Below are 72,089 nucleotides of genomic sequence, written 5' to 3'. Positions count from 1 at the left end.
GAATTAGGGTCTCTAATTCCAAAACCAATGTGTTTTCTGTTGTATTATGGAGATTTGATCTCTGGTACATCGCCCTGCTGCTGAAGGCTCCAGCTGGAGAAATAGTCAGAATTGTGGCTTATTTGACATCAGATCAACATGCTTGCCCAGGAATAGACTGGCAGACTGGACAAGTGGATCTTAATGCTTTTAATCTTGAGAGCTGAACAAACTTAATAAGAATTTCATGGTAAATAATATGGCAACACGTTGGACTGCTCAAGGAAATCAAACACAAAACAACTTGGATTGTTATCTGGTTTTATAACCAGGAGTGGTAACTGAATCAATGAGAGAAAGAAAGGAATTCCAAAGTAGTAAACAATTAGCTCTTTCACCTTTGGCCAATTAGTAACTGAGTAACAATCAAGGTTCAATTAAATTAACTCAATTTATATTTAGTAAGATCTTAATATGTGGTTGAGGGTATTGGCATAATGAATGGAAGCTGACCTAAGAAGATAATCCAGATCTGAATCCGCCTTTGACACATTCGGTTTATGTAACCCTTGGGGCAAGTCACACATAACTCCTTAGTGTCCCAGAAATTCTCTTAAGATTTTGCAGGAGACAGGTTAACCTGCATTGGTAGAAGGTGGTTTTTCATGGAGAATTCTCTATGCCTAAGAAATCATAGGTCTAGACCCCTCGCCACCATCCCCCATCCCCAAAGAAGTCAAGAATTATGCTGGGTCCTAAGAACAGAGACAAATAATGAACAAGACTTTGCCTTCAGAATGAATTTACTTGCTTCTGGTGGTAGACAGATATACATCTACAAAAAAGTAAAAAATTGTCTTTGGAAGGAACAATAATAACTAATTGAGGAATCAGGAAAAGAAAATGTCTCATAGGAGTTAGCCTGGAGCCTTAAAAGGAGCTGGGGAGGAGCATTGGCATTGGTAGGGAAGGGCAATATAAAGATGCAGTAGACTATCATGCATGGGGAATAGAGGAAGGAGTAAGATTGTGGTGCAAAAAAGGACAGGGATGGAGTCCAGAGATTCCGTAGGATCCCACAAGCTAGGTGGCGCCATAGTAGATAGAGTGCTGAGTTCAAATCCAGTCTAAGACACTTTACTAGCTGTGTGACCTGGGCAAGTCATTAAACTTGTATGCTTCAATTCCACAATCTGTAAAATGAAGTGCAGAAGAAAATGGCAAAGCACTCAATTGTCTTTGCCTAGAAACCAAAAAGTGGTTCATAACTGAATAATAAAACATTTTTGATGGATTTCGATAATAAGAAAAATAAGAATGGGAACCTGAGTGACTGGAAAGATAGTGGTATCCTCAATAGAAAGACAGAAGTTAGGAGAAAAGATGGGTTTAGGAGGAAAGCCAATGAACATAATTACTATTATTATTTTATTTCATCACTTCATACTATTACCATTTCATTGAATGTGGGTACTAGATTAACCAAATCAAATAGTAACCTATTTGTAATTTTAGAAAGAGCTTATATTGAGAATATTTTTTTCAGGCTTTTACAAGGCAGTGACTTGCCCAAAGCCACACAGCTAGGTAATTATTAAGTGTCTGAGGTTGAGGTCCTCCTAACTCCAGGGCTGGTGCTCTATCCACTGCACCAACTAGCCACTAAGTGTTTTTCACTTAGCTTTTACTTAGTAAAGTAAGTACTTATGCAGATAGTAACAATTCCAGGTGCTTTTATGATGCCCTGACAGCTATTTATGGGCCAAAGGCCTATGGTGCATCTCAACTGCTCAGTGTTGATGGATCCACATTGATTAATGATAAGGACATGACCCTAGAGAGATAGGCTAGATGTGTCCATGGTGTTTTTAATAGATTATCGTCAATCAATGCAGAAACCATTGACTGTTTACTTCAAGCTGAAGTCAACCCCTCCCTAGCTGAAGTTCCAACTGAAGGAGTTCTTGAATGCCATCAGGCTCCGTTCAAATGACAAAGCACCTGGTGCTGATTCTATTCCAGCTGAGATCTACAAAAACTGACTGATATTTTCTAGGTCCAAGAATTCAAGGTTGCCTCCACTGTCCAACTCTGTAAAGGTAAAGGGAATAGATTGTTCTGTGACAATCACAGGGTGTTTCTATCTTAGTTATTGCTGTTAAGATTCTTGCTAGAGTCCTTCTCAATAGGCTGATCCTTCACCTGGAAGATGATCACCTTGAGAGTCACTATGGCTTCAGAAAGGGTCAAGGAACAATTGATATGGTGTTTGCTGCCTGACAACTCCAGGAAAAACACCAGGAACAGTACAGAGGTCTGTTTACAATGTTTATAGATCTGAATAAGACCTTTGATACTGTCAATCATGAGACTTATGGAAAATTATGTCAAAATTTGGTTACTCAGAGAAGTTCATCAGTATTGTACATCACTCTCATGACACCATGCTTGCCTGGGTTCTGGACAGTGGATGATGTCCTCCAAATTTCCCAGTCACCAATGGAGTAAAACAAGGATATGTCCTTGCTCCCGTACTTTTTACCATGATGTTTTCATTCATGTTTTCAAATGCCTTCAGTGAGGATGAACATGGCCTCAAGGGCAACTACTGCACCGTTGATAAATTCTTTAACTTGAAAAAAAAAACAAGCCAAGGCCAAAGTGGAGGGAATGTTAGTCCATGACCTTTTGTTTGCAGATGATTGTGTACTCAATGCGGCCTCTGAAGCTAAGATTCAATGAAGTATGGATTGATTCTCTGCTACTTGTGCTAGTTTTGGCCTAACAATAATTCCAAGAAAACCCAGGTGCTCCATCAGCCAGCACCACATCATCCATATGTGGAACCATTGGTTACAGCAAATGGAGAAGTTTGGAGAACTGTGAACAAGTTCACTTACTTTGGCAGTGTCCTTTCCAGGGAGGTCCACATGGACAATGAGGTTGACACTTGCATTGTCAGAACTAGCTCAGTATTTGAGAAATTCCAAAAGAAACTGTGGGAGAAAAGAGGTATTAGACTAACAGACTGAAGGTCTACAGAGCCTGTGTGCCTGTAAAATTGGCTACCAGTGCCATGTTAGGAAACTGAATCACTTCAATTAAAATTATCTTAGGAAGATTCTGAAGATTGCCTGGCAGGAGAAGATACCAGACCCTGAGGTCTTTTCTTAAACTAAACTGCTAAATATGCCAACATTACTACAGAGAGTGCAACTTTGATGGGCTGGGCACATTGTTAGAATGCCAAATGAATGCTTGCCAAAAAGACTATTTTATGGAGAACTCACACTGGGTAAGTGCTTACAAGGTGATCTTAAGAAGTGACACCTGGACACCCTGAAGATCTCTCTTAAGAACATTAGAATTGATTGTGCAGCATGGGACATACCGGCACAGGACCGCCTAGCATGGCATGCCCTGAACAGAGAAGGTACTGTACCCTATGAGCAAGGCAGAATAGAAGCAGCTCAAAGGAAATGTGACACAAAAGTTTAGGGTAAACACCCAAGATGTTCACATGGACTAATTGTGCCTGACCTGTGATATAGCATTCCAAGCTAATATTGGTCTGATCAGTCACAGTTGGACACATCTCTATCTAATATAGTGTTGTCATTTTGGTCTTCTTCGATAACAAAGGACAAGAACCAATCAGCCAACTTAGTACAGTGCCCATCACATAGTAAATACTTTATAAATTCTTATTGGCTTTTTTGTCCAATTTTTTTGGTGAGGCAATAGGCTTAAGAGACTTGCTCGAGGTCACACAGTGAGTAAGGATCAAGTGTCTGAGGCTGGATTTGAACTCAGGTCCTCTTGACTCCAGTCCTGGTTGTTTTATCCACTATGCCACCTAGATGCTCCATTTATCCTTCATTTTTGAAGAGGACCAATGATATTATGGGGTAAAGTCTTGACTTCGGTGTCAATTGTATTTACGTGGGATAGAGTCTCACATAGTCTACCCCACTCTCTCTTTTACCATCTTTGAAGTTCAGTGGCAAGACAAAAATTAAAATGACTGGCAATGGCATCTTTGATGTCCAACCAAGCTTTAAGAACTCCACAGTGCCTGTTTCAGTTGCCTTCAATGGCTATTAGAACAAAACATTCTCATGTCTATTCTGCCAGAGAAAGTCTTCACAGGCTTGGGGTAGACATGACCCTAACTCATTGATGAGTTTGAGCCCTGTCAGTTATCCTCAGTCTGGTTTAGACAACTTAGTAGGGTGGGGCCACTGCACATGTGATAGCTTCTCAAAGCCACAGGTAAGACTTGAGTGCCATATGGAAAGCAAAGTTGGTTGAGCAGTCCTGAAAAAGGGCAAACCTTCACCCTACAGGTGCCCATTCTCATGGACAGCCCATACAACCATGACAGCATTATAGGTGCTTGTTTGACTGTTCTAATATCTCAGAGTTGACACCAGCTCAGAGAAGTTAAATATTTGGTTCACAGTTGCATAATTCCTGTGTACAAAGAGTGGTATTTGAATTTAGATCTTTTTGGATGACATCTAGCACATGGAAGACCTCTTAACAGTTATAAATTTAACATATATTGAATGTCTCACAAGACATGAGCTGTTGGTTAGAATTATACATCACAACTTTAGCATCTTCCTTAGATTGATAGACTACAAATTCTGAAACTACAAATGCACACCTCAACATGTATTTGAAAACAAGACCAATCAATTGTACCGGAACTGAATCATTATGAGAGCTAGAATTCTTGCCCTGTGAAAAGCCCCGAAGCTGAGAATTCTGTCTGGCAAAGCTGGACAAAAGCTTCCTGGTGGCAGAGAACCTGTCCAGTCCAAGGTAGCAGCAGTCAAATCCAGGAGAGAGCCAGGTTTGCAGCATAGTAACTTCCTTGCCCCAGGCCAGCAGTGGATAGACCCATCCAGTTGAGATACCCACCTTGCTGATGAACTATGAGTAAGCTATTCATCACTGATGCCACTGCATCCAGTAGAGGATTTCACAAAGAAAGAAAAGATGACAAGGGTCTTTAGTTCTAGGTGGTGACCAGAGGCAACTTGGTGCGTTCTTGACTTGTAGGCTTCTCGCCTATCATACTGTTAACTTGTGGGTTGCATGGGAAATGCTGGAGGACTTGTACCTCTAGGGAAGGGCTTGCCAAAACCTTTTTCAGGGCTACGCATCCTCCTTTGGTGTCCAGATGGCACCCAACTCTCACCTGTGGCTCTAGGGAGCTGTAGCAGGTTCAGTGGCCACACCCAGTGAACTGTCATGGCAAACAGGCTAAACCAGATTGAAGGGACCTGACAAGCCTCAGACCCATCAGTGAGTTAGAGGGATGTCTGTCCCAAGCATGTGAGAACTCTCAGTGGAATGGGCTGATGAGAACAATTTGTTGCAGTGACCATGAGGGTAGTTGAAGCAGGTGCTGTGAAATACTTGGAGCTTCATCCTTCATCAGTCACTGAAGATGCAAAGGTCATCCATTGTATCTTGGGTCATTGCCAGTTGTCTTGACTTTTGTCCTGCCACTGGATTTTAATGACTGGAAGAGAGAATAAGGTTGTTGAATCTGTATAACTGCCTCATTTAATTCCATTTCCCTCGTATAGTCAAAGTATTCCTCTGTGATGTCACTGGTTCTCTTTGAAAAACGAAAGACAAAAAGGACAAACTAAAAGTTTATACCTACTTTTCCCCCTATTAACTCTATGTGTATTTGTAATATACTTCAAGTATATTTGGAAATGTTTTATAGCTATTATTTTTGTTCTGCCATTAGAAGAGATGCCTTCACTAAAGAATGGTTTCTGATTATGAAGGGGAAGCACATTGGTGGGAGCACATGTCAGTAGGGTAACCTTTTGTAGTGTTATCTCTAGAACCAAAGTAGCAGCTATTCTAGTGATCCAATAGGCTGGCTCAAGTGTGTGTTAGCAAAGTGAACCCAGAGGGGACGCTATGTTAAAAAAAGGCAGGATTAATGGGTTGTCCCAGGATTGTGTCTATCTAAATCCCCTTGAAAAAGATGTGTAGAATGAGTCAATGAGGAGGTTATTGATAAAATAAACCTATCATAGCAACTTGGTGAGGCAGGTGGTGCAATAGCCCTGGTTCATGCTCCAAGGTCTTGTGATTTTGGACAAATTCCTTTAGCTTTCTGAGTCTCAATTTCCCAATCTGTCCTTTGGGGATGGAGAGGTTGTAGTCAGTCAGAAAGTCAGTTAATAAATATTTTTATTAGTATGCTGAATATTGAGCTTAAGCCAAGAATACAAAGAAAGGCAAAAGACAGTTCCTGTCCTCAGGGAGCTTACAATCCAATGGGGGAAGGTAAAAAGCTGACAAACTGGGGAGGGAGGGTACTCTGTGGAGAGGAGATGATGAAATCCTGGGTGATAAAGTCCCTCCTCCATCAGATTATTTATTTATTTATTTTAACATTTTGTGGCCAGATAAGATTAAAGACCAGGTTCTACCAGTCTTTATTTACCAAGCCTATGATTATTGTGTGTGTGCTAGGTGGCCGTGAGGTGGGGATGGGATCTGGGATGGAGCAGAGAAAGTCCTTAATAGAGGAATGTCAATAGAGACTAGGCTACTTTCCAAAGCTGAGCCTCCTTCTCACTCTCCCCATCCCTCATTTCCACCCTTGCCAGCTTTTCAGCCTGGGGTAAAAAGATCAATAGCCTAGACTTGGAGACTCCTGCCAGCCCAGCTCACCTTCCCACCCAGGGTAAAACAAACTCCAAAGGTTAGTTGAATAAATTCCCCCTCTGCTCTAAGATACCAAAGCAGTGCCTACAGCAAGTGGGAGGGAGATTAGATAATGGGAAGGATTTCCAGTTTGGCTGATGGTTGATTGCCAGCAAAGGGCCAGTTCTCAGGGCCAGCATTTACTTTGATTAAAGGAGAAAAGAAAAATTAACAGCTTGTTGTCATGGTTGGGGAGGGGGGATGTACTGGACTTAGGTTCAAAGAAGTTCAACCATGAACTTCCTCTACTCAAAGTTTTGGGCAAATTCTTACTATCCATGAATCTTAATTTCTTCAATTTAACATAAGGGAGTTGGCATAGAAGGTCTCTGAGAACTCTTCTAGAGCTTAGCATAAGGCAGCTAGGTGGTATGGTGGAAAGAGCACCAGCCCTGGAGTCAGGAGGTTCTGAGTTCAAATATGACCTCAGACACTTACTAGCTGTGTGACCCTAGACAAGTCACTTAACCCTGATTGCCTTGAATCCTGGGTCATCTCCACTCATCCTGATTCATATTTGGCCACTGGACCCAGATGGTTCCGGAGGAGAAGGTGAGGCCAGTGACTTTGTATAGCAGCCCCTCACCCAAATCCAATTCACATGCTTGTCATGGCATCACCTTCCTGATGTCATGGGTCTTCTTTGAAAAGGAAGGACAGAAACAAAACAAGAAAATACAATTACAACAGGAGTCTGATATAATCTCAAAAACCTCTCTCATCTGTAAAATGAGACTCTTGAATTCGTTAGAATTTGAGAATCTGAATCAAGGAGTTTATGATTCTCTAATGGGGGAGTGGGGTTGCTGATGGGAGACACCAAAGGTATGAAGAGGAAAGAAAGAACCCTGGAATGGGTAGTGAGAGATCTGGTCTCAGGCATAGTACCTAGTACATAGAACTTAATAATTGTTGATTTGACTTCCTGACTTCCCTGGGCTCAGTTTCCTTCTTTGGATAATGAGAGGCTGAACTGAAAGTCTTTCGGTTCTGACTTTTCCTAAGGGCTCTGGGATCCTAGGCTTCCAAGATTCTTAGGACCTCTAATTCTAAGAGGCTTTGGAGTGTCTAAGGGGAAAATAAGGAGTGGGTAGGGGAGGCAAGTGTTTGGCCAGAGCCAGGAGGCATCTCTCTTCACGTGGCAGTGACAGTTGGGCCGCATGGCCAGTTATGAAACGGCTACTGGTCTTATGCAATCTTGGCTCCTGTTGCAAAACTTCTTTTCACCCATGGACATTGTTAAGTAAAACCTCCAAAACCACAAACATCCAAGAGTGATGGTCTAGGAAATGGATGGACAAATCTCCATGACTGTTTCCTTGTCTTTCCCCTGAGGGGTAAGAAGACTAAAGGCAGAGGATGGTTGAGATGACCTCCCCATGCCCTCCTCCCCTCATCCTTACTGCTCCCCCCTCCCCCCTTCTCTTTGAGAACAGATGCTCGAGGAACAAAATGTTCCACAGCTAGACTTGTCTTTTTGGAAAGGTCTCCAATGTGCTTCTAGGGGTGGGGAGAGAAAGGAGGAGGGAAGAGAAATGGATTTTTTTTTCATACCAAATCCCAACATAAGCATGTGATAGAAAGAAATGGCTGTGTCATTCTCCCCTTGCTGCTCCTCCAGTTTTTTTCCTTCCTCTACTTTCTGGGGAATTCTTCTTTGAGTTTTAACCTTTAAATCTCTCTGTAGTTTCAAAGATCTTTCCTTGGCCCAGTTCTCAAGGGTCTATTTGGTTGAAATCTCCTTAATATAGAGGTTCCTGTTTTTGTTTTTCAAATTATCTTTTGCCGGAGGCTTAGGGAAGACACCCCAGCCAGGAGAAAGCTTTCTGAGAGATGAGGTCAAAAGAGGTGTAAGAATCTTAGGGAAGGGTTACCTTGTTTGGGATTAGAGGACGGGAGGTGGTTTCATAGACAAACTCCTACCTAGACAAATGGCAGCTAGATGGTGAAATAGGGAGAGAACTCAGGTTCATGAGTTCAAATCTGATCTCAGCCACTTCCTAGCTATGTGGCCTTGGGCAAGTCTCTTCACTCTTTTTGTCTCGGTTTCTTCATCAATAAAGTGAATTAGAGAAGGAAATGTCAAACCACTCGACTGAAGAGTCAGACACAAATGCAAACCACCACCACAACCAAACAAACAAACAAATGGACTCTGACTCAGAGCTCTTGGTGAATGTTTCTCTGTGTTCAAGGAGCTTGCATTCTAATGGACTTGAAGCTTTTGTGCTCTTTTTCTTAAATCTTCAGAATGACCAATATCACTCAAATCTTTACCAGAGAGGGAATGTAATATTTAAATTCCTCACCAGGTGGTGTCATACGAGAGCCACCAGTGAGCTTATCAAAGGCTCTCAGATGCTTGCCCTCAGGTCTTTTGTTGTGCGTAGGTGAGCCTGCCATCCTGCCTCATTGGCAAGAAACTCTAAATTTTAGATAGCAAAGGGGGAGGAGGCTAATAAAAAAGTAGGGCTAGGGATAAGGAATGAACCTATGACCTCCCAGATGAGGAAACTTCTGCTGATACAGGTTGCTACCTTCTCTGCTCCTTATAGACTTAAAGAGTTACCTAGAACAGGTTAATTAGTTAAGTGATTCATCCTAGATCCCACAGCCAGAATGTATCATAGGGAGAACTTGAAGTTAGGTCTTCCTAGGTCTGAGACCACTCTCTATCTGCTTCTCTATGATGCCTTTCTTAACATAAAATCTTATTTTATATTAATTAAAATTATTAAAAAATAAAATCCTTCATAGTCATTCATTCTTCACACCATTCTTCATACCTTCATACCTTCTTACCTTCCCAATCTCCTTACATCTTACTCTCCACTGGTGACACTGGTCACCTGGCATCATAAAGAAGATGCTCCAGCTCTAATTCCTGATTCCAGAAATTTTCTCTGGCTGCTGCCTATGCCCAGAATCCTCTCCCTCCTGATCACTACCTCTTGGCTTCCCCATATTATTGTAAGTCTTAACTAAAATACCATGTTCTACTGGAAACCTTTCCCCATCCTCCTTAATGCTAGTGCTTTCCCTTTGAATTGATAATCATTTTTCCCTGAATAAATCTTTGTTGTTTGTATATTGTTTCAGTTCATTTGACTGTAAGCTTCTTGGGAGTAAATGGTTTTTGCCTTTCTTTGAGACCCCAATGTTTAGCCCAGTGTTTTACACAGAGTGGACATTTAATATAGGTGGAGGGCAGACAGGCACCTGCTACACATATCTTATCCCTTCTATCTTCTGTTACAGCTCCTTCCATATGGTTTATGGAAAACATGATTATTGTTATCATCTCTATTATTCTTCCTTCTGTTCTTTGAATGATCACCACCCTGGGGGTATCATGATCACTGCTACCATGATAGTGAAGCCTCTTGAAAGCTCTCTGTAAATGTCATTTATCAGGATAATAGATGCTGAATCCTAAGTTGAAAAGCACCTCTCTCTGGAAGGTGATGTCCTCCTGATATTCCTATTTGTGGTCGATATTGTATTGCTTGTGTCCAATTCTAGTAGATGGAAGTATGTTGTAGAGCAGAGTAGAAGAGATCTGTGACTATTTAAAAGAGATTGGTGAGTATACCTTATTTTCAGTTGTACATACATACTACCTTCACAAAAATTGACTATGTATTAGGGCATAAAAACTTCACAAACAAATGCAGAAAATCAGAAATATTAATGCAATAAAATTATATTCAATAAAGGGGCCGTGGAAACATAGATTAAAATTAATTAGAAACTAACTTAACGCTAAAGAATGAGCAGGTCCAAGAACATCTCATAGAAACAGCAAATAATTTCATTAAAAAGAATGATAGAGGGGCAGCTAGGTGGCACAGGGAATAGGGCACCGGCCCTGGAGTCAGGAGTATCTGAGTTCAAATGCAGCCTCAGACACTTAATAATTACCTAGCTGTGTGACCTTGGGCAAGCCACTTAATCCTATTTGCCTTGCAAAAACCTAAAAAAAAAGAATGATAGTGTAGTAAGGCAACATACCAAAATTTATGGGATGCAACCAAAGCAATATTTAGGGGAAAATTTATATCTTTTAAAATTTACATTTTCTATTTGTTTTTCCAACTACATGAAAGTTTTTCTAGGCTTTCCTGAAATTCCATTTGTCATGGCTTCTTATAGGACAATAGTATTCCATCACATACATATACCATAATTTATTTAGTTATTCCCCAATGGATGAGCATCCCCTCAATTTCTAATTCTTTGCCACCACAAACAGGGCTGCTATGAATAATATTGTGGGATTTTTGCCCTTTTTCATTACCTCCTCAGGTCCTAGAAGTGGTATTCCTGGATCAAAGGGCAATAATTGCCCTCTGTATTTAATTCCAATTGCTCTCCAGAAAGGTTAGATCAGTGCGCAACTCCACCAACATTCATTAAAGTCCCAGTTTTCCCATATTCCCTCCAACATTGATCATTTTCCTTTCTAGTCATATTGGCCAATCTGAGAGGTATGAGGTGGCACCTCAGAGATGTTTGAATTTGCATTTCTCTAATTAATAATTATTTAGAGCAAAAATTTGTATCTTTCAATGCTTACATTGATAAAATTGAGAGAGAGTACATCAATTGGGCCTAATAAAAAAACTAAAAAAAGAACAAATTAAAAATCCCCCAATTAAACAAATTGGAAATCCTGAAAACCAAAGGAGAGATTAAATAATATTGAAAGTAAATAAATCATTGAAATAATAAATAAAACTAGGAATTGCCTTTGTGGGAAAAAACCACAATAAAATAAACTATTGGTTAATTTGATTTAGTTTTTTTTTTTTTTTTGCAAGGCAATGGGGTTAAGTGGCTTGCCCAAGGCCACACAGCTAGGTCATTATTAAGTGTCTGAGACCAGATTTGAACTCAGGTCCTCCTGACTCTAGGGCCGGTGTTCTATCCACTGCGCCACCTAGCTGCCTCTTTGTCCTTCATTCTTGAAGAAGACCATGACATCAGGGAGGTGATACCATGACATGCACATGAATTGGATTTGACTGAATGGGTGCTGTACAAAGTCACCAGCCTCACTTTCTCCTCCAGAACTATCTGAGTCCAATGGCCAGATATGAATCAAGATGACTGGAGATGATTCTGGATGCAAGGCAATCGGGGTTAAATGACTTACCCAAGGTCACACAGCTAGTAAGTGGACAAGTGTCTTTGCCTGAACTTGAACTCTTGTCCTCCTGACTCCAAGGCCAGTGCTCTATTCACCAGGACTCCAAACTGCCTATGATGGTACTAATACCTAATAAGGCAATGGGGTTAAGTAAATTTTTTATTATATCAAATTAAAGAGTTTTTGCATAAACTCCCCAATGCAGGAGTTAAGTACCAAAACCAGAAAGAGCAAAAGCAGAGAAAGAAAGTATAGACCAATTTCCTAATAAATATTGAGGCCAAAAAGGTTAAACAAAATACTATCAAGGAGATTTCAACAATATATCACAAAGATCAAGCATAACTAGGTGGGATATTCACCAATAATGCAGCACTGGTTTGATATTAGGAATATCAGTACAATTGAGTGTATCAGTAATGAAACTAACAGAAATCATATGAGCACCTCAAGAGATGCAGAAAAAAAACTTTTGAATGCAATACTCATTCTGAGTAAAAATGCTAGAAGTGGGCAGCTAGGTGGTGCAGAGGACAGAGTACCAGTTCTGAAGTCAGGAGGACCCTAGGCCAAATCCAGCCTCAGACACTTAATAATTACCTAGCTGTGTAATCTTGGGCAAGTCATTTAACCCCATTGCCTTGTTAAAAAATAAAAAAATGCTAAAAGTAAAGGAATTAATGGAACTTTCCTTAAAATGGTAAGTAATATCTTTCTAAAATCACCAGCAAGCATTTATTAATATGATAAGCTAGAAGTCTTTCCAATAAGATTAGGAGAGAAGCAAGGTTGCTCTAAACTACTATTATTCAGTATTTCACTAGAATTGCTGGTTATAGTAGTAATATGAGAAGAAAAAGAAATTGAAAGCATGAGAATAGGCAAGCAGGAAACAAAATTATCACTCTTTGCAGATGATATAATGGTATACTTAGAGAATCCTAGAGAATCAACTGAAAAACTAGTGGAAACATCATCATGGTTGGAGGATATAAAACATAAGAGCATAAATTATCAGCATTTCTATATATTTCCAACAAAGTCCAGGAGGAAGAGACAGAAAGAGAAATTTCATTTAAAATATCTGAAGACAGTATAAAATACTTGGGAGTTTATCTTCCAAGATAAACTCAGGAATTACATGGACACAAATAAAAAATACCTTACATACAAATAAAGTCAGAGTTAAATAATTAGAGAAATATTAATTGCTCATCGGTAACTGAGCCAATATGAAAAATAATTTATTTATTCAGCACCATGCCAATCAAAATATTAAAAAAATCAATTTGAAGAACCAGAAAAAAAAAAAACAAAAACCAAACTCATTTAGAAGAATAAGAGGTCAAAAATATTAAGGGAATCAATGACAAAATGTGAAAGATATGGCATATCAGTATTACTCTCAACCTGTATTACAAAGTTGCAATCATCAAAACAACATAGTGCTGACTAAGAAACACAGTGGTAGGTCAGTGGAATCGATTAGGTATACAGTGCAAAGTAGTAAATGATTGTAGCAATCTAATGTCTGATAACGAAAAGAGCCAATCTTTTGGGATAGGAATCACTATTTCACCAAAACTGTTGCGAAAACTGAAAAATAGTTTATTAGAAACTAAGTATAGATCAACACCTCACTCTGTATACAGAGATAAGGTCAAAATGCGCACATAATTTAGACCTAGACATATCATAAGCAAAATAGACATATCATAAGTAAATTGGGGGTACATGGAAAATTTTATCTGTTAGATTTATGGATAAGAAAAGAGTTTACGACCAAACAAAAGATAGGGAAAATCAGGGGAAGTAAAAATAAATTTTTTGATTATATCAAATTAAAGAATTTTTGCACAAAACCCCCAATGCAGTCAAAATGAGAAGGAAAGCAGATAATTGGGGAGAGGGTGATATTTTACAATGTTTGTCTGATAAAGTCTTATTTTTCAAATATATAGAGAACTGCACCGCCTTTATAAGAATACAAGTCAATAACTGATAAATAATTAAGGGATATGAACAGGCAGTTTTCAGAAGGAAAAATCAAAGTGATCTTATAGTCATATGAAAAAATGCTCTAAATCACTATTGGTTAAGAAAACGCATATTGAAATTCTTTGAGGTACTATCTTACACCTATCAGATCAACTAATATGACAGAAAAGAATGACAAATGTTAGAAGGAATATGGAAAAATTGGGATACTAATATACTGTTAGCAGAGTTGTGAACTGATTTAACCATACTGGAGAGCAATTGGGAACTTTGGCCAAGTACCAGTACTAGCAATACCACTACTAGATCTATTCCCACAATGAGGTTAAAAAAAAAGAAAAGGCCCTATTTGTACAAAAAATATTTATAGAAGCTTGTTTTTTTGTGGCAAGGAATTGCAAATTGAGGAGATGCCATCAATTGAGGAATGACCAAACAAGTTGAGACATACTATTTTGATGGAATACTTTTGTTCCATAAGAAATGATGGGGCAAGATGCTTTCAGAAAATCCTACTAATCATTTCTTATAGAACAATAGTTCTATGTGAGGTAAACTTAAAAAGACTTACATTAACTGATGCAAAGTGAAATGAACAGAAGCAGGAGAAAATTGTACATAGTAACAGTAATATTGTACAATGATCGACTATGATGACTTGGCTATTCACAGAAATACAATGATCTAAAGTAATTTCTGTTTTCTTTCTTTCTTTTTTTTAAGGTTTTTGCAAGGCAGTGGGGTTAAGTGGATTGTCCAAGGCCACACAGCTAGGTAATTATTAAGTGTCTGAGGCCGGATTTGAACTCAGGTACTCCTGACTTCAGGGCCGGTGCTTTATCCACCACATCACCTAGCTGCCCCAATCTAAGGTAATTTCAAAGGACTTACAATAAAAATATTATCCACCTCCAGAGAAAGAACCGATGGAATCTGAATGCAGATCGAAACATAATTTTTCATTTTATTTTTCTCCCTTTTTTGGTGCAAAATGACTGATACGGAAATGTTTTGCAAATGTGTAATTGCTATCATATTTCTTGCCTTCTTGTTGCATGGGGGGGGAGTAGGAGAGAGGGAGAGATTTTGGAACTCAAAACTTTAAAAAATTAATGTTATAAAATTTGCAAATAGTTAAAACTTTAAAATAAAAAGAGAAAGTTACAGGTATAATATATTTCTATTTAAAAGATAAAGCAAGAAATTTGAAATTTCTATGCAATCTTATTCAGTTATGTAGCACTTTGCAAAGCAAATATTAAATTCATTGTATACATTAAGTTCAGAATTTTAAAAATTAAATTAAAAAAATTCTAGGGGTGGTTAGGTGGCACAGTGGATAGAGCACTGGCCCTGAAGTCAGGAGTACCTGAGTTCAAATCCGGCCTCAGACACTTACTAATTACCTAGCTGTGTGGCCTTGGGCAAGCCACTTAACCCCATTTGCCTTGCAAAAAAAAAACACTAAAAAAAAGGAATCATAGGATATAATGAAGTAGATTTAAGCATATTTTTAATTTATTATTCTCTTTTTTGGTCTGTATTTAATATCATAACTAGCTAATATGAAAATGTTTTTGCATAATTATGCATTGTATAATCTAAATCAAATTGCTTGCTTTTTCAAGGAGAGAAAAAGGAATAAAGAGAGAATTTGGAACATAAAAATTTGAAAATGAACATTAATAATTTTGTTTGTATATTATTGAGAAAAAAACAAAATTAAATGTGAAAAGAAGTTGCAGAAGAAAGAAAAGCCCTTGTCATAGCTGTCCACAGAGGAAAAGCCAAGGAGATCTACACATCTATGACAGGCCATTATGCACAGGGGCATAGACACACACATTGGGTGTGGCTTTCACAAAGTATTTGTCCCCAGTGTTGATAATCAGGTAGGTGTCCATGGAGGTAGAATAAAAGCTTCCTTCCATTGTCAGGAACATATAGTCTTCATTATGCCCCTACATGGTGTCAATCTAAGGGAAAGAGGATAAGGGGAGAAAGAGCCTAGAGGGGGAAAAACTTCAAAACATATTTGTTTACTGGACCTGAATTATCATCCAGTGGCCTAGCACAGGGTTGGGCATGTTAAAAATAATAATGACAATGATAAGAACAATAATAATGATCAATATTAATAATATTTCATATACAATAGAATAATAATTATTAATAGCTAGCATTTATATATATAATTTATGAGGGTTACAAAATATTTTAAATATATTATTTATGTATATTACATATATATATATATATTCCATTGGATAATCCTCATCACACCTTTGGGAGATAGGTGCTATTATGATCTACATTTTACAGATGAAGAAAATGAGGGAGCCAGAGGCATAATAAATCAATACTCATTTTCTGATTGCACTTATCATGGTCCCTTTCCTCTCTTCTTCCTCATTGGTATAGAGGATTGACTTCACTCCCAGCTTCTGCTCTCTAAAGTCCCTTCTACTTCTAAATGCTATGATCCTATAATTCTTTCTTCCAGAGATTATTCAGGACACAGAATACTTCCCTCCAGGTCACAGTGATTGGGCTATTGGTAACCCAGTGTCCTTCATCCTGGTTCACAGGGCAACCTTATCTCTTTGCCCTTCCAGGTCCATGTGAGAAGGTTAGAAAAATCTTGCTCCTATCTAGGAATTTCTGAGGCTAGAGTGGTTGGCCTGGGAAGTGGTCAGCATCTTGATTTGGAACTATGAATGACAGGGGACCAATGACCAGGCCCCATCACATATCCTTCTGTCCTTCCTCATCAGTCTGTAAGGAACTTTCCGAGTAGAAAGTGAAATCATCTGAGCCTTCCATAACACCTTTTGAGAAGCAGCTCAGAAATGGTGGCTGAAGTTTGAGTAGTGTGGTTAAAGAGTACCTAGGAGAGGCAGAGGGTACAGAGTTTTCCAGCTCATTTGGAAGACAAGTACATTTTTTTAAAAGTTTTTTTTTGTTGCAAGGCAATGGGGTTAAGTGACTTGCCCAAGATCACACAGCTAGGCAATTAGTAACTGTATCAGGTTGGATTTGGACTCAGATCCTCCTGACTCCAGGGCTGGTGCTCTATCTACTGCACCACCTAGCTGCCCCAACGTAAGTACATTTTAACAACTATTTTATTTATTTATTTTCCCAACTACCTGCAAAGAGAGTTTTCCACAATCATTTCTTTGGCAAGGTTTTAAATTTCACATTTTTCTTCCTCTCTTCCTTCCCTCCCCCCTCTTTCTGACAGAAAGCAATTTAATATGGGTCATACATGTATACCTTTGTTAAACATATATCCATCTTAATCATAAGAGAAGAATCAAATTCAAATGGAAAAAATAAACATTGGAGAGGAAAATCCATAATACATAACACAACTTTTAAAAATTGAAGATTGTAAGCTTTGATCTGCCTTTAAACTCCATAGTTCCTTCTCTGGATATGAATGGTATTTTCCATCACAAGTCTTTTAGATTTTCTTTGATTATTGTCCTGCTGAAATGAAAAAAGTCCATTATAGTTGACCATCACCTAATGTTGCTGTTCATGCGTATGATATTTTTCTGGTTCTGCTCACTTCACTCAGCATCAGTTCATTCAAGTCTTTCCAGGCTCGTCTGAAGTCCTGATCCTTGTGATTTTTTATTGACCAAGAGGTAACATAAGTACATTTACCCAACTTCTCCAGTCTTTGTTTTCCATCTGTTACTGCTCAGTTGTTTTGCATAGAACTATAATAATGGTTCAGCGATTGTACCCTTAAGTTCCTATAATATCCTGAGAGGCTTTGGTTCAGGAAAGGTCATTTGAACTCTCGGAGGACATTCAAGTGCCCACTTACTGCTTCCTTCCACATAAAATGCATCTGAAAAGTAGAGGGAAAGGGGAGAAAGTAAATTAAGAGGGTCGGCTAGGTGGCGCAGTGAATAGAGCAACAGCCTTGGATTCAGGAGTACTTGGGTTCAAATCCAACCTCAGACACTTAATAATTACCTAGCTGTGTGGCCTCGGGCAAGCCACTTAACCCCATTGCCTTCAAAAACCTAAAAAAAAAGTAAATTAAGGGAGAGAAGATGTCATTCATAACTATAAATAGAAGTTTTTTAAATAAAATAAATTTTGTTGATTTTTAACGTAATCTAAATTCCCCCCCTCCCCCTAGTAAACTTTAACCCTCACTTTCCAGGGAACCATCTAAATAACAAAGAATTTTTAAGGTAGAAGAGATCTTTTTTTTTCCCCAAAATTGTCTGTCCTGGGGGAAGCTGGGTGGTACAGTGGATAGAGCACTGGCCCTGGAGTCGGGAGGATCTGAATTCAAAGTCTACCTCAGACACTTAATAATTACCTAACCCGTGTCACTTTTGGCAGGTCTTTTAACCCTGTTGCCTTGCAAAGAATAAAACAAAACAAAAAAAAAACCGGTTTGTCCTGAAAATCTGCCCTTCCTTCTGAACATTTTTCATATCTCTGCTGTGTATCACCAGCCTGATTTATAATGATTAAATTATTGTCAAATTCTGTTTTAAGTCATTCTGTCAATACAAGCTACAACACTTGCTAAATTATTTGCCAAAATGTGAAACACAAAATGCTTAACCTGTAGGAATGAGTTACTTTCCCCAGGTTTGATTTATGTTACACATGAAGAGCTTTATAAGCTACAAGTAAATCTGTCTCTGGGGATTTAATGAGCCAATGGGTATGAAAAATAAAAGAACTGAGCAAATTCTTTTCATTAGATGCCAGACTTTCCCTGGGGATCAAACTTGGTTCAAGCCACCTACTTGGGTATGAAGAAAGGAGTGGGCACACTCCTCTAAACTCAGAAGCTATTGTTTTGTTGTTGACAGGGCACCAGTGCCAATGGAAGCAGTGTTAGGGGAAGGTGGCAGATGGCCAGAGAACATCTGAGCCTTTCCTCCACATCCCTGCTCCCTGATGGGTGTTGTTTTGGACTGGAAAATGGGTGAATAGGTTTAGATGGCCGAAAGAACTCTGTATTAAGAGATGGGGAGACTAGTGTGCAGTAGCATCCCACATCCCACGGGTGTCTCTCTTTTGGGAGCTGATATTAAGGCAGACAAAGGGGCAGAAAATCAGGATAACGGACCCCTTTATTCTTTATTTTTTTGCAAGGCATTGGGGTTAAGTGACTTGCCCAAGGTCACAACAGCCAATTATTAAGTATCTGAGGTTGGATTTGAACTCAGATCCTCCAGACTCCAGGGCCAGTGCTCTATCCACTGTACCACCTAGCTACTCCTGGAATCCCTTTATTCTTTCAAGACTTTATTTTCTTAAACATCTATCCTCCTTTCCTATATCTTGAGAATTTTAGCTTCAAGTCACCAAAAAGAGAGATATCTTCAATATCCAGCGGGAAAAAACCTATGGGCTGGGAAGCAGATCCTGGCTTCTAGTCCCAGCTCTTTCCTGCTTTGCTGTGTGACTTTGAGCAAACCGCTTCTTCTTAATTTCCTTATTTGGACAATCTAAGGTCCCTCAACACTCTAAAATCTCTAAAAATAAATGGTATGTTTCTCTGTTATGTTTCAGTCTCTAATCATGTTTCTTTCTATTTATTTTGTGTCTTCCTGCCTATCTTTTTCATTGTCTTCGGATCTTTTTCTGTGTCTCCCTCTGTCACATCTCAGTTTCTGTCTTTCTCTGATTTACTGTCAGTTCCCAGCTCCAGAATCCTCCTCATCATTTTTATTTCATTCCTTCAGCCCATAGACCTTACCTTACAGAGAAAGAGAGACCTTGGGGAAAACTGAGAAGCTAAAATACCCGCGTCTCTCCTCCCACTGATACTCTGTACAGTAGGTGACAGCCAGACCAGGAGGCAGCCAGAGTCAGAAAGAATGGAAGATGGTGGCAGTGGGACGGAAGGATGGGTGGGGATGGATACTGAAGAAATGGAGGAGAGGAAAGGGATGAAGAGAAAGAAGGAAGTCTGAGGCAGGATTGAGTCCATACTTCTGCTGCACCCATTTGTTTATGCACCAGTTGTATATGTTCAACCCTTTGCAATTAGAGGTGAGATTTAGTTCTGCCTCATCTGTCACACCCTCATTCACACCAGGTACCTGGTGATGAGTAGGTAAGTCTCTGTAGACCAAGTGCCCTGAAAGGCAGGTCCACCCCCAACCTAATTTGCTGTCCTTGGAGGATACCCTAACTGCAGTCTTTCCTTCCCTTGTTGGCTAATCTGTCTTGACTGGCTACAAAGGTGCCTTCTCATGGGCTGAAGTTGGGAACTCAATATAGGTTCAGAGCTACCAGGAGCTCCTCTTTCCTCATTTCATTTATCTGATTCCCCACTCTATTTGTTTTCTCAGTTTTCCTCTTCTCTCCTTTAAAATTTTTCTTTTTTTGTCTCTGGCTCCCCTGTGTCTCTATGTCTCTTTTTCATTCCCTCTCTTTGGCCTCTTCCTTTCTACCTTTGATTTGTCACCATTAGAGGGCTGCAATAGATTAAGATCATGGACCAAGTTCATAGCAATTTTGTCCTTGGAAGTGAAGCTGTGAAACATTCTGATGATTTGAGATGGTCCATTTGGAGCAAAAGAAACCCTCTCACAAAGGTTTAGGATCCTAACCTGCTCTAGAAAAGATCACTCTGTCTAGTGTGCTTCCTAGAGCTGAGTCAAACCCTCACCCTTTGAACAAAATGGCACAAGGAAATACCAAAGATAAAGGCATCTAAAATGTTTGAGAAAAATAAACTTTGATCCATCAGATGCAATTTTTTTAAAAAATAAGTTTTTATTGATGTCTTCCAAAATTACCTTCAGTATCTCTCCTTTCTCCTTTCCAGAGAGCCATCCCACATAACAAATACAATTTTTAAAAAGATATAAGAAGAGAAAAAGAAAGGGAAAAAAGTCTGAAAACTTGTGTACTGTTGGCTCTTGTCAAAGAGGGCCAACATGACATCAACATGTTGAGGTCAAGGTACAATGCATCCACCTTTGTCTAATCAGACCAATGTGAACTCACAAAGCTTTACTACAAGTCCAGTACAAAGAGTCCATAGGAACATTTGGAATGGAGATGACACTAAATTTGCACATCTCACATTTCTTTTTAACTACTGTAGTTCTGCTTCGTTCATAGAGCACATCATCTTTGGTGCAGGCAAACCATGCTGGTTGGTCCTATACCAACCTTTGTGAATCTCTTATCTCCATGAAAGGGTGACTTGGAGCTATCCTCCCCTTTCTTTTTTTTTTCTTTTTTCTTTTTTTTTGCAAGGCAATGGGTGGCATTCTGTGTCTCCCTCTGTCACATCTCAGTTTCTATATCTTTCTCTGATTTACTGTCAGTTCCCAGCTCCAGAATCCTCCTCATCATTTTTATTTCATTCCTTCAGCCCATAGACCTTACCTTACAGAGAAAGAGAGACCTTGGGGAAAACTGAGAAGCCGCCCAAGGCCATACAGCTAGGCAATTATTAAGTATCTGAAGCCGGATTTGAACTCAGGTACTCCTGACTCCAGGGCCAGTGCTCTATCAACTGTGCCACCTAGCTGCCTCATGCTTGTTCTTTATAATTTTGTGATGCTATACTTTTTTGGCTTCACATTCTTTCCATTGGCATTGTTGTAATCATTGTATTTATTATTGCCCAGGCTCTGCTAATTTCATTCTGTATCTGTTCACAGAAATCTTTCCATGCTTTCTTCTATTCATCACATACATCATTTCTTATAGCACAGACATATTCCATTGCATTCATATACCACATTTTTTATTCAGATACAGTCTTTAATAGTACAAAAGAATGCTTAGGGGATGAGGATTACCAGTTCTTGTATGCTTTACAAAACAGCAGCAAGAAACAAACGAACAAAAATCAGCCTCCTATCTCACTTACTTTAGTTTTTACATTCTCATTCTCCTTGAAGGAGACCTGGGTGATGATATCTTCTCTTCTTTCCTTCCCTCTCCTCTTTCTTCTCCCTTTCTCTCCTTTTCCCTCCACTCATCACCCCTTTCCTTTCTTCTCTCCTCTCCCCCTTTCTCTTCCTTTCATCCCCTCTCCTTTACACCTCCTCTCTTCTCCCCTCCTTTCTTGGTTCTTAAACTCGGATATAGGTGGAAACTTCTACCACCCCACACCCTCATCCTGAACTTGAAATGCCTTCTAAACTTTCTAAACACAACTCTTAGTATCTTTGCTGATTTCAATCTCCTTGTAAAGCCATCAGATCTTACCATAGTTATTAAACATTTTCTCACAAGATACCACAGGCTGGAGAATTTAAGCTGGCAGACTGAGCTAGCTTTAGGCTTATTTTGTACCAAATGAGGTGTTTGTGTGTGTGTGTGTGTGTGTGTGTGTGTGTGTGTGTGTGTGTGTGTGTGAGAGAGAGAGAGAGAGAGAGAGAGAGAGAGAGAGAGAGAGAGAGAGAGAGAGAGACTGACTTTTTTTTGGAGAAAGACTGTCTTGAAGATGTGTGGGGTTGGAGTTTCCAAAAGTAAAATCTTTCCTTTACTGGGAAGACAACTTCACAGAGTAAGTCTGATGACCTACACCTTTTTTCTGGTGGGTCAAGGAGTAGTTTTGGATTTGGGGTTCAGGAAACCCCCCAAAGAGATTGGACATCTCTGCAAACTCCCTGAAGGGTACTGGAGAACCTTAAAGGACTAGCAAAATGAATCCTACCTGGCTTCTCGGGAAACTTGTTTCACCTTTTATGTAAGAACTCCTGGAGGGCAAGGATTGTTTTGGCTTTGCTTTGGGTTGTCAGCACTTAGGACAGTTACTAGTGCATAGTAAGTGCTTCATAAATAAATGCTTGTTGGGTGACAGCTCAGTTTAAGCATCCCAAAAATGAGGGATCTCTCAGGTACTTTTCCACTCTGAGAGTCTGTGATATTTATCTTTGTATCTCTCTCTCTCTCTCTCTCTCTCTCTCTCTCTCTCTCTCTTTAGTTTTTGCAAGGCAAATGGGGTTATTATTAAGTGTCTGAGGCTGCATTTGAACTCAGATACTCCTGACTCCAGGGCCGGTGCCCAATTCCCTGTGCCACCTAGCTGCCCTTATCTCTGTATCTCTTGACCTCTGTGTCTGTGTCTGTATCTTTGTCTCACTGCCGGTTCTTGGTTCTAGGCATCACTTCAGCCTCTGATCTATCCAGCCTGGTCTGCCTACCTTCTGGGACAAAGTGGCCTAGGAGGCCAGGAATACTTGTATCTTTTTTCCTAATGACTTCTAGGCTTAGGGCCAGGGCAATGGGTTCAAACTAGGGAGAGACGGGGGAAAGGGCAGGGAAGCAGGGGGACAGAGAACATGGAATATTTGGAAGGGACGGAAGGAACAGAGAGCAGACACAGGTTCTTGATCAGCAGAAGCCAAGCAGGCAGGCAATGTTTCCCTGAAAGCCATTGTGGTACCCCCAAGAAGGTGCTCCTTTCCATCTCTAGCTTGCCCTTAATCTGTTCATCTCTCATGGACTAGCTGAGAACTCATTATTATCTCAAAGCCTCTAAGGAACATTTGCATTACATCTCTATCCTTTTCTCAGACTCTGCTTGATTTTATCTTTCTTCTGTTTCCTTTTCATCTGACTTTCTCACCCCACCTTTCTTCTTCTCTTCCACTTGATCTTTCTGTTTTTTTCATAATGCTTTCCTTTCTCTCTTTTCCTGTTCTTACCTTCCTTCTCTCTCATTTTCTCCCTCTCCCTTTGTCCTTCTCCTCTCTTCTTTCTCTTCCTTCTCTGTTTTCCTCTTTCTCTCTGTGTCACTGTCTTTTCCCTTTCTGTTCTCGTTTCCATTCTCTTTCCCGTGTGTCTTTTTCATCCTCAATTCCCTCTATGTCTGTCTCTTTCACTCCTTCTTGGTGGTGTAGTTCAGTGTAAAGTGCTGGATTTGGGGTCAAAGGACTCAGGTCCCCATCTGAATTCTGCCACTTACCTGTGTGCCCTTGGGAAAGTCATTAGACTACCTTGGACTTCAGTTTTTTTTTCTGTAACATGAAATCCTTGAACTAGATAGCCTTCCAGCTAGTTTTCTGTCTTATTTCTCAGTGTCCCTCTCGGTCTCCACTTGTCTTTCTCTCTCTCTGCACCCCAAATCCTTCTACCTCCTTTAACCCTTTACTCTCCCCTATTATGTCCCTCTTAGTCTCCACTTGCCCTTACTTTTCTCTTTGTACCCCTAAATATTTCTATGTCCATTTCTCCTTTACTCTCCCCTATAGTGTACCTTTTGGTCTCTAATTATTCTTACCACTTGCTGCGCCCCTAAATCTTTCTATCCCCTTTCCTCCCTTTATTCTCCCCTATACCTGACTTTCCATCTCTGCTTCTCCAAATCTTGTCATATTTGGGACAGATTTCTGTTGATGTCTTTCTCTCTCTCTCTCTCTCTCTCTCTCTCTCTCTCTCTCTCTTTCTCTCTCTCTCTCTCTCTCTCTCTCTCTCTCTCTCTCTTTCTCTCTCTCTCTCTGTTTAGTCTTTGCCTAGAAGCTTTAGGGGCAGACTGAAGGTTGCAGTAGCTACCTCCTTCTCCCTTCTAGGTCAGATGTGGAGGAGGGAGGGAGGCTGAAATCAGAGAGGGTGACCCATTTGTGTACATACAGAAAGGGAGGCTGTGAGGGGAGGGGAAAGTCAAGGCTAGTTTGGGCAGGTCAGGATTCACTGGGTCAGGAAAGTTCCCATTGTCTTAGGTTGTTGACTTGCCCTGGACTCTAGTGACTCCAAGAGCAGAGGGAGAGCAGTGGGGATCAGTTTGACTTTTTATAGATCTTTCCCTAAAGTGTGATAAAGAAAAACAGAGAATGGAGGGAGGGGACAGAGAGAGACAGAAGCAGAGAAGGGGAGGGAAGGAAAAGACAAAAGAGGGGAGCGAAGGGAAAGACAAAGAGTTGGGAAGAGAAGGGAAAAATAGAAGTGGGACAAAGAAAAGAACAGAGAGGAGAGGAGAGGAGAGAAGGAAAAGACAGAGAGGAGACCCGGGGGCAGTTCGTTTCCCAGAGGTGGGCAGGAGCAGAGGCAGGTGGAGTCGGGGTGGAGACCACTGCAGAGACTCGTGGAGCCTATTACCTGGGGATGCCCCGCGCACCATGGACAGGGGTGGAGGTGAGGTGGGGTGAGGGGGCCAGAGAGGGACCGGAATGGGCAGAAGGTCACTTACCTGGGGAGGCGGAGCTGCTGTCACCCCGCAAGATCGGGAAAGGGGGCTGAACGAGCTGGGGCGGGGCCTCCCTTCTGGACTGACCTTAAAGGTTTGGCAGGGGCGCAAAGCCCGTCAGAGCTCGGGCCATGGATTCCGGGTGGTTCCTCCTTCTGGCTGCCCTCCTGGGGCTCCTGCTGCTCTTGACTCGGGGTCCCCCGGCTTCCCGGAGAGGCCGCCTCCCTCCAGGGCCGCGACCTTTGCCTTTCCTGGGGAATTTGCTGCAGATGGATCGTCACGGCCTCCTGAAATCCTTCCTGGCGGTGAGGGCGGCAGACCCGGGCGGGGGGGCGCTCCTGGGTTCCTGTGAGCACTTGGGGGCGGCAGGGATGCTGCTGCCTCAGTTTCCCCAAGAGCTCTCCAAAATGCAAGATAAGCGCTTTGCGATCACTCAGTGGGAAGGAGCAGGGAGAGGAACTTTTAGATGCTTTCCCTGGATCCCAGGGAAATTTCCTCCTTAACCCCCTTGAGTTGGAATAAGTGCTCCGAGATGGTTCACTGGGAGGGATTTCTGGGCCTTCCGCAGCCCTTGTGGGATGCTTTTCAATTCAGTTTCCCTCCTGGCTCTCCTCTAGGAATAATTGGAAAGTGGTGGCGGGGTGGGGGGAGTTTAGCAGCAGTGGGAGGTAAGAATAGGGTTCTTTCTGGAGGGATGAGGGGATGTAGAGTAGTTAGAGAATCGATTCACTGCTGTTTTCTTTTTTTACCTCCTCCTTGGTGAGGGATAAACACTTTGAGATCTATCATACAGAGTGCTATGTGGGTATTGGAATTGACAATATGGAGAATATTTTTATTTGGAGGGCAGGAGAGTCCCATTGATTCCCTGATTCTTAAGAAACAAAACCAAACCAAAAAGCATGACTGCATCTTGATCTCTCAGAGGGAGGGGAAGTCAAGGTCTGGGTTTCTCCGAGCTTTTCAAGGGTGGAGGAGAGGGTATGTCCAGTACAGTCTACCTCAGTTTTCCTCTGGGGAAGGAGGAGAAGGGCTGGAAGTATTGTTTACCAGACCTCCAACAGCACCTTCCATAGGGATGGGAATGGAGGTCATGGGGAGAGGAACACAATGACATCTGGGTTCTACACTGTCCTCACTGTCTACCAGGCATGATCACTTGAGTTCTGTTCCTCTAAGATGGTTTGAAGGAAGGGGTAGGGAGAGAAGGGAGGGAAGGGAGGCTTCAATCTCTTGCTTTTCTTCTGTTTTTAAATGTTCTATTGACTTATTTAATAGATATTCATTTTGTTAAAATTTGAATTCTAAATTATGTCCCTCCCTCCCAATCCCACGTTTGAGAAGATCAACATTATATATGTACACATGCGTATAGCGTACTTCCATATATCCTCAGTTCTTTCTTTGGCGGTAGATAGCTTTTTCCTTTCTAAGTCTTCACAGTTGATATGGATGATCCTATTGCTCATAGCTTAGTTACTCTTTGAACAATATTGTTGTCACCATATACAAGGGTCTCTTGGTTCTGCTCATTTCCATCCTCTTGTTACATGAAAGTCTTACCATGTTTTCCTGAAACCAACTTGCTCATCATTTCTTATAGCCCATTGATATTCCCTTACAATCATATACCACAACTCATTCAGCTATTCCCCAATTGATGGTCATCCCCTCAGTTTCAAATACTTTGTCACCACAAAGACAGCTGCTATAAACATTTTAGAACACATAGATTCTTTTCTTTCTTCCCTGATTATCTTGGGAAGCAGAACTAATGGTGGTATTGCTGGGTCAAATGGTATACACAGGTTTATAGCTCTTTGGGTATCCAAAATGATTGGAGTCATTCACAATTCTACAAAGTGTATTAGTATCCCAATATTTTCACATTCCCTCCAGCACTGATCATTTTTTCCTATCATTTTACTTAATCTCCTGGATGTGAGATGGTCCCTCAGAGTTGTTTTGATTTGCGCTTTTCTAATGTAATCATTTTTTGTTGTGTTGTTGTTGGGTTTTTTTTTTTTTTAGGATTTTGCAAGGCAAACGGGGTTAAATGGCTTGCCCAAGGCCACACAGCTAGGTAATTATTAAGTGTCTGAGGCTGGATTTGAACTCAGGTACTCCTGACTCCAGGGCCGGTGCTCTATCCACTGAGCCACCTAGCCACCCCTTAATAATGTAATCAATTTTTTTCATAGGACTACTTATAATTTGAAATCTTCTTCCAAAAACTAACTGTTCATATATTTGACCATCAGTTGGGGACTGACTCACATCATTATAATTTGGCTCAATATTGACATATGAGGCCTTTATTTGAGAAACTGGTTATAAATTCTCCCTTATCCTCAATTTTCTGTTTTCTTTCTAATCTTGGCCACATTAGTTTTATTTGTACAAAGCATTTTTTTTTATTTTTACAAAGTAAATGGAGTTAAGTGACTTGCCTAAAGCCACACAGCTAGGTAATTAGTAAGTGTCTGAGGCCAGATTTGAACTCAAGTATTCCTGACTCTAGGGCTAATGCTCTATCCACTGCACCACCTAGCTGCCTGTACAAAACATTTTTACTTGAATATAATCAAAGTGATTAATTTTACATCCTGCATTGCTCTCTGTCTCTTGTTTATTTATGAATTATTCTCTTATTTATAAATATGATAGGTAACATGTTTCATACTCTTCAAATTTACTTATATCTCCCTTTATATCCATTTTGACCTTATCTTGGCTAATGGTGTAAGATGTCAGTCTTTACACAATTTCTGCCAGTTTTCCCAGCAATTGTCACCAAATAATGAGTCCTTATGCCCAAAGCTTAGGTCTTTAGAGTTATCAAATATGAGGTTATTATAGTTATTTACTAATGTGTGTGTGTATATGCCTACTCTATTCCAATGATTCACTATTTTATTTTTTTTATTTTTAGCCAGTATCAGATAGTTTTGATAATTACCACCTAAAATACAGTTTAAGATCTGGTATGCCTTCTTTTAAAATTTTTCAGATTAATTCCCTTGATATTCTTGACTTTTTATTCTTTCAAATGAATTTTAATATTTTTTTCTGATTCAATAACATAATTTGTAATAATTTAATTGGGATGGCATTGAATTAGTAGACCAGTTTAGGTATAATTGTTATTTTTATATTGACTCTGCTCTCTCTCTCTCTCTCTCTCTCTCTCTCTCTCTCTCTCTGTCTTTCTCTCTGTGTTAACTTCATTGTCATTTCCCAAAAGTGTAAAGTCAAAGCAAATGGAGCCTTGACTATTAAGACAAGTTAGGTTTCTTCCCGGGATGGGCAGGAGAAAGCTATTCTTTCCCTTTGGGTTTCTTCTCCAAGAACTCTGACCAGATTATCAACAATTTACCTGATCACCAGTCAAGCACTGGTCTAGACCCTGGGGGAGGAAAGGAACTTCTCTACCTTTGATGCTGAATTGTCAGAGTGAAATGGGGATAGGGGGATGGTTCTAGGTATAATCTTGGACGCATAGAAAATCAGAACTGGAAGGGTCATTAGAACATAGAATATCAGAGCTAGAAGGGACTTTTGAATGTAGATCATAAAATATTAGAGCTGGACAAGACTTCTTGGAACACAGACTTCTAAAAGTTGCTGGAGATTTTAAAACATGAAATGTCAGAACTCAGAGGGACTTTAGAGCACAGAACTTAGAAGGTTAGAGCTAAAAGGGACCCTATACACTTATTTTCAGTCCATATAATGGAGGAGAATGGATTATGCCAACTGGGATCTAATGAGGTGGGGCTTTTCCCATAGCTTCGGGACAAGTATGGGGATGTATTTACCATTTACCTGGGCTCCCGACCTGTGGTTGTGCTATGTGGATCTGATGCTGTGAAAGAAGCCCTGGTGGAGAAGTCCGAGGAATTCAGTGGGCGAGGACCTATTGCCATGATTGATTCAGTCTTTCAGGGGCAAGGTGAGTGGGCCAGGCCATGGCAAAAGTTGGGGAACTGTGCCAAGACGGTGGGTAAGGTATGAGGAAGGAGGGACTTCTCTGAGGAACAGAGAAGACGACAGGTAGGGGCTGAAGATAAAAAGAGGAGGATCAGGGTGGACAGAGGAGACAAATTAGAATGGGAAGAAGATATGGAAAAGGAAGGATGTGAATAGGGCAGAGTTCCAAATCTCATCCCTCTTTGCCTTTAGGGGTTATCTTTGCCAATGGTGATACCTGGAAGACCTTGCGCAGATTCTCCTTGGCCACTTTACGGGATTTTGGAATGGGAAAAAGAAGCATTGAAGAACGCATCCAAGAGGAGGCCCGGTGCATGGTTGAAGAGCTCCGGAAATCCCAGGGTGAGAAAAAGGGTGCAGGTACAATTAGGAACAGAGATGGAGATGAAGGCAGTGAGGAAAACATACCCAGAGAGAGAAATCTAGGGAGACACCCTGCAGCGATAGTCTCAGAGACAGAAGTTGAGAAAAGGAACAAAATAGAATGTGACCATCAGCGAAGCTTGATCCTGAGAGGGGAAAATAGCTTCCTTTTCCTTGATGCTGAGTTGTGGGGGGAGCGGTGGTGATTGTTGGTAGAATCTTAGATGCCTAGTAATTTTGCAGAGGCAGAAACATGGAATAAAGAAGAAACAGGAAACAGAGACAATGGAAACAAGGGAACTTCCCAATGACCTCCTGAACCTCTTCTCTCCACTCCTCCACCATTTCCTCCTCTCCTTTCTCCAGGAGGCCTGTTGGACCCTACTTTCCTCTTCCACTCCGTCACAGCCAACATCATCTGCTCCATTGTGTTTGGTGAACGTTTCTCCTATTATGATGACCACTTTCAGGACCTGTTGAACAAATTCAATGACACGTTTGCTCTTATGAGTTCTTTCTGGGGCCAGGTGGGACTTGAGAGCACAACGAGAGGGTGACAATGGGAGAGAGAGAGAGAAGGGGCGGAGACATGAGCAGACACAGAAAAACAGAGGCATTGGAGGACATCAGAGCACAGACACATGGAGATGAGACACAGGGACCTAGGGAGGGAAGGACATGGGAAGGAAACCAGGGAAATAGGTGATAGGAACACTGGAAAGAGTGGGAATGAGGAAAAGCAAGCAAGGATGCAGGGGAGAGGTATTTGATAGAGGGTGGCTCACCCAGGTTTGGAAGAATCCTGAGGCCTATGGAAGTCAGGGGGCTCATCTAATTCTCTTTTCCCTTCTTTCAATCAGCTGTATGAGCTCTTTTCAGGTTTCCTGAAATTCTTTCCTGGTCCTCATCGGCGTGCCAAAAACAACCTGACATCCATCAATGCCTTCATTGCTGAAAATGTGGAGAATCACAAAAAGAGCCTGGACCCCAATGCCCCCCGAGACTTCATTGACGTCTACCTGCTCCGGATGGAGAAGGTGGGACATCCTTTCCCTTCTCTCCATGTACTGACATAATGCGTGTGTTTGTGTGTGTGTGTGTGTGTGTGAGAGAGAGAGAGAGAGAGAAGAAACAGAGAGACAGACAGAGATAGGGAGAGATAGGAGAGAAGGAGGGAGGGAGAGACAAAGAGAGATAAAAAAGAAGGAAGGATGGAGGGATAGAGGGAAAGAGAATGAGAGGGAGAGACAGAGAGAAGGAGGGAGGGCGAGAGATATAAGAGAGAAGGAGAGAGACAGGGAGAAGGGGGTAGGGAGACATAAGGAGGGAGAGAGAGACAGAGATAGAGAGAAAGAGACAGAGCCAGATAGAGAGATAAGAGAGAAGGATGGAGAGACAGAGAGATAATAGAGAAGGAGGGAGGTAAAGAGAGACAGTGAGAAAGATAAGAGGGAAAGAAGGAGCGAGGGAGAGCGAGAGAGAGAGAGAGAGAGAGACACAGAGAGAGACACAGAGAGCGACACAGAGAGAGACAGAGAGATATTTAATTATTCTTTTGGTAAAATTTTGTGACCAGCATCCCTTCTTCTTGTGGGTTAGGGACAGAGAGGAGAGAGACTAAAAGATTTTGACAAAAAGAAAAGGAACTATAAAAGGAAAGAAGGATAAAGAGAGACAGAGATGCAGAAAGCATTACAGAAGAGATGGTTTTCCCATGACTCTGTATGTTCTGAGTCCCCCTTTCTTCCCTCTCCCACTCCCCGCTTCTCTTTCTTTCTCTCTCTGCTCCCTTGGTCCTCATTACCTTCTCCAGGTTAAATGATCACTTGTCTATGTAGAAGTATGGGGGGCAAATCTGCAGGGCCAACATTCATTTTTCTAGTGAACTCCATCCCTGCTGCATAGCTCCTTCTGCAGCTGTGATCCCCCAGGCACCTCTGATAAAAAATTTCCCAACTAGATTGTAAGCTCCCCGAGGGCAGAGACTATCTTTTGCCTCTTTTTGAAGCCCCAGTGGGTAGCACAACACCTGTTCCATAGTAGGTGCTTATTAAATATTTATTAGATGAAAGAATGAAGACACCCAAAAAGGACCCCTTCCTCTACTCAATCTTTCCATTCTCCAGTCTCCAGTGTTTCTATTGCTGGCATCACTATTTCCCAGGTATCCGTCTTTGCCACCTCAGATTCAGTCTTGAACTTTATTTCTCCCTTATTATTCCCTTTGTTCAATCAAATTCCAGCAACTAAGTCCTCAATTTCAGTTTATCTTAGTTTAGCCTATTTAAAATTTTTATTTTTTGCAAGGCAATGGGGATAAATGACTTGCCCGTGGTCACACAGGTCATTATTAAGTGTCTGAGGCTGGATTTTAACTCTCAACCTCCTGACTCCAGGGCTGGTGCTCTATCCACTGTACCACCTAGCTGCCCCAGTCCAGCCTCTTATTAGCACCTAGCTGGTTTAGTTCAATAGCTGTTTAACTAGCCCCCCCCAACATTCAACCCCCCCCAACTATAATCTGGCCTCCAGTCAGATGATAAACATGTATTAGGTCCCTATTGTTTACTAGCCACTGTCCTGGGCTCAGAAAGAGGCAAAAGCCTGTCCCTGCCTTCAAGGGGCTGGCAATCTAGAACCATCCTGCTGCTCAATTGATATTCCTAAGGTACAGAGCTGACTATTTCCGTCTTCTCTTCAAGAACCTTCATAGGATTCCCATTGCCCTTGGAATAAAGTAAAAAAAAACAAAAAACCAAACAAACCTTCAGTCTGGCACCTGAAGCCTGACACAAGCTGTTCTCTTTTCAGTTGTCTTGCATTGATTCTCTGAATTTCCTATTCCAGTGAAACTGGCCTTCAAGCTCTCCTCTTTAGGCTCCCAAGAGATTCCATAGCCTTCCCTCTTGCCTTTGCTCAAGCTGTGCCACTGCCTCGAATGCCATCACTCTGTTCCTCGGCTTCATAGGATCCCTAGCTCAGCTCAGATGCTCCTTCTTACATGAGGAGTTTCCTACTGCCTTCAGCTGTTCATGCAATCTCCTTCTCAACATCACTTCATAGTGCTTTGTATGCAGACTTTGGTTTGACTTCTCTGTGTCTGGTATATCCCGCTAGTCCCCAAGAGGAATCCAAACTCCCCAAGGGAACTGTTCTGTTTTTGTCTTGTAATTCGCCACATTTGGCATGCTGTCTCTTACTATTTGGCACGTGTAATAATTGCTAGTTGAATTGACTTGAGAGAGAAGGCGGTATGGTTCAGGAAGAGACCTTGGCATCTGGGGTAAAATTCTACCTTTGTCATTTACTAGCATGTACTCAAGTTATTTATTTTCTCTAGGGCTCAGTTTCTTTGGCCTAGATTTGGCCTAGAGATCATCTAAGGTCCTTTCCTCTCTCGAACTATGGTCTAGAAACAAATGGGCCATAGGGGAGAGAAAAGAGACAGAAAAGGAGGGAGCCAGGGAAAGATGGACAGGATGGGACATGATCATTTATAAGGAGAGAAAAACAGAGAAAAGATAAAGACAGAGAGGGACATGGGATGTTTCTCTGTTTGTGTGTGTGTGTGTGTGTGTGTGTGTATACAGCAAAGAGAACCTAGAGCCAGAAAGAGGTAGAAAAAAGAGAGAAGAAGAAGAGAATGTACTCAGAGGGACAGAAGGATCAGGAGACAAAAAGAGAAAAACGAAAGGGCGAGACCAAGATGGAGATTTGGAAAGGAACAATCACAGAGAGACTGAGTCTTAGTCATAGAGGTGAAGAGATAGGGAGACTCAGGAAAATGGAAGGAGCACTCTGAGGATAAACTCTGATCTTCTTCTCTACTAGTTTTCTACTTGTTTTCCTCCTTCTCTTCCCCAGGAAAAAGGAGACATTAAGACTGAGTTCCACTACAAAAACCTCATCCTCACTGTCTTGTCACTCTTCTTTGCGGGCACGGAGACTACCAGTACCACCTTGCGCTATGGCTGCCTCCTGCTCCTCAAATACCCCTGGGTGGCAGGTGGGTAAATGGGGGCAGCTCCAGGGAGTGAGTCTTCTGCCCAGAGATTGGAGACAAGCAAAGGTTTATGTGGAAGTGGCCATCAGATAGAGGGAGGAAACCTATTATAATTAATACCATGAAAGCAGGCTAGAGAGAAGTTTTCTTCAGTCTCAGTTCCTAAGCTCCTGTCTTTGGCAAAAGATTCTGAGAAATGCGTTAAGGGGTGCGGGATATATGGCTACTTTCCCTGGCCAGGTCCTGTACAACAGATAATTTTACAACAGCTGAAACTCCCCCATGGAAAGTTATCACTCAAGGATTCTTCACAATTTTTCTGTTTCTATCTAAATGGATAAAATCACTCAGTTATGTAAAATATGTATATAAACGCATATGTATAGTTTCCCTGCTGTGACTCTGCTTAAAGGTGGGTGCCTGGGACCCTTAAAAGTAGCACCCTGAATTGGGTTTATATGTCCCTTCTTCTACTTCAGAGAAAGTCCAGGAAGAGATTGACCGGGTGATTGGGAAGGACCGTGCTCCAGAGCTCAAAGATCGAGCCAAAATGCCCTACACTGATGCTGTCATTCATGAGACCCAGAGATTCAGTGACCTCATCCCCCTGGGTGTGCCCCATTCTGTGATCCAGGACACCCCCTTCAGGGACTATGTCATTCCCAAGGTGAGAGGCTTCCCAGAATCTTTTGAGTTATTCACTACTTTTTTTTTTTTTTGTTGTTGGTTGGCAAGACAATGGGGTTAAGTGACTTGCTGAAGGTCACACAGCTGGGTAATTATTAAGTGTCTGAAGCTGGATTTGAACTACACTTCTCCTGACTCTAGGGCTGCTGCTCTATCCTTTGCACCACCAGTGACCCAAACTATTCACTTCTAACTCATGTAAGGGAACTCAAGATCCTATGGAACCCATCAGTAGAGGACTCCCACCCAGATTGAAACCTGCCATGCCCCTCAGAACATAGAATATCAAACCTAGAAGGACAATAAAAATATAGAAAAGAGAACATTAAAATCCTAAGGGCTCTGAGAACATAGAACAGAAAATGCCCACAAAGAAAGAGAATTACTAGAATTTGGAGAATTTCCTTAAATAGTAAGGAAAGATTTCTGGAATTATAATATTGAAAATCAACATTCTAAGAACTCATAAAGAAGAAAAGCAAGAATGTCAACAGTGATGGGGGCCTGGAGTTTTATTCCAAGGCTTTTATTTTATAGGGAAGAAATTGAAGTTTGGAGAAAAGATAACAAGAAAAATGGAATTATTTTAAAGGAGGTTTCTCGCATTGGTCTACCATGTATAGAATATATATATATATATATACATATATATATATATATATATGGCTATATATTATACATACATACACACTTATGCATCTATGCTCACATACACAAAGACATATGCTACATACACAGGCATATATACATGCTTACACATGCATACATATATAATTATATATATTTATATAAATAGAATATCTTCTATATATACATATAAAAACTGCATGTCACTGAAAGTGGCAGAGCCAGAACTGAGGTCTTAAACAAAGACTACTAGAAGGTTAGATAGCACAGGATCAGGGTCCAGATCCTGCCTCTCCATGCCTCAGTTTCCTCATCTGTTGGATTAGATAAACTCTATGCTTGTGACTTCATAATCCCAGACTCCAGCTTTTGTGGATCAGTGGAAACTGATGGGGACTCTTCTTGACCCTGCCTCATTCCCCAAGGGCCCAAGCTCTGCTGTGCCTTGGGCTTATTCTGGTGCCTACAGTGACTAGTGGCTTGGCCAAGCATCTCTGCAAATCTCAACCCTCATGTGTCCTTGGCTCTAGGTGAAGGTATATCTGCTTTGCCTTGGTATGGCTTTGCTTGCCTAGGTTATGGCCTGGCTCTGGAGGGTCCTGATGGTTTGGCCTTGGGTGTTGGGAAAGGATCTCATTATCTGCTTTTGGTGACACTCCCCTCTCGTGGCAGGACACTGAGGTCTACCCTCTTCTGAGCACAGTCCTGCATGATCCCAAGTTCTTTGAAAAACCCACTGCCTTTGACCCCAACCATTTCTTGGATGCTGAGGGATCTCTGAAGAAGAACGAGGCCTTTATTCCCTTCTCTTCAGGTAGGTATTATCCACAAGGCCCATAGAAACTCTCCCTGGGGCACCCTGCCCTCAAGGGCCACTTCAAGACAACCAGCCCTGGGTTTTCTCTGGCTATAGTCTTTTACTTCAGGCTGACCTGGAAACTGAGTGGCCACTGGGAAACTTGGGGGATATTGGATAAACTGGAACCCCAGGGTCAGTAGATTCCCTGCCATACAAACTGTGCCTCTTTTTATATTTATATGAAATATAATCATGCCTGTACATTATAACATGTATAAAATAAGTATTTTTCTTTATTTTCTTCATTTTTCCTTCATCAATCTATCTTTATCATAGCTCTGTCAGTAAAGCAGAATTGCAGTAACCCCTCCCCCCCAAAAAGCGGTGTGAAAAGTTAGACATCTCCACTCCAAATGTTCATATTTCTTTGTGCCTGACCTATAAAGGGTAACGCCTACCAAATGCTTATTGGTCCTATTAGCCACAGTCAGACACAGTGGACCTTGACCCCAGAACAGTGATGTCATTTTAATTCTCTTAAGTGTGGAGGACAACAATTAAACCACAACTTTATCCATGTTGCCAAAGGTAGAATTTTGCAGAGGAAACAATATCTCTCTGTTGATCTTCACCTAAATGCCACCCTGCTTTTCCTCTTTATTTCCTGAATATTCTCGCATGAATTCGTCGTCTTAATATGTAATGCCTCTCTGCTGCCTCTTCTGTTACTTTGGAATATGATAAATCCACCCTTCTAATATCACATTTTTGATCATCCATTCCATCTCTCTCCAAATCTTAGTGTATCCATGAGATCAGATTTTGCCCCCTGCATTGGAATCTTTGACTCCCTCTGTTTCTTTCTCATCCATTGTGGATTTGTATATAGGGTACTGGTGATCAAGGACTTTACTGATGAACCAGGTCCCAGTCATCTCATTTCCCCCCCCCCCCCAAAGTGACTCTGAGCAAGACATTTCCTTTCCCTCAGCCTCAATTTCTTCACGTGTAAATGAGGGACTTGAACCAGATGATCTTTATGGTCCCTCCCAAGTGGAAAACTGATCCTAAATACTCCATTTCTTTGGGTCTCAGGCTATTGAGGTCCCTTTTGACCCTCTGATCCTTTGGGAATTGAAAGACAAAATTTAGTCTACTGTTCTCACCTGGAGGTCAAGAAGGAAGTAATTTGTGCACTTTTAAATGATTTCCCGTCATGACACTGAGGAGGTGGGATTCCCTTGGAAATGGCCTCCATGACACTTGGGAGGTGGGGTCTTCTTGACAATGGCTACCATGACACTGGGAAGGTTGGGTCTCCTGGTAATGTCCTGCATGTCACTTGGGAGGTGGGGTCCTCTTGACAATGGCTACCATGACATTTGAAGGTGGGGTCCCCTTGGCAATGGCCTCCATGACCTTCCTCTTTGTATCCTTAGGGAAGCGAGTCTGCCTGGGTGAGGGCATTGCCCGAATGGAGCTTTTCCTCTTCTTCACCACCATCCTTCAGAACTTCTCGCTGAGCTCCTCTATGTCTCCTGCTGACATTGACCTCACTCCTAGGGAGAGTGGAATTGGTAATCTGCCTCCCGTCTATCAGCTTCGATTCCAGCCTCGCTGAAGGGAGCCAAGGTCAAGCCCTGGAGAAGCAGTCACTGGGACAACCTCCCTGTTGTCATCAAACATATTCTCCCAGAGGACAACCAGACTGAACAGAGACTGGAGGGGATGCAGCACCACTTACCCCCTGAGAGGAGGGGAACATGAGCAGAGAGGGGATAGAAGTAGCCTCAGTTTTCTCATTGATAAAATGAGAGGGTTGGCTCTGAGGCCCCTCCAATCTCCATCAATAATGAGTCTGAATCTTTAGGAAGCCACACAAACATCCTCCCACCCCATTGGACAGTCTAGTCTACTTCTTTCATGCTGTAGATCCATCTTATCTTATAACAGGGAGTCAGAACCATCCTCGGTGCTCTTGTGTCTCAACTGAGTGATTCTAAACCTCTGTCCTAGGCGAGGGGATCAAGTCATATGATGACAAAGCATCAGTGGAGGCAAGAAGACCTGGCTTCAGTTTCTTCCTGTGACCTTGATTTACTGAATCTTGCAACCAGGGAGAAATCCCTTTCAGTTTTGCACTTGTACAAACAGAAGATAATATCATTGGTACTAACCTCACAGGGATGATTACATATAAAAGCATCATGATTTTCTCAAAAATTAATTTTTTTCAAATACATGCAAAGTTAGTTTTCAATTTTCATTTCTTGGTGAGAGTTTTGAGTTCCACATGTTTCTCCTTCCCTTCCTTCCCTCTCCTTTCTCCTTGATAGTAAGTAACAAGCTTTTTTTTAATGGGACCTCTGATTCTGTGGATGGAGGGAACACTTGATATAATCCTCAAGACTATCTGCTCACAGTAAATGGTCTCAGGGAATTGCAGAAGTAACCTTAGCTGCAGTGATTTGTCCAGGGGAATAGGGTCTTCTGGTCTCTCAGGCCAGTTCTGTCTCCATTTTGCCAGTGAACCTCTCAGAGTGCTAGGTAAACATCAGATCCTAGATATTCTGAGTCAGAAGGGACCTTGGAAGGCAGAATGCTGAAGAGTTTCCTATTCATTGGGGTGGGGGTCCCTTCAGAAATGAACTAATCCAATGTACTCACTTGGCTTTGATTCACTTCTTAATTTTAGGGAGTGATTATTAAGCACTTTTTGTATGCATAGCAATATGCTAGGAGCTGGCATATAAAGATGGGCATTGTTTTCCATATTATACTCTCTGAAGTGCTTAACATGTCTCTTGGTTTTCTATGCTAGGAATTTTCAAATTTTGTTCTCTTCCCATGTTCCCCTGAGTCTTTCCTTATGACAAAGGAAAACAGTTAAGTAAGACACCAGGATCATGTCTGTGACACTTCATACCAAGGATCTGATTCTCCAAGGAAAGGAGAGTGGTGCATGTCTTTGACTCCTCTCAAGGAAGTGATGTGGGGCAGTGGAGAGAACCTTGACTTTGGTGTCAGCAGACCTGGATTTGACCTGTGGATGAGCCACTTCAACTCTACACTATCCCCTGCCCTTGAATCTCTTACCCCCCCATCCTTTTGTTGAGCAAGTCTTGACAAGCCTTAAACGTAGATTATACAATCTGCTGCCTTCTGTCCTGTTCACGTGCTTCTGCACAGAGCTAAAGAAAATCATAAAACCCTGACTCGGAGTTGACTACAATTTTATATTACATAATCTGAACTGAGAGCTTACGGTGGCAAAATCAGCTATACTTCCCTATGAAATTGCTTTCCAACTCACCATAGGGACTTCTCCAAGCCTTTTTATCCTTTCTGAAGTTTCCCATGACACTTCTTTCCCTCTCTGATATGAGAACTTTACCTCATACAACTCCTTTGCTTTTATTTTTATTTATTTTTTGTTTTTTGCAAGGCAATGGGGTTAAGTGACTTGGCCAAGATCACACAGCTAGGTAATTATTGAGTGTCTGAGGCTGGATTTGAACTCAGGTCCTCCTGACTCCAGGGTCAGTGCTCTATTCACTGTGCCACCTTGATGCCCCCCTTATATAACATCATAAAAAATTTGAAGTTTTTTTTGGAGAACTCTTTTCCTCTTTCTCCTCTCATTTGACTTCCATGTTTTCCCCCATTATCTTCTTCTTCACCCTTGTGTCACAGAAGTTAATGGCCCTGCTCTTTGCCAAATCACCTTCCTCTACATACACTTTTCATCCCATTCCATCCCATATTCTCCAACAGATTGCTTCTTCTATCATCACATTTTTTTCCAGTCTCCTGTATCTTTCAATATATCTCCTGCTTCCTTGCTATCTTCAAACATTCTTATCTTTTCTCCCTTCTTTTTTTTTTAGGTTTTTTTTTTCTAGGCAATGGGTTAAGTGGCTTGCCCAAGGTCACACAGCTAGGTAATTATTAAGTGTCTGAGGCCGGATTTGAACTCAGGTACTCCTGACTCCAGTGCAGTGCTCTATCCACTGTACCACCTAGTTGCCCCTCTCCATTCTTTAAAAAAAAGCAACTCACTTCCTTTGACTATCCTTAGTAGTTAATCCTTCTATATCTTTTCTCCCTTTCTTGATTAGATTCCAGAAATTCATCTCTCTTATGGACTTTCATTTCCTTTCCATTCCCTACACTGAATTCTAAAGTCTCTGTAATCAGGAGTTCAACCTCAACCTTCAGCGGAAACTATTATTTCCATTCTCATTTCCCTAAGCCCTCTCCTCTTTCCAATCACTATCTTCTCAGTTCTCTAGTTCACAACCTGGGTATACTCGTTGACTCTCCAATATTTCTGACCTACCCCTTCTATCTAATCCCTTGTTAGGTTATTTTCACAATATCAGTTCCTTTTTCTCCATTCACACCACCACCCTGAGGTGAGGATACCTACCTTTTCACACCTGAACTCTTGCAATTTCCTTCCAGTTGACTTCCTTGCCTCAAGCCTATCTTTTTCCTCTAGTTCATCCTCCATTCACTGGCCAAAATGATCTCATTCAAGTCCCTTGTCTTATCCAATAGTCTCTATTGGCTCCCTATTTATTTCCTTAAGATCAAATAGTAAATTATTTGTTTGACTTTTTTTTTAGTTTAGTTTTTGCAAGGCAATGGGGTTAAGTGACTTGCCCAAGGTCACACAGCTAGGCAATTGTTATGTGTCTGAGGTCAAATTTAAACTCAGGTCCTCCTGACTCCAGGGCTGGTGCTCTATGCACTGTGCCACCTAGCTGCCCCTGATTTGTTTGACTTTTAAAGCCTTCCATGACCTAACCAGTCTCTTTGCATTTTACTTCACTGTAAAAACTCTACCATCCATCGGTACTGACTGACCTTATTGATGTTTTCAAATAAGGCACTCCATTTCTCAACACCATGCCTTTTCAGTGGCTGCCCTTCATGCCTGCAATGTTCTCTTTCAAATTGGAATTCAAACTTCACCTTCTGCAAGAGTCTTTTCTCAATTTTCCCTCCTCTTCCTCCCCAGTGCCTTCCTTTGGAGATAATGTCTCTATCTTTTATTAGGACTTTTTTATGTTGTGAGTTATTTGAAGTGCAGGATTTTGCCTCCCTTTTTATTCCCAGCATTTAGAATATAGCCTACTACATGATAAAGAGGAAGCCAAAGCATGCTTATTGACATACTCTAACTGGCTTTATGACATGAGCAAGCCACTTTGACAAGACTCTGAGCCTCAACTTCTTCATTTTTAATTTGAAGATCATATCAGTTTTGACAGACTTGGCTGCTCTGATGGAGACAATGAACAAGACAAAGCCAAAGGACCTAGAATAGGAAAAATGTTATTTACATCTAGAGAGAAATGTGCTGAGCTCTGGGTGCAGATTAAAGCTATTTTTCCCACTTTCTTTATTTTGCTTGTTTGTGTGCATATGTGTTTTCTTTTGCAATGTAGCTAATATGGACATTTTTTAAAGACTTGTCAAGTGAAATTGCTATCATATTTTTTGCCTTCTCAAGTGCTTGGAGGAGAGGAATGGAAAATGAATAAAGTTAAAATTTTTACTAATGTGATTGAGAACTATCTAATAAAATAAATAAAACACATTTTAAAAAGAGAGATCACAATACCTTTCCTACAATATTGTTACAAAACTCAAAGTGCTTATTAAGTACGGTTTTTTTTAAAGATAAGAACTTTATTTTCAATCCATTTTTTACTTAGTTGTTAAACTGATCTTCCTAAAGTGAAGTTCTGACCATGTCAGTCCCCATGATCTAATCCCAGTCATTCTTGATGACTTCCATGATCCAATATAAAATCTTTTATTTAACTTTAAAAACCCTTAATGCCTTAGACATTTTCTGCCTTTCTGGACATTTTCAAACCTACATCACCCTCCCCGCTTTATCCCCTAGAATCCAGTGACTTTGGTGTCATTGCTCTTCCTCAAATAGGACCTCTCTCCCTTCTCATCTCCATCTCTTGATTTCCTGACTTCCTTCCATTCTCAGCTAATGTCATGCCTTCTACTGAAAGTCTTTCTTGGTCCTCTTAAGTCTTAGTGCTTTCCCTCTTAACTCAGTTATATCCTGTCTATATCTTATTTCTACCAGTTCTCTCCATAATTAGGCTGTGAGCTCCTTTTCTTTTTGTCTATCTTTGTGTCTCAAAGCACAGTTGCAGGTGCTTAAATAGCTGTTTATTTTATTGATTAGCAGTGACCTTCCAGGTCAAGGTCAGTCTGTTCAATCCTTCATCCAATCTGGCTACCCTTTTAGTACATGAAGCTAGTGGGAATGTTCAATGGAACACAGACTACTTGAGATTAGGAGTTGTTTTCAAATTCAGTTTTGTATTTTCAGTGATAGGATATAGAAAGTACTAGATACATTTTTATTCCATGGAAATGAATCATTTCCTCAAGTGTTTTTTTATTTTCCCATGTTAAATATGGCCAGTTTCTTTTCACCAATCTCAGCAATGTGAAATGGTTTCAGACAGTGTCATAATGAAGCTTCTCTTCTACAAAAATCTATCTTCTCAATTTTTCCTAAATTGCTGTGCAAGAATTGAAGAAGGCCTGAGGTGGTCTGATGAGAGCAGAGCAGAGTAGAGTGGGATAATTATTTTATTCTTTCTCATTTGATTTCTTTTTAAAAAGCTTCAGATCACATTCTTTTTGGGTTTTGTTATTGCCACAGCTTTTGTGTTTTGTTATTACCACACATTTTGGGTTTTGTTATTACCACACCTTTTGGGTTTTATTGTTACCACACCATCCTTTAGGCTAACAGTGAGTTACAAAATCTGTTATTCATTCTTAAATCTCCGGTCTTGAACTTGTACTTAATTTACTTGAACCAAAGTTTACGTTCGATCTCATGCTTTAAAAAGAAAAATACATGATAGTAAATGTTATTTATTTAATTGATATTAAATACATGGAATAAATGCTTTTATGATGACCTGAAGGCTATTTATGGGTCAAAGATCCATGATGCATCTCAATTACTCAGTGCTGATGGATCTGCATTGATCAGTGATAGGGACATGATCCTAGAGAGATGGGCTGTACACTTCCACAGTGTTCTAAACAACCCATAATCCATCAATGCAGAAACCTTTGACCATTTACCTCAAGTTGAAATCAATCAGTCCCTAGCTGAAGTTCCAACTGAAGAAGAGGTTTTGAATTTCATTAGCCTCCTATCAAGTGGCAAAGCACCTGGTGCTGACTCTATTCCAGCTGAGATCTACAAGGTGGGGGTCCATTGCTCACCCAAAAACTGACTGAAATTTTCCAGTTTATATGGCATGAAGAGGTTATCCCCCAAGAATTCCAGGATGCCTCCATTGACCATCTCTATAAAGATAAAAGTAAATTGTCCTGTGGCAATTACAGGGGTATTAATCTTTAAGTCATTGCCTGAGTTCCTCTCAAAAGGTCATTTTTCACCTCGAAAATGGTCACCTCCCTGAGAGGCAGTGAGGCTTCAGAAAGGGTTAAGAAACTGTTGACAAGGTATTTGCGGGACAACAACTCCAGGAAAAATGCTGGGAACAGAACAGAGGTCTGTATTCAATGTTTGTAGATTTGACCAAGGGTTCTGCTATCACCAGTCATGAGGGTTTAGGGAAAATTATGTCAAAATCTGGTTGCCGAGAGCAGTTCATCAGTACTGAACATCAATTTCATGATGCCATGCTTGCCTGGGTTCTGGATAGAGGGCGATGCTCTCAAGATTTTCCAGTCCCCAGTGGAGTCAATCAAGGATGCATCCTTGTTCCCTTGCTTTTTTAGCATGATGTTTTCAGCCATGTTATCAATTACCTTCACTGAGGATGAACATGGCCTCAAAGTCAGCTGCCACACTGACAGCAAATTCAACTGGAAAAGAATACAAAGCAAGATCAAGGTGGAGGGAGTGTTGGTGTAGGATCTTCTGTTTGCAGATGACTGTGTACTCATTGCAGCCTCTGAAGTTGAGTAACAAAGTATGAATCGATTCTCTGCTGCTTGTGTTCATTTTGGTATTTAATTAACACCAAGAAAATCCAGCTGCTCCATCAGCCATCCCCACACCATCCATATGTGGAACCACTGATTACAGAGATGGGTAAGTTTTGCGTACTGTGGACAAGTTCACTTACCTTGGCAATGTACTTTCCAAGGAGGCCCACAATGACCATGAGATTGACACATGCATTGCCAGAGTTTGCTCAGTATTTGGGAAATTTCTACAGGAAAGTGTAGGAGAGAAAAAGTAGTAGATTGATGACCATAGTGGAGGTCTAAGGAGACTTTGAATTCACCTCTTCGCTACATGCCTGTGAAACCTGGACAGTTCTACCAGTACCATGTCAAGAAACTGAATCGCTTCCATTAAAGCTATCTTAGGAAGATTTTGAACATCAACTGGCAGGAGAGGATACCCGGCAGGAGAAGATACCAGACTCAAGCTAAACTGTTTAGCATCCCAACATTTCTACAGAGATTGCAACTATGATGAGCTGGTCCCACGACTGCCAAAAAGACTATTCTATGCAGAACTCACACAGGGCAAGGACTCCGGAGGGGATCAGAAGAAGTGATAAAGGGACACCCTGAAGGTCTCTCTTAAGACCTTTCAAATTGATTGTGCAGCGTGGGAGACAGTGGCACAGAATGGCCCAGTATGGCCTGACATCATCAATGAGGATGCTGCACTCTATGAGAGGGTCACAATTGAATCAACTGGAAGGAAACTTGACATTGGTAAGTTTAGAAGTACTCGCCCCAGGTGTTCACATAGCCTATTTGTGCCCATCCTGTGGTAGAGCATTCTGAACTCCTATTTGTCTGATAAAGACAAGAACCAACCAAGAACCAACCAGTTTGTGCAGATCTTCAGATTCTGTCTTAAGCAATAAAAATTTATTAAGTACCAGTTATGTGACCTTGTGCATAGTGGAACCATCAGGTTTTTGTATGATTTATGTCTTTCAGTTGTGTGTCATCTAGGCAATGACACAGAGGAGTTTAACTATTGATTGTCAAATTGTGCTGGGCCAAACTCACATCTTTGGATCACTGTAAGATAGTGTTATGTATTAATGACCACTCTTTGAGTCATCATTCCTTCAGTTTTGTATGCATTTTCTAACTCTTATCTAACTTGTCTCTCTGCTTCTTTCTCTTGAGAATCCTATGAAATATGCTATCAAATGCTTTGTTAGAATGATGGCAAACTCCTAGTCTCGGTGTTCTTTTACTGAATGAACAATCACTTTTTTAAAAAACTGAAATCTGATTTTGTTGGAATCCCTCTGAGTTTTTGTGATCACTGTTTCTTTTCCTAGGTGTTTTCAATCATATCTTTCAAATGTTTTAGAATAATCATGCTATTTTGATATTATTGGGGGTATATTGGACATATTCTTCATTCCCATGGAAGAAGCAAGGGACCTACTTCTGGGACAATTCTAAGGATTAGAACATATCCACATACATTCTACTCGTCATTGGTCAACCATGTCATAGAGAAAACCCTTCCCTACTGACTCTGAAGCTATGTTAGGTTTCAGAACTGCTGGCTTAGCACTGGTCTTATCTTTTGCTTCATTCACATCTGAGGGAGAGAGATGAGTCCCTCACTGCTAGTCAGTGAGAATACCTGAGAGAGTAGAGAAAAATCTCTAAATGTATCATTAGGAATGTGCCCATGTGCTTGGACTTCTATTCTAGGGGTGGACGGTAGAATCTCCAATCTGGGTCGTAATTGGGATTCATGAAGATGAGGAATTCTAGAAATCCTAGCTGAGTATTGTAGCCATTCCAGCACTGACAACTTAAGGGGCACGGAGCAATTATCTGAAGTGCCCTTTGGGACTGCAATTGAAACTCAGCAGAATCCGGTAAGGTTTCCTCTTTGGTAGTCCTTTCCCTCTCCTAGATAATATGGTATAATTGGGATTTTATTCTGAGGTCTTGGGGGAATTGTTTGTCATTTTCCAGGCATATATTTAAAATAAACATACCTTTTTACAGCTATATGATATAAAGTGGATAAATAGAACCAGGGTGCAAGTCAGTGATGCCTTAAAATTGAGGGAATACATTTAGTTGGTTGGTTGGTTCTTAACTTTTGCTATCAAAGAAGACCAAAATGACATCTCTATGTTTGAGACAAATTACATTGTGTCCAATTATGGTTGATCAGACCCATTCGAGCTCAGGTCGGGCACAAATAGTCCACGTGAACACATGGAATGGGTACTCTAAACTTACCTATATCACATGTTCTTTGAAGTATTTCAATTCTGCTTGGCTCATAGAGTGCAGCCCTGATGTCCGCATGTCATGCTTGGTGGTCCTGTGCTTAGGGGGTTTTTCTGACCCTCTTGTGAGTGTTTGCGCAGTGTGAGTTCTCCATAAGATACAATTAGCTGCTGGTAGAGAAAAGATAACAATTCCAAAATCTTTGATGCTTGAGAATTCTGGTGTGGGGATTGGGGAAGAGATAAAACAGGTCTGGTCCTGAGAGTGGGCTGGGGGTGGGGGGAGATAGAACAATAGATTTATGTTTGGAGAGATTTTGGATGTCATCAATTCAAAGACCTCATTTTATAGATGAGGAAACTAAAGCCTAAGTAAGGTTTAGTGACTTGTCCAGAATTTAAAAAAGAAAGAAAGAATGATAATAACTTAGAGAAAAACCCAGGTCCTCAGATACCAATATTATCCTTTCCACCACTTTCCCAATCACCTTATTTTACACAGAATTTAAATAAATGAGAATTTAAAAAAAACCTTGCTTAAAGCCATGGCGAAGTTCAGGGCCTATAACAAAATGTGTGGAGACAGACATATGGGGATAAAAAAGTAAGGAAGAAGAGTATAATCAAATTAATGGGGTATTGAGTCACAGGAGAAGGAAGAAGTGGGCCCGCAATGATCTTTTTTTTGAGATTTCCTTCAAGATGGCTGCTGAAGCACATTTCAACTTTCACATGCTATAATTCTGTGGTTCTTTGTCTTGATTCAGAATGCTATTTTAGTGGCATTGAACATTTTTGTATAGGCAAGGTGGCTAAGCCCCAGTCAATACCTTGATTTAATAGGAAGTATGGTTTGTTCAGAGTCAAGTCTGGTTGGCACTGAATTCTTATAAGGGGTGAGGAAATAGGTGGTATTGACTAAAGTGTTGAATGGAGTATAGATCTTACCAGAAAATGGGAAAAGGACATTTTAGAAAGAAAGAGAGTTAATTCTCAGAGTCCAGAACAGAAACAACTTGCTCCAAGTGAATTTCATCCTTCCCAGGGAGGAATATAGGAGATAGTTTTGGTGGACAATAAACTCTTCTGGGGCCTTTAACACCCTTTATAATCTGTCTCTAGTATGATGTCATATTTATTTCTTCATTTACTTCATATTAGGAAAAAACCTTCTTCGTTGTTCTCTCTATGGATTCTCACTTGTTCTAGCTTTTGAATTAAAATCCTGCATGATTGGATTTTCTGTCTTCACTTCTGCCCCTTGGAATACCTATCACTATTGATGCCTCATGAGGTTTAGGAGTCCTGTTCTTCAAAATGACTTTCTTGAGACCTTTGCCTTCCCTCTCCTATTATTAGTGCTTCTCATCCCTTCACATTTTGAAATCATTTTATATCTGCAGATCCAGTAATGTCATCCTCATACTCAATAACTCTAGTATCTCCAGGAGCAAAGAAAAAATCCTCTGGTGTTCAAAGTCCTGTAAAACTGACACCTTGCCTCTGTCATTTGAGTCTTCTTACACTCGTATGATGTAATACCCTTTAATCTAGTGTCACTGATCTTTTTCCTAAGACACTCCATCTCTCCACATGTACTTTTTTTCTGGATGCCCCCAATGCCCATACGGGGGTTAGCTCAAATTCCAACTCCAACATTTAATTTCTTAATTTTAAATTAGACCTTTTAAAGTGATTAAATTCAAAGCCCAAACTAAAAGGAGAAACATTTAACTCAGTTAACTATATTTCAGATCTGAATTACACACACACACACACACACAGACACACACACACACAAACAAACACACGGAAGTTTAGAGACAAACACAAAGACAGAGACTACTCTTTCCAATTTTTGATTTCAAATTTACCAAAGTGAAACTTTTGGACATCCTGGCCAGCACCAAAACATAAAATACCAAAACATTTTCTCACTTCTCCAGACCACTGGAGAGATGTGAAAACATCCCATTGATGTTTAAATATAAACATACACCAAATACACACATATATTTATATTATATTTTTTGAATGTACCAATTAAGATTATCCAGAAAATAATTTTTAGAATCAATTAGAATTTCTTGAGGAACCTCTTCTGTCTTTCTGTATTTGTCTCTATGTGTCTTTGTTTGTTTTTTTGTCTATGTGTGTGTGTGTGTGTGTGTGTGTGTGTGTGTGTGTGTGTGTATTCATTAAGATTCTGAAACAGCCAATCAATAGTTAGAATTGAATGTATTCTTAAATTACTTTATAGAATTCAAATCCAGTTACTCTATCACAGAGATATTAGTTTATAGCACAGGCTTAATTAAAAGATGAAATCTGAATTTCTGAGTCCCAGAAAAAGTTATCTTCTCTTTTTTCCCCTTTTTCCCCTCTTGACTAATTGACCATGAGGCCTCCCAATCAATCTACCCATTTCCCCTCCCCTCTCCCAAAGGTGGGGCTTTCTCAGCCTAGCTGATGCCTTTAGGGGATGGGGCTTGGAAATGATATCCACTTGTAGTCTAAGGAAAACATGATCATTTGTGTAGCCTCCCCCCTCCCCAAACCAGGAAGAAGGCACGAGGGTCTCTCTCATTTAAACAATGAGGCACAAAATAGTTTTGGGGGCCTCTTAACCTTCCTGCAGTGAAGCAAGCATTCCACCTGGAATATAGGTTTGAGTTTCAAAGTTCCAAAAAGGATGATTTTTTTTTCTCTCTCCCCCTTCCCCCTGCAGAGGATGCAGGACACAGAGAATAAGAGAGAGCATTTCAAAGAGAAAGAGAGAAATAGAGTACCACCCCAAGATAATTTCTAGGAACTCAGGTGTTTTGCTAATAGCTAGCTTTTGTCAAATCTAATTCCTTCCAAGGAGATAGCACATAAGTCGGGGTTGGAAGTCTTTGGGACCAAGTCTTCCCCATGGTTTAATTCTCCTAAACTTCTAGATAGGCCAACAACATGCCAATTGGACTATACCCAATGTCCTTCCTTAACAACCCATCCTCTTACAGTGGTGGTCACCTCAGCACTGCCTCCAGCAGGCGGTCTGAACAGAACACAGACCCCACATCAGGGCGGTCAACAGCACAGGGCAAGCTCATATAAGGACTACAATGGAACACCAAATGGCATCAGCATATCTGATGCCCCACCGTAGCTGACTCCCTTCAAAACTCTACCCTTTTTTTGTTATCCCAGGCTGAAAAAAGGGGCACATACATAGAAGGAGAGCTAAAGGTCCAAAGTAATTTTCCTTCTTTTCTAGAAATCTTGACTCTAAAAAGGGGTGTGTTTCTCACCTATGGCACTCAATCCAGTTTCTCAGCTCTGGGCACAGAGTTCTGCTGGCTGGCTCCATAAATGTAGCTGCAGGGGTTCGATTATCTGCTGTGAAGAATCACCCTGTTGACCCAGGAATGCAGGTGTGGAAGAAGTATAGATTTATTAAAAGAAGTTACAATATAAACCAAAGTGATAGGGAGAGGGAGAGGGAGAGGGAGAGGGAGAGGGAGAGGGAGAGGGAGAGGGAGAGGGAGAGGGAGAGGGAGAGGGAGAGGGACAGAGAGAGAGAGAAACAGAGAGAAAGATAAAAGAGCAGTCAAGTAGTATTGACTGGGCCAGAGAATCAGAAATGACTGACCAGGGTTCCTGTTCTCTTGGGGCTGGAAACAATACTGTTCTGCAGGGTGCCTGATCTATGTTCCTCTCTGCCCTTGACCTTGACCCCGAAGTTGACCTAAACATCGGATTTGCCTAACAATGTCTGCTTCTGGCATACAGGTCCCATTTAATCTCTTCCAGGTCAGATGTGGAGGAGGGAGGGAGGCTGGGATCAGAGAGGGTGATTCACTTGGGCATATACACAATGGGAATCTGTGATGAGTGTGAAAGTTTAGTGAAAGGCTAGTTTGGGCAGGTCAGGATTCACTGGTCAGGAAAGTTCCCCTTGTCCTATGTTGTTGACTTGCCCAGAGGGAGAGCAGTGGGGATCAGTTTGACTTTTTATAGATCTCTCCCTAAAGTGTGATAAAGAAAAACAGAGAATGGAGGGAGGGGACAGAGAGAGACAGAAACAGGGAAGGGGAGGGAAGGAAAAGACAAAAAGAGGGGAGGGAAGGGATAGACAGAGAGGAGACCCGGGGGCAGTTTGTTTCCCAGAGGTGGGCAGGAGCAGAGGCAGGTGGAGTCGGGGTGGAGACCATTGCAGAGACTATTACCTGGGGATGCCCCACGCACCATGGACAGGGGTGGAGGTGAGGTGAGGTCAGGGGGCCATGGAGGGACCGGAATGGGCAGAAGGTCACTTACCTGGGGAGGCGGAGCTGCTGTCACCCCGCAAGATCGGGAAAGGGGGCTGAACGAGCTGGGGCGGGGCCTCCTTTCTGGACTGACCTTAAAGGTTTGGCAGGGGCGCAAAGCCCGTCAGAGCTCGGGCCATGGATTCCGGGTGCTTGCTCCTTCTGGCTGCCCTCCTGGGGCTCCTGCTGCTCTTGACTCGGGGTCCCCCGGCTTCCCGGAGAGGCCGCCTCCCTCCAGGGCCGCGACCTTTGCCTTTCCTGGGGAATTTGCTGCAGATGGACCGTCACGGCCTCCTGAAATCCTTCCTGGCGGTGAGGGCGGCAGACCCGGGCGGGGGGGCGCTCCTGGGTTCCTGTGAGCACTTGGGGGCGGCAGGGATGCTGCTGCCTCAGTTTCCCCAAGAGCTCTCCATAATGCAAGATAAGCGCTTTGCGATCACTCAGTGGGAAGGAGCAGGGAGAGGAACTTCTTTGATGGCAGATAGCTTTTTCCTTTCTAAGTCTTCACAGTTGATATGGATAATCCTATCACTCATAGTTTAGTTACTATTTGAACAAAAAAGATTCTCTTGGTTCTTCTCATTTCCACTCTGTGTTGTTACATGCAGGTCTTACCATGTTTTCCTGAAACCAACTTGCTCATCGTTCCTTACAGCACACTGATATTCCATTACCATCATGTACCACAACTTGTTTGGCTATTCCCAATTGATGGTCATCCCCTCAATTTCCAATACTTTGTCACCACAATGGACTTGCTACAAACATTTTAGAACATATGGGTTCTTTTCTTTCTTCCCTGATTACCTTGGGAAGCAGACCCAATGGTGGTATTGTTGAGTCAAAGGGTATACACAGTTTTATAACTCTTTCGGTATAATTCCCAAATCTCTATCAAAAATGATTGGAATCATTCACAGTTCTACGAAGTGAGTTATTGTCCCAATTTTTTCACACATCCTCCATCATTTGTCATTGTCTCCTATCATTTTAGTTAATCTCCTGAATGTGAAATGGTACTCAGAGTTGTTTTAGTTTGCATTTTTCTAATCAATAATGGCAAGACTTTTTTATACAACTACTTATAATTTTGATATCTTCCTTCAAAAACTACCTGTTCATATCATTTGAATATCAGTTGAGGACTGCCTCATATTCTTATAATTTGGCCCAATACTTGAGATATGAGGTGTTTATCTGAGAAACTGATTATAAATTTCCTATTATCCTCAATTTCTGCTTTCTGTATAATCTTGGCCACATAACTTTTATTTGTACAAAACATTTTTTTAAAGAAAGATTTTTATTTTGAGTTTTACGATTTTTCCCCAATCTTGCTCCCCCCCCTCAGAAGGCATTCTATTAGTGTTTACATTGGTTCCATGTTATACATTGATCTAAGCTGAATGTGATGAGAGAGAAATCATATCCTTAAGGAAGAAAAATAAAGTATAAGAGATAGCAAAATTATATAATGAGATAATGGTTTTTTTTTCAAAATTAAAGGTAAAAGTCTTTGGTCTTTCTTCAAACTCCACAATTCTTTCTCTGGATACAGATGGTTTTCTCCATCTCAGACAGCCCCAAATTGTCCCTGATTGTTGTACTGATGGAATGAACAAGTCCATCAAGTTGATCCTCACCCCCATGTTGCTATTAGGGTATACAATGTTTTTCTGGTTCTGTTCATCTCACTCAGCATCAGTTCATGCAAATCCTTCCAGGCTTCCCTGAATTCTCATCCCTCCTAATTACTAAGGGAACAATTGTGTTCCATGACATACATATACCACAGTTTGCCTAAGTCATTCCCCAATTGAAGAGTAGTCACTTAATTTCCAATTCTTTGCCACTACAAACAGGGCTGCTATGAATATTTTTGTACAAGTGATGGTTTTTACCCTGTTTCATAATCTCTTCAGGGTATATAGATTCAGTAGTGGTATTTCTGGATCAAACGGTATGCAGATTTTTGTTACCTTTTGGGCATAATTCCAAATTGCTCTCCAGAAAGGTTGGATGAGTTCACAACTCCACCAACAATGTACCAGTGTCCCAGATTTCCCTCATCCCTTTCAACTTTGATCATTGTCCTTTCTGGTCATATTGGCCAGTCTGAGAGGTGTGAGGTGGTATCTCAGAGATGCTTAAATTTGCATTTCTTTAATAAGTAGTGATTTAGAGCAATTTTTCATATGACTATGGATCGCTTTTATTTCCTCGTCTTTAAATCGCCTTTGCATATCCTTTGATCATTTGTCAATTGGGGAACTCTTGTTTTAGTTTTGAAAATTTGACTCAGTTTTCTGTATATTTTAGAAATGAATCATTTTTTTAGAAATACTAGTTGTAAAAACTGTTTCCCAATTTACTACATTTCTTTTGATCTTGGTCACAGTGATTAAATGATTAATTTTACATCCCACAATGCACTCTAACTCTTGTTTATTCACAAATTATTCGCTTATTTGTAAATCTGATAGATAACATGTTGAATTCATGCTCTTCAAATTGACTTATGATATCTCCCTTTATATTTAGGTCATGCATCCATTTTGACCTTGGCTAACAGTGTAAGATAGCAGTCTTTACCTAATTACTGCCAGTTTTCCCAGCAATTTCCACCAAACAGTGAGTTCTTATGCCCAAAGCTTAGATCTTTATAATGATCAAATATGAGGTTACTATAGTCATTTACTAGTTTGTATGCAAGCTTATCCTATTTCATTGATTCAATATTTTATTTTATTTTTTAACCTGTACCAGATAGCTTTCAAAATTACCTCCTTAGGGGCAGCTAGGTGGTATAGTGGATAAAGCACCTGCCCTGGAGTCAGGAGTACCTGGGTTCAAATCCGGTCTCAGACACTTAATAATTACCTAGCTGTGTGGCCTTGGGCAAGCCACTTAACCCCGTTTGCCTTGCAAAAACCTAAAAAAACCCACCAAAATTTACCTCCTTAAAATACAATTTAATATCTGGTAGTCTTTCTCTTACAATTTTTTTATATTATTTCCCCTGATATTCTTGACTTTTTAATTCTTTCAAATGAATTTTATTATTTTTTCTGGTTCATTAAAATACTTTTTAATAATTCAATTGGAATGATATTGAATTAGTAGAAAAGTTTAGGTAGAATTGTCATTTTTATTGTATTGACTTTGCTCTCTCTCTTAATTGTCACTTCTCAATAAAGTAAAGTCATAACAATCGGGACTTTGGAGCCTTAACTATTAAAAGTAGATGGTGGGATGGGTGGGAGAAACCTATTCTTTTCCTTTGGGTTATTTCTTCAAGAAATCTGATCAGATCATCATCAATTTACCTGACTACCAGTAAAGCACTCCCAGGGGAGGAAAGGAACTTCTCTTCCTCTGATGCTGAATTGTCCAAGTAAAATGGGAATGGAGGATGATTCTAGAAATAATCTTAGAAGCACAGAAAATCAGAGCTGGAAGGGCCTTTAGAACATAGAATACCAGAGCTAGAAGGCCCCTTTGAATGTGGATCATAAAATATCAGTGCTGGATGAGACCTTAGAACCCAGACTGTTAAAAGTTGCCAGAGATGTTAAGACATGAAATGTCAGAGCTTGGAGTGACTTTAGAACAGAGAACTTAGAAGGTTAGAGCTAAAAGGGACCCCATATACCTAATTCCAATACATTTCCTTCCTGATAATGGAGGAGAATGCATTGTGCCAACTGGGATCTAATGAGGTGGGTTTTTCCCCATAGCTTCAGAACAAGTATGGGGATGTATTTACCATCTACCTGGGTTCACGACCTGTGGTTGTGCTATGTGGACCTGAGACTGTGAAGGAAGCCCTGGTGGAGAAGTCTGAAGAATTCAGTGGCCGAGGACCTATTGCCATGGTTGATCCAGTCTTCCAGGGGCAAGGTGAGTGGGCCAGGCTATGGCAAAAGTTGGGGAACTGTGCCAAGATGGTGGGTAAGGTATGAGGAAGGAGGGACTTCTCTGAGGAACAGAGAAGAAGACAGGTAGGGGCTGAAGATAAAAAGAAGAGGATCAGGGTGGACAGAGGAGACAAATTAGAATGGGAAGAAGATATAGAAAAGGAAGGATGTGAATAGGGCAGAATCCCAAATCTCATCCCTCTTTGCTTTTAGGGGTTATCTTTGCCAATGGTGATACCTGGAAGACCTTGTGCCGATTCTCCTTGGCCACTTTATGGGATTTTGGAATGGGAAAAAGGAGCATTGAAGAATGCATCGGAGAGGAGGCCCGCTGCATGGTTGAGGAGCTCCGGAAATCCCAGGGTGAGAAAAAGGATGTGGGTAAAATTAGAAACAGAGATGGAGATGAATACATTGAGGGAAACACATCAAGAGGGAGAAGTCTAGGGAGACACCCTGCAGAGATAGCCCCAGAGACAGAAGTTGAGAAAAGAAATCAAACAGAACCTGGACATGGAAGCTTGACCCTGAGAGGGGAAAAGAACTTCTTTTTCCTGATGTTGAGTTGGGGGGAGTGGTGGTGATTATTGGTACAATCTTAGAAGTTTAGTAATTGTACAGAGGCAGAAACATGGAGTAAGGAAGAAACAGGAAACAGAGACAATGGAGACAAGGGAATTTCCCAATGACCTCCTGAACTTTTCTCCTCTACCATTTCCTCCTCTCCTTTCTCCAGGAGGCCTGTTGGACCCTACTTTCCTCTTCCACTCCGTCACAGCCAACATCATCTGCTCCATTGTGTTTGGTGAACGTTTCTCCTCTTATGATGATCACTTTAAGGACCTGTTGAACAAATTCAATGACACGTTTTCTCTTCTGAGTTCTTCCTGGGATCAGGTGGGACTTGAGACCACAAGAAGAGGGTGACAATGGGAGAGAGAGAAGGGGAGGAGGAGACAGGAGCAGGCCCCTAAAAATAGAGGCATTGGAGGACATCAGAGCATAGAGACATGGAGATGAGATAGAGGGACACAGGGAGGGAAGGAAATGGAAAGGAATACAGGGAAATAAGTGATGAGAACACCGGAAAGAGTGGACATGAGGAAAGGCAAGGGTGGATGCAGAGGAGAGGTATTCGATAGAGGGTGGGTCACCCAGGTTTGGAAGAATCCTGAAGCCTATGGAAGTCAGGAGGCTCATCTAGTTCTTTTCCCCCTTCTTTCCATCAGCTGTATGAGCTATTTTCAGGGCTCCTGGAATTCTTTCTTGGTCCTCATAGGCGTGCCAAAAATAATCTGACATCCATCAATGCCTTCATTGCTGCTAATGTGGAGAAGCATAAAAAAGAACCTGGACCCCAATTCTCCCTGAGACTTCATTGATGCCTTTTTCTCCAAGTACTGGCATAATGTCTATTTATGTATGTGTGTGCATGAAAGAGATAAGTCAGAAGGAAAGAGGGAGAGATAGAGAGACAGAGACAGAGAGAGATAAGAGAGAAGTAGGGAGAGAGAGACAGAGGTAGAGACAAAAGGATAAAAGAGAAGGAGGGAGGGAGGAATAGAGGGAGGGAGAAAGAAAGAGACAGAGATAAGGTGGTAGGAAGAGAGGTATAAGAGAGAAGGAGAGAGAGAGAGGAGAGAGAGAGTGAGAGAGAGAGAGAGAGAGAGAGAGAGAGAGAGAGAGAGAGAGAGAGAGAGAGAGATGGAAGGAAGGAGGAGGAGGGAGAGACAGAGAGAGACAATGACAGAGCCAGAGATCTCTGAGATAAGAGAGAAGGAGGAAGGGAGGGAGAGAGTCTGAGACAAAGAGGCAAACAGAAATAAGAGAGAAGCAGGAAGGAATGGAGGGAGAGAGAAGGAGAGGGAGAGGGAGAGTGAGAGGGAGAGGGGGAGAGAGAGAGAGAGAGAGAGAGAGAGAGAGAGAGAGAGAGAGAGAGAGAGAGAGAATGAAATTCAATAGTTCTTTTAGTGAAATTTGGCGACCAGCATCCATTCTCCTTGTGGATTAAGGATAGAGAAAAGGAGAGAGACAAAAGATTTTAACAAAAAAACAAAGGGAACTATAGAAGGAAAGGAAGATAGAGAGATGCAGAGAGCATGATAGAAAAGGAAGGTAGGAAAAATACCATAAGGTAAAAAAAGACAGAGAGGTTTTTCCCATGGCTTTAAGAGCCCCCCTCTTCTTTCTCCCTCCCCACTTCTTCTTTCTCCTCCCTTGGTCCTCATTACCTTCTCCAGGTTAAATGATCAGTTCTATGTAAAAGTATGGAGACAATTCTGCAGGGCCAACCTGCATTTCTCTAGTGAGCTCCACTCCTGTTGTATAGCTCCTTCTGCAGCTATGATCCCCCAGGCACCTCTGATGAAAAGCTCCCCAACTAGATTGTAAACTCCCTGAGGGTAGGGACTGTCTTTTGCCTCTTTTTGAAGCCCCAATGGCTAGTACAACACCTGTTCCATAGCAGGTGCTTATTGAATATTTATTAGATGAAAGAATGAAGACACCCAAAAAGGATCCCTCCCTCTACTCAATCTTTTCATCCTCCAATCTCCAGTGTTTCTATTGCTGGCATCACAACTTCCCAGGTATCCCTATTTTCCACCTCAGGATCAACCTTGACCTTTAATTTTCCTTTGTGCCCCTTATTTAGTCAGGTTACAAGTTATATTCGTTTCATTCTCAATAGCAACTCAGTTCTCAATTTCACTAGTTCAATTTGAGTTCATCCTAGTTCAGTCTCTTATTTTTATGTTTTTATTTTTTGCAAGGAAATGGGAATAAGCGACTTGCCCCTGGTGACACAGCTAGGTAATTGTTAAGTGTCTGAAGCTGGATTTGAACTCAAGTCCTCCTGACTCCAGGGCCAGTGTTCTATCTATTGCACCACCTAGCTGCCCCAGTCCAGCCTCTTATTAGCACCTAGCTGTTTAGTTCAATAGCTGTTTAATTCCCCCCCCAGCATTCAGCCCCCCCCCCCCAACTATAATCTGGCCTCCAGTCAGATGATAAACATGTATTAGGTCCCTATTGTTTACCAGCCACTGTCCTGGGCTCAGAAAGAGGCAAAAGACTGTCCCCGCCTTCAAGGATCTGGCAATCTAGAACCCTCACAGCTGCTCAATTGATATTCCTAAGGCACAGACCTGACTATTTCTGTCTTCTCTTCAAGAAACTTCATAGGGTTCCCATTGCCCTTCGAATAAAGTAAAAAAAAAAACAAACAAACAAACCTTCAGTCTGGCACCTGAAGCCTGACACAAGCTGTTCTCTTTTCAGTTGTCTTGAATTGATTCTCTGAATTTCCTATTCCAGTGAAACTGGCCTTCAAGCTCTCCTCTTTAGGCTCCCAAGAGATTCCATAGCCTTCCCTCTTGCCTTTGCTCAAGCTGTGCTGCTGCCTCGAATGCCATCACTCTGTTCCTCGGCTTCATAGGATCCCCAGCTCAGCTCAGATGCTCCTTCTTACATGAAGAGTTTCCTACTGCCTTCAGCTGTTCATGCAATCTCCTTCTCAACATCACTTCATAGTGCTTTGTATGTAGACTTTGGTTTGACTTCTCTGTGTCTGGTATATCCCGCTAGTCCCCAAGAGGAATCCAAACTCCCCAAGGGAACCGTTCTGTTTTTGTCTTGTAATTCGCCACATTTGGCATGCTGTCTCTTACTATTTGGCACGTGTAATAATTGCTAGTTGAATTGACTTGAGAGAGAAGGCGGTATGGTTCAGGAAGAGACCTTGGCATCTGGGGTAAAATTCTACCTTTGTCATTTACTAGCATGTACTCAAGTTATTTATTTTCTCTAGGGCTCAGTTTCTTTGGCCTAGATTTGGCCTAGAGATCATCTAAGGTCCTTTCCTCTCTCGAACTATGGTCTAGAAACAAATGGGCCATAGGGGAGAGAAAAGAGACAGAAAAGGAGGGAGCCAGGGAAAGATGGACAGGATGGGACATGATCATTTATAAGGAGAGAAAAACAGAGAAAAGATAAAGACAGAGAGGGACATGGGATCTTTCTCTCTCTCTCTCTCTCTGTGTGTGTGTGTGTGTGTGTGTGTGTGTGTGTGTGTGTGTGTGTGTGTGTACAGCAAAGAGAACCTAGAGCCAGAAAGAGGTAGAAAAAAGAGAGAAGAAGAGAATATACTCAGAGGGACAGAAGGATCGGGAGATAAAAAAAGAGAAAAAGGAAAGGGAGAGACCAAGATGGAGATTTGGAAAGGATCAATCACAGAGAGACTGAGTCTTAGTCATAGTGGTGAAGAGATAGGGAGACTCAGGAAAATGGAAGGAGCACTCTGAGGATAAACTCTGATCTTTTTTCTCTATTAATTTTCTACTTGTTTTCCTCCTTCTCTTCCCCAGGAAAAAGGAGACATTAAGACTGAGTTCCACTACAAAAACCTCATCCTCACTGTCTTGTCATTCTTCCTTGGGGGCACTGAGACTACCAGTACCACCATGTGCTATGGCTGCCTCCTGCTCCTCAAATACCCCTGGGTGGCAGGTGGGTAAATGGCGGCAGCTCCAGGGAGTGAGTCTTCTGCCCAGAGATTGGAGACAAGCAAAGGTATTATGTGGAGTTGGCCATCAGGTAGAGGGAGGAACCCTATTATAATTAATAGCAAGAAGACAGGCAAAAGAGAGGCTTTCTTCAGTCTCAGTTCCTAAGCTCCTGTCTTTGGCAAAAACCCTTAAGGTGTGAGGGATATATGGTCACTTTCCCTGGCCATGTCCTGCACAATGGATAATTTTTCAACAGCTGAATCTCAAGAATTCCTCACAGTTATTCTGTTTCCATCTAAATGGATAAATTCACTCGGTTATGTGAAATATGTATAAAAACACACACATTTTTCAGTTTACCTGTTGGGTCCCTTCTTGTGAATTGGGTTTATATGTTCCTTCTTCTGCTTCAGAGAAAGTTCAGGAAGAGATTGACCGGGTGATTGGGAAGGACCGTGCTCCAGAGCTCAAAGAACGAGCCAAAATGCCCTACACTGATGCTGTCATCCATGAGACCTAGAGATTCAGTGACCTCCTCCCGATGAGTGTGCCCCGTTCTGTGACCCAGGACACTTCCTTCAGGGGCCACCTCATTCCCAAGGTGAGAAGCTACCCAGAATCCTTTGAGTTATTTGCTTCTTTCTTCTTCTTCTTCTTCTTCTTCTTCTTCTTCTTCTTCTTCTTCTTCTTCCTCTTCTTCTTCTTCTTCCCCCTCCTCCTCCTCTTCCTCCTCTTCGTCCTTTGTCTTTTCACTTCTAACTCATGTAATGGAACTCAGGATTCCATGGAACTCATCATTAGAGGACTTCAACCCTGATTGAGTAGACCTGCCAGATCCCATGGAACATAGAATGTCAAACCTGGAAGGACAATAAAAATATAGAAAAGAGAACATTAGAGTTCTAAGGGCTCTGAGGACTTAGAAGAGAAAATGCCAAGAAAGAAAGAAAATCCTAGAATTTGGAGGGTTCTTAAGTTCTTAAGATTTCCAGAAATAGAACACTGAAAAATTGAAAACCAACATTCTAAGAACTCATAAAGAAGAAAAGCTAGAATGTCAACACTGATGGGGGCCCTGGAGCTTTTTTCCAAGGCTTTTATTTTATAGGGAAGAAATTGAAGTCTGGAGAAAACATTACAATACAAATGGAATCATTTTAAAGGAAGTTTCTCGCATTGGTCTACTATTATGCATACACACTTATGCATCTATGCTCACATACACACAGACATGCTACATGCACAGACATATATACATGCTTACACATATACACATGCATATATATACACACATACTTAATTATATATATAAAATATCTTCTATATACACATATAAAAACCGCATGTCACTGAAAGTGGCAGAGCCAGAATTGAGGTCTCAAACAAAGACTACTAGAAGGTTAGATAGTACAGGATCGGGGCCCAGATCCTGCCTCTCCATGCCTCAGTTTCCTCATCTGTTGGATTAGATAAACTCTATGCTTGTGACTTCATAATCCCAGACTCCAGCCTTTGTGGATCAGTGGAAACTGATGGGGAGTCTTCTTGACCCTGCCTCATTCCCCAAGGGCCCAAGCTCTGCTGTGCCTCGGGCTTATTCTGGTGCCTACTGTGATTTGTGGCTTGGCCAAGCATCTCTGCAAATCTCAGTCCTCATGTGTCCTTGGCTTTAGGTTAAGGTATATCTGCCTTGCCTTGGTAACCTCTGCTTGCCCGGGTTTTGACCTGGCTCTGAAGGGTCCTGATGGTTTGACATTGGATGTTGGGAAAGATTTCAGTGGATCTCATTATCTGGTTTTGGTGACACTCCCCTCTCATGGCAGGACACTGAGGTGTACCCTCTTCTGAGCACAGTCCTGCATGATCCCAAGTACTTTGACAAACCCACTGCCTTTGACCCCAACCATTTCTTGGATGCTCAGGGATCTCTGAAGAAGAGCAAAGCCTTTATTCCCTTCTCTTCAGGTAAGCATTGTCTTCAAGGCCCATAGAAACTCTTCCTGAGGGATTGTCCCCTCAAGGATTACTTAAAGACAATGAACCCTAGGTTTTCTCTGTGTATAGTCTTTTACTTCAGGCTTATCTGGAAGATGAGTGGTCACTGGAAAACTTGGGGGATATTGTAAATGTCCCTGCCATACAAACTGTGCCTCTTTTTATATTTATTTAACATAAAATAGATAATTCACATATATTATATCACATATACTAGAAATATATCTCTTTATATGTAATCTTCCTTTATTATTCTATCTTTATCATATCTCTATCAGTAAAGCAGAATTGCAGTGATCGCCCCGCTCCCCCATACACTAAAATCAAAAAAGTGGTGTGCAAAGGCAGACATCTCCACTCCAAATGTTCGTATGGACTATTATGGCCTGACCTATAAAGGATAGAGCCTTCCAAATGCTTATTGGTCTTCTTAGCCACAGGCAGACACACTGGACCTTGACCCCAAAACAGTGATGTCCTTTTAATACTCTTTAAGTGTGAAGGACAACAGTTAAACCAAACCTTTATTCAGGTAGCCAAAGGCAGAATTTTGCAGAAGAAATAATAACTTTATTGGTCTTCACCTAAATGCCCCCTGCTTTTCCACTTTATTTCCTGAATATTCTCACATGAATTGATCTTAATATGTAATGCCTCTTTGTGGCCTCTTCTGTTTCTTTGGAATATGATATACCCACCCTTTTAATATCACATTTTTTGATATTTCTTTTTCATCCATTTGTATATATATATATATATATATATATATATATATATATATATATATATATATGTATTGACACTGGAGATCAGGAACTTGGTAGCTGATTCAAGTCTCTCCTTTCTCTCAGTCTCAAATTCTTCATGTGTAAATGATGGACTTGAACCCGATGACCTGTGGTCCCTCCCAGCTGGAAAACTGTGATGTTAAATCACTTCATCTTCCTGGGTCTCAGGCAGTTGAGGTTTCTTCTAGCTTTTACCCTCTGATCCTATGGGAATTGGGAGAAAACATTAGGCTACTGCTCTTACCTGGAGGTAAAGAAGGAAGTAATTTGTGCACTTCTAAGAAGGACCACTTGCAATGGCCTCTATGACATTTGGGAAATGGGGTATCCTTAACAATGGCTTCCATGAAAGTTGGGAAGTGTTTTCCTATTGGCAATGGTCTCCATGACACTTGGGAGGTGGGATTCCTTTGGCAATGAACTCCATGACCCTCCTCTCTTAACCCTTAGGGAAGCGAGTCTGCCTGGGTGAGGGCATTGCCCGAATGGAGCTTTTCCTCTTCTTCACCACCATCCTTCAGAACTTCTCACTGAGCTCCTCTATGTCTCCTGGTGACACTGACCTCACTCCTAGGGAGAGTGGAATTGTTAATCTGCCTCCTATCAGCTTTGATTCCAGCCTCGCTGATGGGAGACAAGGTGAAGCCCTGGAGAAGCAGTCACTGGGCCAACCTCCCTATTGTCATCAAACATATTCTTCCAGAGGACAACCAGACTGAACAGAGACTGGAGAGGACATTGCACCACTTACCCCTTTAAATGAGGGAAGTAGCTTCAGTTTTCTCATTGATAAAATGAGAGGGTTGCCTCTGAGGTCCCTTCCAATCTAGATAGTACTGATTCTAAATTTTTGAAAGTGATCCAAACCCCTCCTACCCAAGAGTATAATTTTCTTCTTTCATGCTGTGGATTCATCCTATCTTATAACAGGGAGTCAGAAGGATCCTTGGTGCTCTTGTCTCTCAACTGAGTGATGATTATAAACCTCTGTCCTAGGAGAGGGGATCAACTCATATGATGGCAAAGCATTATTGGGGCAGGAAGACCTAGTTTCAATTCCTTCTTATGACCCTGACTTACTGAATCTTGCATCCAGGGGAGAAATCCCTTTAAGTTTTGCACTTGTACAAACAGAAGATAATATCATTGCTACTAATCTCACAGAGATGATTACATATGAAAAGCAACATGATTTTTAAAAAAATTTATTTTTTCCAGATACCTGCAAAGATAGATTTCAATATTTGTTCCTTTGTAAGAGCTTTAAATTCCACATTTTTCTTCCTCCCTTTCTTCCCTCTCCCTTCTCCTTGAAAGCAGTCACATGATTTTAAAAAAATGGGACCTTTGATTTTGTGGCTGGAGGGAACACTTGATAGGGTCCTCAAGACTATCTGCTCACAGTAAATGGTCTCGGGGAGTTGCAGGAGCAACCTTAGCTTCAGTGACTTGTCTAGGGGGACAAGGTAGTCAGAGATGGACCTTGTATGCTGGTCTTCTGGTCTCTCAGGCCAGCTCTGTATCCATTTTGTTAATCAGTCTCTCAGAGTGCTAGGTAAACATCAGATCCCAGATATTCTGAGTCAGAAGGGACCTTGGAAGGTAGAATGGTGAAGAGTTTTCTAGTCATTGGGGTGGGGGTCCCTTCAGAAATGAACTAATCCAAGCTACTCACTTGACTTTGATTCACTTCTTAATTTTAGGGAGTGATTATTAAGCACTTTCTGTATGCATAGCAATATGCTAGGAACGGGCATACAAAGATGGGTATTCTTTTCCATATTATACTCTTCAAACAAAATATTTAAAATCTCTCTTGGTTTTCTATCCTAGTAATTTCCAAATTTTGTCCTTTTCCCATGTTCCCCTGGGTCTTTCCTTATGACAAAGGAAAACAGTTAAATAAGACACCAGGATCATGTCTGTGACACTTCATACCAAGGACCCTCTGATTCTCCAAGGAAAGGAGAGTGGTGCAGGTCTTTGACTACTCTGAAGGAAGTGATGTGGGGCAGTGGAAAGAACCTTGACTTTGGTGTCAGCAGACCTGGATTTGACCTGTGGATGAGCCACTTCAACTCTACACTATCCCCTGCCCTTGAATCTCTTACCTCCCCTCATCCTGTTGTTGAACAAGTGTTGAATAACAAGAATAACGAGAGAGTCAGGTTAATCCTAAAGTATATAATATGGTTACCGAGATATGCCCGTATAGCCTTAAACTTAGATTATACAATCTGCTGCCTTCTGTCCTATTCATGTGCTTCTGCACAGAGTCAAAGAAAATCACATAATCCTGACACGGAGTTCACTGCAAATTTATACTACATAATCTGAACTGAGAGTTTACTGTGGCAAAACCAGTTATACTTCCCTAGGAATTTGCTCTCCAACTCACCATAGTGACTACTCCAAGTCTTTTTTTCCTTTCTCAACTTTCCCATGGCATTTCTTTCTCTCTCTGATATGAGAACTTTACCTCATGTAACTTCATTGCTTTTATTTGTATTTATTTTTTGGTTTTTGCAAGGCAATGTGGTTAAGTGACTTGGCTAAGGTCACACAGCTAGGTAATTATTGAGTGTCTGAGGCTGGATTTGAACTCAGGTCCTCCTGACTCCAGGGCTAGTGCTCTATACACTGTGCCACCTTGATGCCCCCCCCCCCTTATGTAACTTCATAAAACATTTGAAACTTTTCTTGGAGAACCCCTTTCCTCTTTCTCCTCTCGCTTTACTTCCTTGTTTTCCCCTTTTATCTTCTTCTTCACCTTTGTCTCACACAAAGAAATGGCCTTGCTCTTTGCCAAATCACTTTCCTCAACAGACACTTTCATCCCATTCCATCCCATATTCTCCAACAGATTGCTTCTTCTATCATTATGTTTTATTTCTAGTCTCCCATATCTTTCAATATATTTACTGCTTCCTTGTTATCTACAGACATTCTCATCTTTTCTCCATTATTGAAAAAAAATTCTTGCTTCCTCTGACTATCCCTACTAGTTAATCATTTTATAACTCCTCTCCCTTTCCTGACCACACTAGAGGCTTCTAATTCCTTTTGTTTCCTTTCACTAAATTCTAAAGTCTCTGTAATCTGGGTTCAACCTCAACCTTCAGCTGAAACTGTTATTTCCATTCTCATTTCCCTAAGCCCTCTCCTCTTTCCAATCACTATCTTCTCAGTCATATAGTTCAAACCTGGATGTTCTCTTTGACTCTTCAATATTTCTGACCTACCCCATCTATCTAATCCCTTGTTAGGTTAATTTTCACAATATCTTACATATAAGTCCCTTTCTCTCCATTCACACCACCATCTCTGAGGAGAAGATACTTACCTTCTCACACCTAGACTCTTGCCATTACCTTCCAGTTGACTTCCTTTTCTCAAGGCTATCTTTTTACTCCAATTCATCCTCCGTTCAGCTGCCAAAATGATCTCACTCAAGTCCCTTTCTCATCCGATAAGTTCTAGTGGCTCCCTATTTATTTCCTTAATATTGAGTGGGATAAAGTTTGAGATTGCTTCAGTAAAATATTATAATTAGTAATAGTCGAGCTGTATTTTATATCTCTTCTGTCCCTCCTCCCCTGACAAGCAACTTAATGTTACCTTGACCAGAATGTAAAGAGTAAACTGACCCTGTCTTATCTGGATTGAAGTCCAGATGTTTCTACATTACTTGTCCTGGACAGGGAGAACCTGTCTCTGTTTGAATTATATGCTTTTTCTTTAGAGTAATTTACACATCTAGATTGTGAAGACCACATTCCTCACTAATGAGGATGGGTCAGTGGGTGGGGGGGGATCACTTTAGGATAAATAGATTGTGGATTCCTTGTTCTGAACATCTCTCGATTCTCAAGAATTGAATAAAAGTTTTCACTTCATACCTTGATAAATCTCTGAATTTTATTTAAGTGGGTAGACGCATCCCACATAGTTGGGGACTCTTTCAAGATTATATTACATATAAAATAAAATCCCATTGGGGACCATTGCCCTTTCAGAGCTCAGCAAAGTGGTGTCCCAGACAAAATTTGGCAGTTTGTCTTTTTTCTGGGAGTCTTGGTTTCCCCTCTGTGCAAATGACCCGAAGTGGAGAGGCTCTGTAGGAAGAGAAAAGCAAATCCACTTCAAAACCTGATCGATCAGTGGGGGCAGAAGTTGGTAACTCTGTGCACAGAGCCCATAGAGAAGCTAAGACCTTGGAATCTGCTAGATTCCTGGAGGGTCAGGACTATTTGGGTGACTGAGGGTTGGGGGTAACCCCACTGTATTGGGTGTAAGAGCCTTGGATCTAAGGGCACTTCATCCTGAGAGACCTCTGTCAATATTTTAAATGGGAAGAGCTCAGTCCTAGCCTTCCCCCATGGTAAATAAGGTAAATAAGACTAAAGTATAAAGGGAAAAGTAAGAAGGAAATGATTAAGTATTGCTGTCTTGAATGGGGAAATAAAGGTATAGGTGAAAGAACACATTGGTCTGTCTTTGGGAGGGAGAGACTGTCAGACGCAACACTGAAATCTCTCATGGCATTCCTGAAATGTCAGGAATTTGCTATTGGCCTGTGTTTGTTGATACGTGTTAAAATTGTCAGTTTGAAAAATTCTGTTGTGTTTGTGGGGTTTGTGTTTGTGCCTTGTCTGTCTTTTTGTGTTTAGCTTGTCTATTTACGTGTGTGTTTGGTTCCTCTATTGATTTGTTAAAAAGGGAGGAAAAGGGGGAGTCAGCGAGTTCCCCTAAAATGTCCTTGGGTTGCCTCATTTAAATTGCTGCTCTTTATTTTTAGGCAGTATTCATCTAATGCCCTCAAGGGCTTTCCCCTTGAGCCTGCTTTCTGCCTGTGTTATAATGGGTAATATGATCCCTCCCTCCTCACCTCTGCATTGTCTCTTGAGTACTTCCAAGAGGGATTTTTAAAAAAAAAAAATTATTTAAAAAGGAATGGACTTTGGTGTTAAATTTACTGAGGCCAAACTACTTGCCCTGTTATTTTACTATTTATGGGACGCCTTCCCCCCATTCCTTGTTTATGTTCACTTCTCTTCCTTGTTCTCTGTGATTCTGGGCTGCCAAAGTGTTTGCCTCTCCCTCCCTCTTTCAGGAGAGAGAGTTACTTCAGGAAGAATTAGTAAAGTAAGTGTTAAAAGGGACGTTACTTTGTAGTTAAAGAAACAGGAAAGAGACAGTGAATATTAACAATTATGTAAACAAAGAAATCCTAGAAAGAAATACTATTTTAAATTGAAAAAGTTATGGGAAAATAAAATTCAGAATAACAAGATAGTCAAGTTAATCCTAAAGTATATAATGTGGTTACCAAGATATGCCGGTATAGGGGAAACTAAATAGTTAATCTTTTTTCCAGAAGGATATGGCATCATTAGAGCTTCAGGAGTTTATCAGTAGAGATTCAGATATTGTTAGTTATTACAGAAAATTATGGGACATGTAAGGATTTAAGAACAGAAGATCAACCCCCGGCCCCAGCAAGGATCTAGTTTTGTTTACTCTATTTGAAGAAGGGGGGGACAGGGAATATTCTAATTAGGCTAAGGGATTTTTGAATGACTGCCTTCTCCAGGATTTTAGCGGTTATAATAAAAAAATGTTAAATATTAAAAAGTTGGAATGGAAAATGTATTGTGAAAAGTGGAATCATATGTGTGGTTTCTATACCTGGATAAGCTATGTGATTCTAGTTCAGAATAGTATGAAGTAAAGTCGAGAAGAGTTAATGAAAAGGAATGGTGGAACAGTATATCGAGGGAAAATGTGAGTTGTATAGTCTTAGTAAGAGGTTCTGAAAGTACTGGAAAGAAAATCCAGCCACAGAGATAATGGGGGGGGGGGGCTGTTTTTGAAACATTTGTTAAATATGGAAATTGCTAAGAGCATGTAGACAGAAGGTTTGAGCAGGGCTGACTTTGTACACCAAAGGTGGATTTTGGGAACCTTGGAAAATGATTTACAAATCATTGTAAGAAAAGAAGAAAGTACAGAACTGTAAGTATAGAGGGAGATCTGTGTTTCTATGAGGTTGGGGTGATTTAAAAATTGTATTAAATTGGTACTTTTTGCAAGCTTGGCAGTGAATTCAGTGGAGAAGTAATAAACCCCACAAAGTGAAAAGTTTGATATGAAAGCAATTGCTAGGTAAATGTTAATTTTATTATGTTATTATTGATTCTATAATGTGCTAATCTGAAGATACATGCAAATTGAATTAAGGGGTTTGTAAAAAATGTTTGGGTTTTGATTCTGATGTTTTATGGTCCCTCCAGAGTCATGGGAGTCAGGCCAGACTTGTGAGTTATAGGCTTAATCCAGCTTTAGAATAACTAAACAAGGGGAAGGTAAGATTTTACACTGATTGGGATGTAGTTCACGTGTTTGTGAAAAATCTGGAGTAAGTAATGATAAACAGTAAAGGTAAAGAATTAGTCCATATTACTTTGATATCTCAAACTGTGGGAAATCTCCAATTCCCAGAACATAGAATGTTCTAATATTAAGAAATGTTAGACAGTGAGGATAGAAAACTCTTATAAGTGAGAGCACTGAGAAGTTAGAATTGCACTGATGATGATAAGAATTTGCAAACTTTTTAGGCTTTCGAAAAGAACATGATTTAAAGCTAATTTGAATTTGACTTTTGGAATTTAAGAGAAATATAAAGAAAATCTTGTAGTTACAAGAAGGGATTTTTTAGCAACAATTGGTCTTAAGAATTCTTTGTATTGTAAAGTTTTAGGGAGTAAAGAAAACACACATGTAATTGAAAGATGCTGTGTACAATTAGTAAACTTTGTATAACAACATTTTAAGCTATACTTTTTGAGATTTTAAAATTGTTTTGTAATAACAAATTATGAATGAATTGAAGTTTCATCTATCACATTTGCAAAGATTTTGTTATGAGGAAAAAACTAGAGAACACCTTGCCAATGGGTTATAGTTCTCAAGGTCTTTTTGTCCCAGAAAATTTGTGAAAGGCTTTGTTTTTCACCTCATGTTTATGAAAGGGAATATTGATATGTAAGATCAGTGTAGCTTATTTATTATCTGTTATTTAAAAGGAGGAAATTATAGATATAACTGTAACACTGTCATGGGCAATAAGTGTACATTGGACTTTTGGAATTACTGTGTAAAACTAACATTGATAGAGGATCTTATGTTCTTTGAAAATAGGTATGTATTTGGAAGAAGAGATGACATAAGTTATAAAGCAAAAATTCAGAAGAGTTTGCGTGTAAAAGCTACTTAATTATAAGGTTAACTTTAAGAGAGCCTGTTGTTTTATGTTGCTTTAAGAGAATGAGATGTCAGCATGTTGTGTTTCATGTAGGCTAAGAATTTGATGTTTACATTATATCCTAACTGTCAGATACCTCTTCCAATGATGTTGAATAAATGTGAGGAACTTTGGAAAACAATTGGGAAATTAAAATTATGTAATCTTAATTAGATATCTTATCAGTAAGTAAGACTGAAGGGTGGTGTCAAACGTGTGATCTACTTTTGGAAATATAAACTATTTTACTGTAATGATGTCAAAGCTGGAATTAATGATTGTTAAGGAGGGAAATTATGAAAGGCCATGGCCCTCTGGGTCCCCTGAAATTTTAAATGATGTGTTGGACCTTGTTTTAGATCTGTAGGTCCAGGTATAACTGTAATAATGGAAAGATTATTCTGTGAAATCTAGGTCTTAATATGTTACACTTATGACTGTTTTGTTAAGTTTAGAGCCCTCAGCCCCTGAATTCCCAACTCCCCCCCCCCCCCCCCATCACCAGGTCCTGTCTGTTCCCCCTTGGAAGATCCCTTCCCCGAATAAAAAGGGGAGAAGAAGGTAGCAGGAGGATGGTGGAGAATTGGCAGAAAAATTCTTATCTCAAAAACAATAGAGAAACAGTAAAAGCTTGCATGAAACCACCAGCAGCAGGTTTTGACTATCTCTTGGTTTTTGTTGATATATTTTCAGAATGGGTAGAAGCTCATGAAACAGCCTTGGAAGTAGTTTAAAAAAATTTCTGAATGGGCCCCTGCCTGGTTTGGCCTCCTCCTAGGAATCAGGTCAAACAGTGGCCCTGCCTTTGCAGCTAAAATCTTTCAAGGAATACTCCAGATGCTGGGAGAATTTGACTGCTTTTTGAATGTTTAGAAAGTAACCCTATTTGTTGTATTCTGAGGACAGGGACACTCAGAGTAGATATAGGTGATATGTGTGTAAGGAAGGCAGCTGATTGATTATGACTCCCCCAAATCTAAATTGTGCAGTGAATTCACTTGGAGATCTAATTAGGTAAAACAACTATTTTAGATCATGGGACTTTTAATCAATTTTCTTTTTATCAGATACCAGGATGGTCAGAAAAGGAAATGCTAATGGGTAAATATCATGTTCTTGGAGCCAGGGAAGCCAAGATGTCAGATGACTGGGATGTGCAGCCAAAGGGACGGCTTCTCAGTATGGTCTGAGGTTGAACCCTTTTGACTTGATTTCCCCAGAATGATATTTGAATAATGTCTCATCTGGAAGAATAAATCTGGGCTAAGACATTTGACTACCCACATGACCTCTGCCTGGACACTGATATTCAGTACCTATAAGGGAATTTTCCTTTGATGCCCTGGATCTCTATGGCTACTAAACAAACCAGAAAGAAAAGTTTTAGGTGAATTGGAGATTCAGAGATAGGTTAGGTATGTTAGGTGTGGGGCTCTGACACCTGCTAACAGCTACATGTTAGGATAGGAATTAAGTTTCTTTTATTGAGAAAGGATATTTGGGTAAGAAGAAGAATGGGAAATTCTTAGGATAATTACAATTTTAAGGCCTAACTTAAGAAAAGGAATGTGAATCAGATGAGGATATCAGGAGAAGGAAAGTCAATGGTATATCTGGGAATATTTTGAAAAATTTCATTTTGGTTAAGGATGTTTGAGCCATTACTGTAATAAGAGCAAAGGCTAAGATTGTTTTATTTTTAAACCATATGCTGGGTACTCTGAACTAAGATGATTGTTGAATGTATGTTATAAGCTTAAGCCAGTATGACAATTCTCATTGGGAGTTTGCTCATATAGTAAAACATTAATGAAGGTTTATTGTGTGAAAGTGAAGTATGTGCATCAATGTGACAATAATGCAAAATGTAAATTGTAATAACTTCCAAAATCTCATTGTCTTGTGATGAAAATATGTTTTTGATTTGAGTAAAATGTTAAGCAGTTTCTTTACAGAAGACAAAGTCTCAACCAGTCACCTGAGCTGGAGAGGACTTTTTGGAACAGATTCAGAAAATGCAGAAGGACATCAAATGTCTCCAGGGGAGAAAAGAAGAGAGGAGAGAGACTGGGCTAGTTCATCATCACCATTTCTTACCTATGTGTACATTGTTTATCTGTAACTTCTCCTTGACTCTGGAAAATGTGGCCAGTTAAAGATTTCAAGAGGTTGAGCAAACATGAAAGAATTCACTTAGAAAACCAATTCTGAGCCAGAGGAGAAAAACACCCATGGCATATAACTAAGTTAGTTCAGGGTGACTATTGTTGATAACTGACTGGCCAGGCTATTTGCTCAGGGAGTAGCAAATATCTAGACATGTTCAGAAGCAGGGTACACTACAGCACATTTAAGAAGAGGGACAGAGTGAAAAGAGAAAGAAAATATAGTCTATGGTAGTAGGGAAGCACGAATAGAGGGAGTTGCGATCAGCAATGGCAACAGTGGAAAAATATGGAAGTAGCTTTTGTGATGGACTTATCCTAAAGAATGTGATCCACCGGCGACAGAGCTGGTGGTGTTGGAACACAGTCTGAAGCCTATTTATTATTATTATTTTTTTGGAGGGGGTTTGCAGGGCAAATAGGGTTGGGTGGCAGCTGGGTGGTTGTTAGGTGTCTGAGGCCTGATTTGAGCCCAGGTGCTCCTGGCTCCAGGGTTGGCGCTCTGTCCACTACGCCACCTAGTCATACCTATTTATTATTATTATTATTATTATTGATATTATTATTTTATTTTTATTTTTTGGTTTTTGCAGGGCAATGGGGTTGGGGTGGCTTGCCCAGGGTCACACAGCTGGGTGACTGTTGTGTGTCCGGGGCTGGATTTGGGCTTGGGTGCTCCTGACTCCAGGTCCAGTGTTCTGTCCATTGTGCCACCTAGCTGTTCCTATTATTATTATCATTACTATTTTAATTTCATTTTTTTCCTTTACTTTATTGCTCATGAGGGTCTATATTTTGGGGGGAGGGGGTATTATGTTTACTCTTTTATAATTTTTTTTATGTTTACTCTTAAACAAGAATATTTTAGTAATGTATAAAGCAAAATATCATTTGTACAGAAGCAGGGTACATATATTCTGGACTGTACAATTTAGAGATAGGTGGCCTCAGACTCATGAGAGATTGATGATGGTACCTAGATCCCTTGTAAAGATGCACAAAATGGGGACTTGTAAAGGGAAATGATGACTATGAGTTAATGTGGACTTGCAAGGAAAATGAGGATGATGATCAGATGGACCAGCAATGTGAGTCTATATTATAGAAATTTGAAGAAATCTCATCAAAATAAAGAGGAGGGATTGAATGGGATAAAGTCTGAGATTTCTTCAGTAGAATATTATAAATTAGAAATAGTTGAGCTGTGTTATGTCTCTTCTGCCCCTCCTCCCCTGACAAGCAACTTAATGTTACCTTGGCCAGAATGTAAAGAGTAAAGTGACCCTGTCTTATCCCAATTGAAGTCTAGATGTTTCTACATTCCTTGACCCAGAGGGGGAGAACCTGTCTCTGTTTGAATCATATGCTTTTTCTTTAGAG

General features: G+C 40.8%; 1 protein-coding gene, 1 long non-coding RNA gene and 1 pseudogene across 2 annotated transcripts; 2 read left to right on the top strand and 1 right to left on the bottom strand.

Moving 5' to 3' along the window:
* Positions 1–25,119: 25,119 nt before the first annotated feature.
* On the top strand, positions 25,120–42,381 carry LOC141509525 (cytochrome P450 2B4-like). Its single transcript, XM_074219139.1, has 9 exons — positions 25,120–25,318; positions 28,803–28,965; positions 29,196–29,345; positions 29,733–29,893; positions 30,227–30,403; positions 33,231–33,372; positions 33,849–34,036; positions 35,356–35,497; positions 36,922–42,381. Exons 1-9 carry the CDS (start codon positions 25,145–25,147, stop codon positions 37,101–37,103), a joined length of 1,479 nt encoding a protein of 492 aa, XP_074075240.1. The 5' UTR covers positions 25,120–25,144; the 3' UTR covers positions 37,104–42,381.
* On the bottom strand, positions 29,500–37,031 carry LOC141509526 (uncharacterized). Its single transcript, XR_012474660.1, has 3 exons — positions 36,649–37,031; positions 30,152–30,317; positions 29,500–29,839 (listed from the first exon to the last, which is right to left on the bottom strand). It is a non-coding gene; the product is annotated as an uncharacterized LOC141509526 (long non-coding RNA).
* Positions 42,382–50,136: 7,755 nt separating the features above from the next.
* On the top strand, positions 50,137–62,184 carry LOC141509524 (cytochrome P450 2B4-like; annotated as a pseudogene).
* The last annotated feature ends 9,905 nt before the right edge of the window (positions 62,185–72,089 follow it).

The sequence above is a fragment of the Macrotis lagotis genome, chromosome 1 (assembly GCF_037893015.1).
Source record: "Macrotis lagotis isolate mMagLag1 chromosome 1, bilby.v1.9.chrom.fasta, whole genome shotgun sequence".
NCBI classification, from domain to species: domain Eukaryota; kingdom Metazoa; phylum Chordata; class Mammalia; order Peramelemorphia; family Peramelidae; genus Macrotis; species Macrotis lagotis.
Note: the sequence above shows the minus strand (reverse complement) of the source record. Positions and strands in the feature narration are given on the sequence as shown.

Excerpts from the sequence above, each read along its gene's own strand:
- LOC141509525 (XM_074219139.1), top strand. The coding sequence starts at position 25,145 with ATGGATTCCGGGTGGTTCCTCCTTCTGGCTGCCCTCCTGGGGCTCCTG. Across the intron at positions 29,346-29,732 it reads AGAGCTCCGGAAATCCCAGG|GAGGCCTGTTGGACCCTACT; the intron begins GTGAGAAAAAGG and ends TCCTTTCTCCAG. Across the intron at positions 33,373-33,848 it reads CAAATACCCCTGGGTGGCAG|AGAAAGTCCAGGAAGAGATT; the intron begins GTGGGTAAATGG and ends CTTCTACTTCAG.